General features: G+C 32.8%; 4 protein-coding genes and 1 long non-coding RNA gene across 9 annotated transcripts; 3 read left to right on the forward strand and 2 right to left on the reverse strand.

The window, feature by feature from the left end:
- Window positions 1-5,026: 5,026 nt before the first annotated feature.
- LOC127264378 (actin-104) lies at window positions 5,027-8,051 on the forward strand. 3 transcript variants are annotated; one of them, XM_051293858.1, is made up of 6 exons: window positions 5,027-5,180; window positions 5,766-5,852; window positions 5,957-6,350; window positions 6,442-7,055; window positions 7,174-7,248; window positions 7,683-8,051. In XM_051293858.1, exons 2-5 carry the CDS (start codon window positions 5,793-5,795, stop codon window positions 7,237-7,239), a joined length of 1,134 nt encoding a protein of 377 aa, XP_051149815.1. In that variant the 5' UTR covers window positions 5,027-5,180; window positions 5,766-5,792; the 3' UTR covers window positions 7,240-7,248; window positions 7,683-8,051. The 3 variants fall into 3 exon arrangements, with proteins under 3 accessions (XP_051149815.1, XP_051149814.1, XP_051149816.1); XM_051293857.1 differs by having other exon boundaries at window positions 7,174-7,244; XM_051293859.1 differs by having other exon boundaries at window positions 5,034-5,180; window positions 5,780-5,852; window positions 7,174-7,244.
- Window positions 8,052-12,549: 4,498 nt separating this feature from the next.
- Window positions 12,550-24,274, reverse strand: LOC127264455 (uncharacterized). The gene is made up of 7 exons (XM_051293995.1): window positions 23,543-24,274; window positions 22,588-22,666; window positions 16,439-16,590; window positions 14,972-15,095; window positions 14,424-14,609; window positions 13,809-13,880; window positions 12,550-13,708 (listed from the first exon to the last, which is right to left on the reverse strand). Exons 1-7 carry the CDS (start codon window positions 24,031-24,033, stop codon window positions 12,890-12,892), a joined length of 1,923 nt encoding a protein of 640 aa, XP_051149952.1. The 5' UTR covers window positions 24,034-24,274; the 3' UTR covers window positions 12,550-12,889.
- Window positions 17,440-22,169, reverse strand: LOC127264456 (uncharacterized). The gene is made up of 2 exons (XR_007841713.1): window positions 21,207-22,169; window positions 17,440-20,129 (listed from the first exon to the last, which is right to left on the reverse strand). It is a non-coding gene; the product is annotated as an uncharacterized LOC127264456 (long non-coding RNA).
- A 13,917-nt stretch (window positions 24,275-38,191) lies between the features above and the next one.
- On the forward strand, window positions 38,192-51,587 carry LOC127264382 (exocyst complex component SEC5A-like). 2 transcript variants are annotated; one of them, XM_051293861.1, is made up of 21 exons: window positions 38,194-38,700; window positions 39,734-39,873; window positions 39,949-40,049; window positions 40,735-40,929; window positions 41,009-41,136; window positions 41,227-41,385; window positions 42,142-42,246; window positions 43,709-43,783; window positions 44,676-44,813; window positions 44,912-45,103; window positions 45,338-45,463; window positions 45,782-45,908; window positions 46,017-46,227; window positions 46,722-46,837; window positions 46,986-47,220; window positions 47,579-47,672; window positions 49,226-49,303; window positions 49,375-49,431; window positions 49,615-49,764; window positions 50,642-50,857; window positions 51,215-51,587. In XM_051293861.1, exons 1-21 carry the CDS (start codon window positions 38,311-38,313, stop codon window positions 51,431-51,433), a joined length of 3,252 nt encoding a protein of 1,083 aa, XP_051149818.1. In that variant the 5' UTR covers window positions 38,194-38,310; the 3' UTR covers window positions 51,434-51,587. The 2 variants fall into 2 exon arrangements, with proteins under 2 accessions (XP_051149819.1, XP_051149818.1); XM_051293862.1 differs by lacking the exon at window positions 51,215-51,587 and having other exon boundaries at window positions 38,192-38,700; window positions 50,692-50,840.
- Window positions 51,588-63,816: 12,229 nt separating this feature from the next.
- On the forward strand, window positions 63,817-66,079 carry LOC127264531 (uncharacterized). Of its 2 annotated transcripts, none has more exons than XM_051294103.1 (2): window positions 63,817-64,063; window positions 64,428-66,079. In XM_051294103.1, the coding sequence occupies exon 2, from the start codon at window positions 64,606-64,608 to the stop codon at window positions 65,830-65,832; it is 1,227 nt and encodes a 408-aa protein (XP_051150060.1). In that variant the 5' UTR covers window positions 63,817-64,063; window positions 64,428-64,605; the 3' UTR covers window positions 65,833-66,079. The 2 variants fall into 2 exon arrangements, with proteins under 2 accessions (XP_051150060.1, XP_051150061.1); XM_051294104.1 differs by having other exon boundaries at window positions 63,818-64,063; window positions 64,596-66,079.
- The last annotated feature ends 6,010 nt before the right edge of the window (window positions 66,080-72,089 follow it).

Here is a 72,089-nt window from a genome sequence, read left to right on the forward strand (position 1 = left end):
ATGACGTGGCCTAAGATGATGGAGGTCGGATCAAGGGCAGTTCAGCCTGGAGTTCTGTGATCATTTCCATCATCCGGTCAAGGATGGGAGGAGCCTCCGACTCCAATGGGTACTGCACTAATAAGTCTATCGCGACCTGAACCAAAGCCTCGAGACCGGCTGGACTCAGGTTGGTGAAAGGCAAGTCAGCGCAACGTGCTACGATTGGTTTGGCCGGAGTCGGAGAGTCACTCAGGCCAGCACACTCATCTCTTGGGCAGCTTGAAATAAAAAGTGTTGAAGTATAAAGAAGCAAAATGAACTCGTTAAAAGAGATATAGAGTTGAAGTCTACCTGATTGAAAGTAGCCGTCGTCTCAGAAGGGGCCATAATCCGAAACACCGCAGGTGTCGGGCCTATGACTGATTCGTCTGCTAGTTGTAGACGGTGGGCAACGGCCAGCTCCATACCCTGACAGGAGAATGTCAAGCAAGGAAGAAGAGGTGAAAGTCAGAAAGTGGATGAGAAAGAATACTAACCGAACCCCTTGGGGCAAAATTGACTGATGCCTCGCCCGACTTCGAGGAGGAGATCTCCTCTATGTCCTGAGGCGGTGGGATTGGTTGGACTGGTTGGAGAGCGGCCAACGGACCCTCACCCACAGTATGGGCGGCTAGCTGCAGGGGCGGCGCAACAATCTGATCGGGCGGTACCGCGACTTGGTCGGGCAAAACTGCGACCTGGTCGGGTAATGCGACAATTTGGTCGGGCACTGCCACGACCACATCAGGTTCCTGGTTGAAAATAATGATGCACGAGTTAGAGATTCATAAAGGAATTATATGAAAATATATTGGCAGTTACCTGTGATGGTTGAGGAGCAAGTGCAGGAAAAATTGGAGGAGAAGTCTGGTTCCCCGTCGGATCCTCTGGTCGACGGATCATTGGCAGCTCCCCTTCTGCAGGAAGAGGGGTCGGCTGAGGGGCAGCCGACGGAGAACTGGGGTTTTCCTATCAAAAGGATGATCAAAGTTAGTGAAAAATTGAATAAGTATTTCCCTTAAAAAGTTTTCAAGGAAACAACTTACCTTGGCTGGCGGACCTTGGACGATAGGTTATCCGACCGGGGTCGGTAGTTCAGAGGTCGGTTGGTTGGCGGTCGGGGTAGAAATTGATGAGGACACTTGCCTCACCGTCGGATCCTCTCCCTGACGGGTCACTGGCAATCCTGCGGATGGAGCTGCAGTCGGTTGGTTTGCAGTCGGGACTGCGGCTGACTGGGACTGCGGCTGGTTGAAGAGAGTCTGGAATGATGGTCGGCTGAGTGACAGTCGGGACTGTGGTCGGTGGCAACGAAGGGCTCTCTGAATTAGAAATGATTCAAGTTAAAAAAAGGGGCATACATTGAAAAGGAAACACGTACAGAAAAATACTTACGAAATTGCTCCCTCAAGTATTTCGGTAGCCCGCTCGTGTCCATCGGCAGAGTTGTCAGGTACTCTTCGATAGCCTGTGTATCAATGACGGGGTAGCCTTTTGTTTTTTCTTTTTGGTACCCGACCCGCCTTCAGCAGGCGCTTGCCTTTTCTTTCTCGGAGCAGAAACTGGTCGGAGAGAACCCAGCGCCAATGCCGGGGGTGGGAAGAGCTTTCCGACCAATTGGTCAGTTGGAGGAGCAATCAGAGACCAGGTGGCCAACCACCAAGCAGGGAAGGCCTCAGCCGCCGAGGGTTTCGAGCAGAAAGGTAAGTAGGAGTTGGAGGTGATGTAGTCAGTAAGTTGGGAAAGGTAAGTCGGGATGAGCTCAGGGATCACTAGACCTTCTGGGCTTTGAGGTATAAGGTATTGTCGGGCTAGTGGTCCCAGCAGGCCCTGACAGCAACCGAACTGTCGAGCCAAGAATTGGAGTTGGTAATTGAAGGTGTAAAAGGATCGATGGTTTTTCTTGTCCGATCTCTTACTGAAAAATAGAGATCGGGGTTTCAAGGCAGAATCCCAAGAGAAGGGATAGGTCGGATGAGGAAGATGATTGGGATAAGATCTGGGATATGATGTGTCGGGGTATAGCAAAAAAAGTTCAGTAGCGTACTGTACAAGGGTTTCGTATACGTAAAAGTGAGAGTTGCTACAATTTTCGGTCAAAATTTGGGTAATTACAGGGTCAGATGGATAAAGATTAGAAGAACTAAGGGTTAAGCGGGCTAAAGCAAAACCTATTGACCTTTGGGGGTTCGGGGTAATAGGAAGTCGGCCAAAAAAATGTGTTCGGAAAATATAAGCGAAAACCATAGCTCCAGGAACCAAAATGGTCCCGAAGCGGCTGTGTCTGCTCTCTTAGTATCGGTCAGACGGGTGGTTACTCGGGTTAAACCCTAAAAAAGGTTAGCCAAAAATAAGGTTCCCAAAAAGAAAAATTGATCGCTGGCCAGGTGAATGGCCAGATCGACTGGAGAAGATAGAATGAGTTTGGAGGAGTAGAGAATGATATATCTGTAGAGAAAGAAGAAACCCAACTAAATATCCAACTTTGAATTTACATAAAAGTATAAGGAAAAGAAAGTGTACCTGCACAGCCAAAAAAAAAAGAACGTTGTGTGTTCCAACTCAGAAACAGGGGGTGCCTGCCTCGCCCAGGAACTTGTTGACGAAGCTGGTCCAACTTCTTTCTTTCTCAGGAAGCTTGGCAAGGGCCCAACCAGCATGGTCGGGTGAAGGCTCCCGACCTTCGAAGGAGACCAGGACAGGATCATCACCCACTATGGGTAAGTGAGCAATGAGGGCCACGTCCATAAGGGTCGGGCCAATGGGACCAGAAGGGAGAAAGAAAACTCTCATCTGTGCGTGCCAGAAAGCTGCCATCGCCAACAGGGCCTTATCATGGAGGTGAAGAGGTTGGGTTGACAGTAGGATGGCCTTGTCTATGCCCTGCCTTCTCCATTGTTCCTGATAATGGGGGAGCAGTCTCGCGTGCCATTTGCGATAGGCATCTTTGGGATCGGTAAGGTGAGTCCTGATGCTGTCCAAAAGACGTTCCGGCTTGAACGCAACATCGTTGATGATTATCGGAGAAACTTGAGAGATAACCAATTTCATTCGATCAGCATCCTCGTTGGTGGCACAATAAAGGCGAAGGGTAGGAGTAAGGACCCTCGAAGCCATAAAGGGCACTGATGGTTCAGTCCCATCAAAAGGGAGAGCAAAAACATATTGATTGGTCATTTGTGAATAGACAGAGAACGAAGAAAAAAGGATTTTTGGAAGAGGATATTTACTGGAGAGAAAAGAAGGGTTTTCAGGATTTTGAGTGCGTAAGTATGGGAAGATGAGATAAGGGTTTTACATAAACCCCACGATGTGACATTAAACAGTGTAATGATAGCACTATGCTATAAACCCCTAAACGTCACATCTCACACAGTCCGAGAAGTGACGCTTAGGAGTCAGGCAGAAGGAGGCAAGTTGTTGAGTGGAAAAAAACCAATGTATAGGGTTTCTTGAGAATGGGCTTATAAATTGGACTGATGTATAGTCCAATTGGCCTGATAATGGTAGCAGAGTCTTAAATGGGTCCAAAGTCGGGTAAAGAAGGATGAGACGATCGATACGGAGGTCGGATAAGATGAAGTCGGATAAAGAAGGATGAGACGATCGATATGGAGGTCGGACAAGATGAAGTCGGGCAAAGAAGGATGAGACGGCCGATATGGAGGTCGGACAAGATGAAGTCGCGCGAAGAAGGATGAGACGGCCGATACGGGGGTCGAACAAGATAAGGTCGGGCGAAGAAAGATGAGACGGCCGATACGGAGGTCGGACAAGTGGAAAGCGGGCAAGATGAGACGTGGCAACCGGTGTGCAGGTCGGATGAAAAGCAGTTCTAAGACGGTTGAGAGAAGTTACAACCGGCGAGCGGATATGAAGGCACGACCTGGTTGTGGCGGTTGACATGGGTTTTAAATAGGTCTTTTCATGACCTAAAAAAACCATCTTCAATTGACAATCAAATTCAAAGAATTTCTTTTGGGGATCACCATTTTACTTTTACAATTTGTAGTATTTATTTTTCTATTTTATTTATGTATCGTAGGGTGTCTAGGGATTTTTAAATCTCAAGCATTTTATTTTATCAAATTCGAAGATAATCTCTATTTTCAGATTTTACTTTTTATTGTTGAAAATTTGCATCAACAGCTATATTGAGAACATGGACAGAAACATGGCTATGTTCAAAACACTGGCAGGAACACGGCCATGTTTAGAAGTGCAGGGTAATCAACACGGCCGTGTTGGCTGCCTGGGACGCTCAGTCACCTTCTGAGTCATCCAACACGGTCGTGTTCAAGCCAACATGACCTTGTTCAGTTCCAGTCAACCATTTTGGGACTAAAATTGATAAATTTTCATTTGTGTATGACCAAAATTGATAAATTTTTCTGAATGAGACCAAAATTGATAATTATGATATTAAATGAGAGCAAAAAATAATTTTTACTATATCAAAATACTTTTAGAAAAAAAAAAAAGAAAAATAGTATAACCATTAAAATAATTTATACCCGAATACAATGTATATAGATATATATATACATATCAAAATACTTTTAGAAAAAGGAAAAATTGTATAACCACCAAAATAATTTATACCCGCCTTTGTATAATGCCATACTTGAAGCTGAAGACGAATTCATATCGTGGAAACGATAGTGGATTAGTGTCACACACAAACTGAGAAATTGAGGAATATTCAACCAAGTAGCACCAAATTATTGACTTGAAAACATATAATCAACATTCTAATATTTTCCGAATTTATTTAAATTTTTAATATGTGGTTTCTGAGTCATCGAATGCTTTCAGAATTGACAATTAATTTTTTTTAATTAATGCGTATTATTATATTATTAATGATAGATTAAATTTATAATACAAGTTTTGGTTCATTCCACACGCCTCGAAAATGCTCATTGTTCGTTTGCATTTGCATGTGCATTTGCATTTGCATTTGCATTTCATGTTAATTTCAATTTCACTTTGTCCGCACTTCCTTTCGAAACAGAGTATATAAGCAAGATTCTCGTTCCCAACATTCTCTCTCTCTTTCTCTCTCTTACAAATATTCCAACTATCGGTTTCTAGTGAGTTCTTTTTACTGTTAAAGAGTGCATTTTTGGGACTCGCCAGAAAGCAAAAGCAGATCGAAGGTGAGCTTCAATTTCAAATCTCTGTTTACTTGAGTTTATCGTCTCTGATTGAGGTTTGTGTTGGATTTGTCTGATGTGTTGTGTGCCAGTACCCGTCTTTTTTTGTGGGTATTAATTGAAGTTTTTTCGTGTTGTGATCTGTGTTGAATTGATTTGATCAAACCTTGTTAAGGATCCGGAAGTCATCGATCTGTATGCGGTGTAGAGCAAATCAGCCAAGTCGTTCTGTGTAATTTGTAATAAAAGTCATGTATGTTGACTGAACTGGAGTTTCTTATTTTGTACGTGAGAAGGAAATTTATTAATAGAACACGACAAGATCTTTGTCAAGTTTCGATTAATCTGATTTCGGTGGCTCTGTTAATTTTTATTTTTTTTTTAAAGTACGGTAGAATTATCTCGCTCGTGGTTGTATTGATTATTAGTAAATGGAAACATCGAGATTTTATAACCGATTTTGCAAATGAAAATCAGTAGCTATTTTGAATGGATTTTTATTTTTGAATGCTTTTTTATTCTGAAGGGAAAGATGAGATGTGTTTCTTACTTTCTTATAGTGTTTTAGCTTATTCTTTTTGTTCACAGCCTGTAATTTACAGAGCATAAATCAGGATGGCTGAGGGAGAGGATATTCAACCCCTTGTTGTTGATAATGGTACTGGAATGGTTAAGGTGAGTTGTTTATCTTTCTAGTTATCCTCTCTTTTTTTTTTTCATGGATGATGAAATTGCAATGTTGTTATTTTTGCTTAATTGCTTATGTGCTTTGACTACAGGCTGGCTTTGCTGGTGATGATGCCCCCAGGGCAGTGTTCCCCAGCATAGTGGGTCGTCCCCGACATACAGGTGTGATGGTTGGAATGGGGCAAAAAGATGCTTATGTTGGAGATGAAGCTCAATCCAAAAGAGGTATCCTCACCTTGAAGTACCCAATTGAGCATGGTATAGTCAGCAACTGGGACGACATGGAGAAAATTTGGCATCACACATTCTACAACGAGCTTCGTGTTGCTCCTGAAGAGCATCCTGTTCTGCTCACCGAGGCGCCTCTCAACCCCAAGGCAAATAGAGAGAAAATGACTCAAATTATGTTTGAGACTTTCAACGTGCCTGCAATGTATGTTGCCATCCAGGCTGTCCTCTCGTTGTATGCCAGTGGGCGAACAACTGGTATGAATTTTGTGGATATGTGAAATGATGCAACTATTTGTTATATTCACAAGATCTTGATTTGATTATTAATTGTGTTTCTCTCGAACAGGTATTGTGCTCGATTCTGGTGATGGTGTGAGCCACACTGTTCCTATCTACGAGGGGTATGCCCTTCCCCATGCTATTCTGCGGCTGGATCTTGCTGGGCGCGACCTCACTGATTATCTCATGAAGATCCTTACAGAAAGAGGTTATATGTTTACCACATCAGCAGAGCGGGAAATTGTTCGTGATGTGAAGGAGAAGCTTGCATATGTTGCTATTGACTTTGAGCAAGAAACTGAGACCGCAAAGAACAGCTCTTCTATAGAAAAAAGCTATGAGTTGCCCGATGGACAAGTTATTACCATTGGTGCCGAGAGATTCCGTTGTCCAGAAGTCTTGTTCCAGCCTTCATTGGTCGGAATGGAAGCTGCAGGAATTCATGAAACAACATACAACTCTATTATGAAATGTGATGTCGATATCAGGAAGGATCTGTATGGAAACATTGTGCTCAGTGGCGGATCAACCATGTTCCCCGGCATTGCAGATCGTATGAGCAAGGAAATAACTGCCCTCGCTCCAAGCAGCATGAAGATTAAGGTTGTTGCGCCGCCTGAAAGGAAGTATAGTGTTTGGATTGGAGGATCAATCCTAGCTTCACTCAGTACTTTCCAGCAGGTTAGTAACTCAATCTTCCCCATTACATCTTACATCATCAATATATTCTCGATAGTCCTTTGGTAAGATCAGAATTGACATATATAATTACTCACACCATTTATCTTTATTTGTGTAGATGTGGATCTCAAAGGGAGAGTATGAAGAATCTGGCCCTGCAATTGTCCATAGGAAGTGCTTCTAAGCTTGGTGAGTAAGTGACTGTAATCTTTTGCCTTTTTAATTATTATGTAACAGAAAGCTAAGGTTGTGTTCTTTTGTGGGTTGTACGACAAGTTTTTACTACTCAGATTCTTTTTTTTTTTTTTTTGTCAAAAAATATCAAATCAAACAATTTTTTTTTTTAAATTTTTTTATTTTATACTTTAAATTTATTTTATATTCAAAACATCGTATTAATACCTATTTATATTACATTAAACAACTATTCAAATTCAATTTTTTACTATTCAAAAATCCAAACCCAAAAACTAAAACCCACAAACAAACGCACCTATTATTATTATTATCTCATATCTGTCCTAATCTGAAAAAAATTTTATTGGGCATATGAAAATTGGGTTTGGTCTCCCTGTCTTGTTTCTTTCCGGTTCCGTCGTTTTATATGTTTCTTGTTTTGGATTGAAGGTTGGTGATATCAATGCCGGAATTAGTATGCGAGTATTGGGATTCTAGAAATGTGGGTGCGAAGGAAGAAATGATCGGGGTTTGGAACCCCCAATTTTCATGGACATGAGCAGGAGATGTTATGGTTTTTCTTGATTTTGTGTGGATTGAGGTTTGGAATGTGAGTGAGTGAGAGTGGGATGGGATTTTAGTGTGTTTATTAGTATTATTATTATTGTTATTGTTAATTGGCATTTTGTTGTTATGTTGGGGATGTATCTCTATTTTACATAAACTTATATGGTTTGGTTGTTTAGGACAAGTCTATGCCTATGTGGATGATTGATTGGCTTTGTAATGCTCAAGTGACCTTACAACTGTTTTTTTGTCTGTCCTAGTCTTTTTGTTATTATTATAATTAGTATCATTATTATTATTATTATTATTATTTATCCATGTGCTTATTCATGACCTGTAAGATTAGAGGACAGTCTAACTGATCAGGGCTTTTCAAGCACAGTGACCCCCCCGACAAACCAGACCTCATGCTACTAGGGTCTGTCTGGTTTCAAGAGGAAGGTTTTCCAAGTCAAAAGAGATTAAAGAGCACAAAATATAAATGGGATGATTAGAGGCCAAACACAAAAGAAGAAAGACTGTATAAAAAGAGAGATGACATGGGATAAGTCGGAATAACTACTCTAAAAATCAAAAGGTGGGGGTTTGCTCCTAGATTCACTATCCCATTAACCCTTCTTATTCCCACACACATAGTAACACGTGTATATATTATACATCCATATGTGTATGTATATACATTATGTGTGTGAAGATATGATTTATTATCTGGGGTTGCTCCTGATTTTTTTGGAGGATAAATAAGAAACATGTATAGAGTTTTGTATTAATTGTCCCATTTCAACTTCTGTTTTTTGGTACACGGTTCTTTCAGAAATTTCGTACGGGGGACTTGATTAATTGCATCGAGTAAAGGAATATTTAGCTCTACTTTCTTGAACATCTTCATGATCTCCTTGTCTTTGTCGCTATTAGTCGGTTTCGCTAACCTGTGAGGAAATGGAGCAACATTAGCATTTGATTGAGTAAGAAGTTTAGAATTCACCTGATCAGTTGACTTATTCGCTCCTTGCTCAATCTCCTCTTTAGCTTTCTCTTTTCGTGCAATAACCTTCAGATCTTCTAGCTCCTTACCACTTCGCAAGACCATTCAAGTAACATTGCTCGAGTTCATGTGGGTTTGAGCTGGTAGCTTACCTTTCTCCTTCTCTTTCATATCCCGCACCTCTTTCACAACTTAAGACATTTGATCTTTCAAGTTTTTAATGCTTGTCCTTGTCTCTTGCTGAAATTGCAAAACATTAGAGGCAATAGTTTTAACCATATCGTGCAAGGAGTTACCAAGAACCGAAGCTTGAGGCATGGTCCTTTGTGGCTACTGATGTGTATGTGGTTGAAAACCCGGTGGTTGACGTTGTCCAAAGAATTGCTGATTTTGATTCCCATATCGAAAATTGGAGTGGTCTCGCCATCCTGGATTGTATGTGTTTGAATATGAACCATAAATCCTGCAGCATTCACTTCCACCTCTTGTGTCAATGTATGCTCAACACTCGCACAAATCCCACATGGCTTCACTTGAGCGTTCCTTACAACAAGTTTTCTCAAAAAAACAGTTAGCTCATTCAATTGTTGTTGCATAGGAGAACTTACCTCGGCAACTTATTTCACTTCCACGACATCCCTTGACCCAAATTGTTGAGAGTTCATAGCCATGCCGTTCAGCAATTCCCAAGCTTCTCTCGGAGTCTTATTCAATCTACTTATTTCGTACGGCTCTAAGGGTCTCATTTACCTTTTGCGTCATTATACTTACATTAAAAATATTTTTATCCTTACTCTATCAAGGTTGTACTTTCAGTCCTTATTTGTATAAATTTTTGCACAGATGTCATTATAATAGTATTATAAGACACTAATAGAAGTATTTTTGTTACAATTAATTTCTACTACGTTTACATATAATAATTAATATTTAAATATCAACATGTAAAAAATAAATTGGACCCTTAGAGCTGGATGGAGGTTGTATATTTTTTTTTGTTTGCCTTTTATAGTTAAACTTATAATTAAGCCAATTTCTATATGTGCTTTTAGAATTTATGTGAACTTTATCCAAGCCTTGTTAATTTTACTTTTTAACAGTATTGCATGAATCCCAATAGACTCGATTTGTAATCCTTTAGATTTAATCGTCAAGGTTCAAAATCGTCCAGAGATCCGACTATTTAAAGTCATCCAACAATATTGCCTGATTTAAGACACACTATTTGGAGTACTGATGGGACTTTAACAGTATTGCTTGATTTCAGGGTGCAAGATATTTCAGGACTTGGGAACTCGTAGAATCGAAATGCGGTGCCAACATGTATATATATTTTATATGTTTATACTTTTTCCGTTCCACTCCAAAAAGGTTTTTTGGAGTTTTGCGGTAAATTAAAAAATAATAATATTTTATTTGTTAGTGGAAGTGTATAAGAGATTCTGACATTTTTGATTTGAAGTAATTGTACGTGTAATGGTATATTTGTAATGTAGGTAAAAGTTAAATGTATTTTGGTATTAGTGTAAAATTAATTTTACTTAAAAAATGAAATTGATGCTTTGAAGTGGAATGGACGAAAAATGGTAAAAAATGTATTTTGAGTTGGGACGGAGGGAGTATTTTTTACTATTTTATATAGCAAAGTATTACGAAATGTGATTGTGTATAAAAAATTTGGGGTGTGTTTGTTTTGTAAACTAATTGGAATGGATACTTTTTTATGTGAGGTACGGACAATATATATTTATTTTTCTGGAAAAATGTTTGGGAGAAAAAAACTAAAAGAATACTCGCATATAAAATATTTTTTTGAAAATAGTTTAATAATAAGTAATTGAGAAAAATGAACAAATTATATTTTGTTTGGTTTTAGTTTTGAATCGAGATTTTTTTTTTTCTTTTGTATATTCTCTCTATCAATTAAGTTTATGTTTATTTTATTTTCTCACAAAAATATGCAGATTTTATTTATAGCAAAAAATTATTTTTACATATTCTTTAATTTATAACATTCGATATTCCATTTATTTACAACTATGTAATTGTTGGAACTTAAAATTTAGAAGTTAGACCGTTCGTCAATTCCGTCGGTATGAGTTGCGGAAGTACTTGAAAAAGCATGTCCGTCATCGATTGAGGGCAGCTCATTCGGTGGAGCTTGCACGGCTTCGAGCCTAAACGACCCATTTCGATGGAATTAACTAAAATCTATTAAAACTCGGATAAATTTACTGAAAAGCGGACAAAAACATGCTGGAAACATAAATTAGCAAGAAATTAACAAAAGACAACATGAATTAGCAAGAAATTCGGATAATCTCCTAAAATCTATGGATAAACTAGAAAATAAAAGGATAAAAGAAATTAAGGATAAGATATGTGTTCTTGTCGTTGTGTGTGTTTGGTGTGTTTTACTATATTTATCCTAACATACCCTAGATTCTAAGGAGAGTGGTGCAGTTATTCTTTTAAACTTCTTCTAACTGTCTGACAACTTTCTCTACTTAATTTTCAACTGTTGGACTCACTTCAACCGCATGACAACTCCCTCTACTCAATTCTCAACCATTGGACTCACTCTGAACCGCCTCCATTGCACTTGAACTGGTCCACGGCTTACTCCGAACCGCCTCCATTGCACTTGTACATGTCTACCACTTACTCCGACCGCCTCTATTATATCTTAGCCGGTCTACGGGGTTTTATCCCCAACAGCTTTAAGTTGTTTGGAGTCTTCAGTTTTTTCTTATGTCGGCCTGTCTCCGAGGAGTCTTCTGAATAAAACATGGAAGTATGTAGATCTTTCATTGACTTTCGGTATGGAGCCGCTAACCTAAAGCCAATGGAGGTTTTTGTTTTTAGCTCTGTGGAGGCAACAATGTTCGACTTTATAGAATAATTGTTTCGGGATGGAGGCACCATAGTCCAAGGAGTTACTGCCCAAGGTTAATGGAGGTTGCTGCCTCAGAGTCCATGGACGGTGCTGTTTTTGGCCCTGTGGATGCAGCAATCCTTTGGTTTATGGAGACATCACAGTCCAATGAAGGTTGTTTTCGGCTATGTGGAGACAGCGGTCTTTGGCTCAACGGCCTGAAGTTCCATTGCTATTGCGCAACTCCGTGGCCTGGGAGTTCCAGCTCCGCTTTTGTCTTCGAGCCTCCTTCATATTTGGGTGCTTTTGGACCCATGTCTAACGTCACAAACATTATATAGTTATTTTCTAGAATATTCTTATTTTATGCTACAATGAATCAATTTAATATTGTATTCATTAAAAAATATATTCATACGAGCATACTTTTTGTGGATAGGGGAGCAATATTTTTTATTTTTCTAGAGAAAATATTGTATATTTATTTATTTATTTATTGAGAACAATGCAAATAAAATAACAATTATTTTGATAAAACGCATGAAAAAGTGCATTGATTCAATATAGATGAGACAATCTATTTAAGAGAACTCTCTGTGCGGCGTGTGAGTGAAGACAAATGGACTTTACGGACAAGTAGTCAACAGAAGACAACATATTAATTAATAGAAATAAATAGATGATGTCGACTAAATCTTTTCAATTTATTTGAAAATTTAAATTACAAATATCATCCGCATAAGTGTAATTCTTAGTGGTTGGTATTTTGAACCCAAAAAAATTGTATATAAATTGTTTAAATGGTCAATTTAGGTATAAATAACTAATATTAAATCATTATTTTGAATCATGTAGTCCCAATTGAATCAGCTAACAAGAGTAAGTTAATATAAAAAATAATTAACAATATAAATACATATAATCAATGCAATTCAATTCAAAAGGATCACATAAATTATTATGCACTACTTTTGTCCCAATATATATATATATAGAGAGAGAGAGAGAGAGAGAGATGTAGTTCAACAAACATTGGGAGTATGCATGGATATGCTACATCACAATTGAAAAGATAGATGTAGACCACAACACAAGCAGCCAGGCACATACCAACAACAAAAAACCATCTGTTCTGTTCAGTTCTGTTCCTCTTGGAAGATGATCATTCATTCTTCAATACCAATCCAATCCCGCTAGATTGGTCGGTCGGTCAATCGTCGGTCGATCGAATCATACAATGCTGGGCGCATCCCCGTCCCAGTTGCAAACTGCACGCTGCCAACGCGTTCTGATGCAGTCAACCAAAGGGGCATGCTGTGCAGGAGCAGTAGCAGGAGGCGTCTTAGACGACGTTCCGTTCGAGTTCCCTTCCTCGCCTGACCCAGAGGTCACCGGTATGTCCATCATGAATTCCTCCGGCGTCCATCTTGGGGGCACCGAGACTCTTAGTTTCGTCAGTCTTGGCCGTTGGATTGGATTCTCATGATAGCTTCCGTTGGCGATCGATTTCGCAATCCCATTAAAATGGTAAAGATCGAAGACTTTCTTTCCCATCATTCCAGACGAATCCTTCACGCCCCCTAAACTCTTATCCAAATCGAGTATAACTTGCCAAAATTCACTCCATACGATATAGCCGGTGCTACAGAGATGCTCGGCCTTCTCTGCTGGAATTTTAATGTCAGTTTCCCGGATAACTTCGTGGAAGCCTTCGACACTAATGAAGCCACCACCTCCACTTTGATCCTGCGCATCAAATGCTCTCCGGATCTGCGATTCCCGACTTTCAAGTTCATTTTCCTCTTGGACCTTTATGTCGAGGGCAAACAGAACTGTATAGTGAGATTCACTTCCGACCACCCATATCGGCCACCTTGGACATTTCAGATACTGCCCGACTTTGCAAAAGTTTAGGGACTCCAGAAGAGTGAGAAATCCAACTTCGACAATTGTCGAAATGCCCTTTACAAACATGCCCCCTCCCAAGTCCATCCTTCCATCGAACACATTAGCGACAGCGCTCCCCGAGAGTAAAAGGTTTACAATTTCCTATTGCATAAAAAATATCAAAGCTGTCCAAGGTTAGAGAATGAGCAAACCTCAGTCACCAAGACAAAATGTCTACCATTATAGACAAATTTGGTAATACCTGTGATGCATGCCCAAATGGAGCAGTAACCAATGGCTGGCTCGGATCATCCCTATCCTCTTTAACATTATCCTAATAACAAATTGACAATCAAATACAAATCAAAAAGGTAATTGTAATATCTAATAGTGAATCATATGGATATTAAAGCACGGTTTTCTGGTTTAAATGCAAGGTACCCAATAATCAGAAGATTATGCACGTCGATTGCACATTAATGAGATATAAAGGGTGTCGATTGTCTGTTGGCACTATGCTCCCAAATAATTTCGAAAATTTTCAAAATAGGGCACATTTATAATCTCTTATTTCTCTCTCTCTGGCAAACATATTTATGAGCAATTAAAATTCCATGTCTTTATATTATTCATGTATAATGCGGAATTATAATATCTAATAGTGAATAATACCGATATTGAACAATGGTTTTCTGGTTTAAAGTGCAAGATACCCAAAAGATTTTGCACATAGACTACACATAAATGAGATATAAAGTTTTGGAAATTTTCTTCCTTTAAGCTAAAAATTCAATTAATACATAGAATCAAGTCATATATGTAAAAATGTATACATCAAATAAGATTCAATAAAACTGAAAAAAAAAAAAAAACATACCACTCCTCGAGAGAGCAAGGCAGATATTAAAAAGATCAGTGCTCCCAAGCGACTTCTGAAAATAGGAAGCATAGCTTCAAGCTTCCGAAATGCGGTTGTCCAAGAAGTGTAGGTATCAACTCTCAGAAACTTCTGCAAGTCGGATCCTGACTCAATAGACACTCCCCCGAGCACACTAGCAATGACCTGCATGAAGTGATAAGTAAGAGGTAAAGGTTGTGCTCACAAATGTGTCCAACTCCATGGGTTTGTTTGATTTTGGTTTGTAATTTTTTATTTGAGTTTTAGTTTAAATAGTATTTTAATATGATATTTTGTAAAAAAAAATAATATATCTCTGTTAAAAATTGTGCAGGTTGAATAATGATGATTTTGCTTTCAAACCAAAAGCAAAACCAAACAAAGCCCATATCTCACAATTAAAAAAATATTTTTACCTTCTTATTGTGTGCAAGTAGACAACAATTTTAGCACAAGAATAACACCAAAATCTCTACATGAATAATGTAGTAAAAGTTGTAGAAGTTTGGCAAAACAGTGAAATTCACCTCATCCTCTGATCTGTTGATGGACTTGATAAGACTATCATCAATTATATTCAGAGATACTATCCGTGCTTTTTCGTCATGTCCGCACGTAAAGAGTATCTCACTCATGCTCCTTACCAAGGCCCTGTTCGAAAAGCAGCAAATTTGTGTAAATGAAAATAGAATAACCACTTCGTAATTCATCGATTTAATCCATTCGAACAATGCATGAAAGACTTCACCAAACACTGAATAGAAGTAAACATCCACAAACAATTTTCTTAGTTTGGAGGCAACAAAAATATCATTCCCAATAACAAGTTCTCATGGAATCTAGACAATCCTTCAGCTTATCAGTGTAAATTGGTACAACGAGCATGATAATCCAGCTTACGACAAGATAAAACTATTAAAATTATAAATAAAAAATAAACATACTTAAAAATCATATTTAAAGAGATTGAAGTTTGCAGGAATTACTCGAAATGGTTCAGAATAGAACTTTGCTGATGCCTAGACTATCCATTTTAATAATAATTCCAACAAGAGGGAATATTGAATTTGAAACTATAGAATACTTCTAGAGGAAATATTTTTAAAGAACGAAAATTGTAGAACCAACAGTGAACACTGAATGCAAAGATTAATGACAGCTTGAAACATATCGCCGTTAAAATTAACCAAAAGCCAAAAAGACCAGTCTGAACCATGTTGAACAAAAAATTTCTCGTCTTCTGATTCTTCTTTAAATTAAGTGAAGATTCACCCTCTTGCCCCTATTCTAGTGAGAAGAATAAGAAACAATCAGAATATCATAAACTGTTTTGGACCTAGAGTAACAAATGGTTAAAATTCTGTGCAAGTAATTTCACGACATATTTAGAATAAACATGGGCCCACAAATTGCATATACGGTCAATATGTAGATAGGGTTCTCAAATATGATTTTTACAATAAATAAACCAAAAAGACAATAGTTATGGAGCTAAAATCTTCATCTAGAAACACAAAAACAAAAATTCTCTATTACTTAATATACCTATTGATTCCCGTATAGTCCAGATTTATTCATATGATCACAATAACCTCAAAACCGAACTTCTAAAGGAATTCAGTTAGTGAAATAAGTGTGAGTACAATAGTCATCAGAGCTAGTGGAATTCTTAATCCAAGAACCTAGGGATACATATAGGCTCTATTTACTTTGGGAATTTCCTTTTTCTTTTTTTACAGTTTATTTTTTATGCAATACTCACAATTTCATATAAAAATATCTTCTCTCACAAATCACAATAAATCACATCCAACTCACCATTTAAACCAAAAACCAAAATCAAAACCTATAAAAAAAAATCACCAGTAACACACCTATAATTTCTCTTTCATTTCATGTTTAAGGTGTCAATCTAAAAAAAAAAAAAAAAAAAAAAAAAAGGAAAAAAAGAAAAAACCTACCAATAATGAGAAAGGATAAAAAAATTTAAAAACCTTGATCTTTTTTCTTCTGAAAGAGAGGAGAAAATGTCAGCAGCAACAGGTTCACTCTTGGGCACCCTTCTGACAGACACACTTGATGACATGTTCAGTGCAGCTATATCAGACTCTTCTGGAAAGAATAGAAGATACTTAAGCACAAAAGCCTGCACGCAAAGTCAATATATGATGAGATTAGCGAGAATAAAACACAAGATATTAACTAGATCAGAAGAATGAAAATAAGAAACTTTTTCCAAGCTCTCATGCAAACATGGCCCCATATAGAAATATTAAAACTAAAAACAGATTAAATTTCGATGTCACATCGGAACACTCACACACAAATATGCACAAGAGTACCCTAACTTCCAACAGGCCTTCTAATGCAAAAATTGAAAAACCAAAATGATACCCGGATTAGTGATCCTATGTGCCATTCTACTATAAGAATGCTCAACTTCACTGGAACTTCCAGATGACATTTGTTGGGCACTTTTTACGAAAGTGCAAGGAACACCATATATTGTTCCTATTTTTTTTTTTTTAGCATAAATGATTTTATTTCTATTCATTTTTAAGTATTAGTTTTTCTAGAAAGTTCTTCCAAACTCTAATTGTGTTCTTTTGAATTTTCGTTGTATGTGTTTGTTTTCAAAAATTTTTAGGTGAATAGTGGCTTGATGAGATGTGTTGTATGAAAAATGGTTGTTGAATATGATGTTTTTCAAGAAAAAATAGGAGAATGAAAACAAAAATTGAAAATGGGAACACAAGAGAACACAACCACTATTTCCACCTATTTTATAATGAAAACAACTTTTTATTTTTATTTTTATTTCTTACAAATTTTAACATTTAAATATAGTGTCATACATATGAGACAAACTTTCAAATAGCATACCATTTTCATTTTATATTTAATCAGTGCAAATATTAGTAGCAATAAATGTAGAAATTCATGGTTTTAAGTGCATCCTAGGTGCTGTTCAGCATTATGTGGTGCACACTTGCACTTTTTTTTTTTTTTTTTTTTCACACACGTTTTTAATATATAATTATATACACATAATTGGAAACTGTATGCCTAATACCCCAAACATATAAATGTTAAAATTTATTTTGATGATTAATGCTTTGAGACTTATTAAATATTATTCTTATAAGTAGATTTATTTGTAGCTATATTAACATCTTGAGTATATGTTCCCTCCGTCCCCTACTAAACTTATCTCACTATTCCTTTTTGGGCCATCCGCTAAACTTAAACTTATGCCTAATTCATTTATAGTTAAAAAACTTTATCCATCTAAAATTTAATTACCTCTATTTTAACAAATATAACCAATTTGACGCTACTTTTCTACTTACCTCATCATATTTTTATCAATTTTTAATAAATTTCCCATAATAGCCCCTACTTTATTTTTTAGTTACCCTACTTTAACATTAATATATTATTATTTATTAGTTTTCGTGTCCAAACAAACTTACATAATTTTCACGAGCGGAAGGAATATAATTTTTAGATTAATAGCTCAAGGACTCATATATAGTTCTATATTAAAAATGACTGCGTTGTAATTATTTATGGCAATAGCCACGCCATGCACCATGAATCGTGACCTCAAAGAGCCTTTGTTCTGCTAACAACTAGGATTGTACCTAGTACTCTTAATATCGAAGTAAATTGAAAATCTCAATAATTATCTCTAAATCTCGCGCTAAAGTTTTTGTACTACTAATAGATGCCAATGGTACTTGGATGCACCATCAAAGCAAAATAATATGGTAAATAAAATATATGTTTCTATTTGTAGGTTTTGTATAGGTCCCCTAATGCATCTCTCGAAGATAATACCTTTGTTTGGAAGATTCTTTCAGGCCACCTCTCAATTAGAGATATTCTTGTACATAGAGGCTGTTGGATTCCAGAAGTAGCTTGCCTTCTTTGCCACCTTCATTGCGATTTGGTCTACCATCTTTTCCTCCTTTACCCCATAGTATTCCATATTTCCTCCATTCGTTCATGATCTCATTTTCCAATGGTCTTCCCTCGCTCACTCCATACAAATATCCAGATTTGGGAGATTGTGCAAAGCCATTCTTTAGGAGATTTGGAAGGCCCGAAATGGTATTATTTCAAACAATAAAGATTTTCTGCTGAATAGGTCATTCTTCAAGCCTGCTAGACAGTTGATGAATGGTACCAAGCTCATTTCCCTAGCAGGAATCTTCCTTAATTTCCTTACTGACAAACCTTGAAGACATCTCTCATGCCCATACAAAATCACCAGGTCCCAAGCAAGTTGCCAAATGGAGTTATTGGAACATTCTTCGTGGAGAATCAATACTAATGGCTTATGGCTCAGCATTTGGTAATCTTGGAGCAGTTATTAGAGACCATAAAAACCACTTCCTCTTCATCATTTACGAGTTCATTGGCATTAAGGATTCAAACGTGGAAAATTTTTGGCGATTATTTACACTCTTGAAGCTATTCTAAAACACCAACTAGGACTTCTCCCCAAAAAATGCTCTTGCATAAATCCACAGCTATACCCCACCTTATAAATTAGATTTTGAGTTCAACAAGTTGCAGCGCTTTCTTGAAAGATACCCTCATTATTTTTTCTTAGAAGTGCAAATGCAGTGGAAAGCCACTTTGCTAGTGTGGTGCTAGAGGAAATGCTGATTTATCTATGTCGAATATTGTCCCACATTGGACATGATGTTGGGGCTCTCCTACTTTAAAGGGTGAAGGCCACTCCACCAATCACCAATTAGTTTTAGGTTGAAAATTCGGATCCCTTCTTAACATGGTATCCATATTGAGTATTGATCCTGTATGGATTTTCGAGATTATCGTCTCGAGAGGAGAGGGTTGAATATTGTCCTACATTGAATATGATGTTGGGGCTCTTCTACTTTATAAGGGTGAAGGTCACTTAATACCAATTGATTTTAGGTTGGAAACCCAGATCGTTTTTTAACAATCTATTTGGCTTTCGCAACTTCCTTTCTTTCAAATCCTCTTGTATTATTTGTGTGCTTTCTTATCAATAAATGTATTTTATTCTAAAAAAATGTTTTATAACTCCATTAGGGTCATTTGCTTGGGACCTTTTTATTTTAATAATGAATCTCACCGGTCGCAAGGGGGTTGGAACGGAACCTCCAACCTGTATATATCATGCAAAAACTCAAAACATCATGTACAAAAAGACCAACATAGAATTGTTGCTCCGATGGTGAAAAAGACTCTAAACTATTAGAAAACCTGTAACCTAAGAAACTAGCTATACAATATATATAGACAAAAACCAAAAATCCAACCTGTACTAAACTCACGTAAATCTAAAGTTTAGTATATGATGGGCATCAATTTTGATGATACCTTTGAGGGGCCCAGTAATGGAGTGAGAGAGCAAAGTTTACGACTATCCTGAGTTGCATGCCTACTTGGGACCTTGAAAACCCATGACCTTGAGAAACAATAGGTGTAGTCAACTTTAAAGGATTATCTACTATAATCATGTTATACACATACTATGTTTGCCCTTCCCATATGTGTTTATAAATGGCTCAACATTCGCTATCACAAGGTTCGCCTAAAGCGCTTCGCCATGGAAAAAGGCACACTCTTGTTCATATCTTTTGCCTCTTCTTGCCTATGAAAACGTCCTCTTGTCTCTTTAGCCTCCCACTGTGCCATTTGTTGCCATCGGTCAATTGCCAGGCAAGGCATAAGAGAATATGAATTAGTTGATAAAGACGTGGATGAGGAAAACATTAAGGTTGAAGAGCTTAGTGAAGATAGCAATGACAAGGATAAACTTTTTTTTTTTGGAAATCAAGGGTGTGTTTGGTTAAGAGTTTGCATTTTAGATTTGAGTTTTGTATAGTAAAATTTTTGAATTTGAATAGTTGTCTAATGTAATATAAATATAAATATGTATTGATGTGATCTATTGAATGTAAAAATAAATTTTATTATAATGTAAAAAAATAAAAAATAGGAATTTGATTTAATGTTGTTAAAGAGAAAATTTGGTAAATAGTAAAAATCTTTGAGAAAATCACCAACCAAATACAACCAAAAGATTTATATATTAAAAGTCCCTAAGGGATACAATAGAAACAGCGATACTAGGTAGAGGTGAAACACTTCAAACCAACCAAAAAAAGAGAACATATGCTAGGTCAAAGGTAGTGAAATTTAGAGCCAAGTAATAAGATCCATCCAATAAAAAGCTCTATGCTTGGCAAGGAAATCTAAGATTATTTTCGCTTAAAGTTGAGCTTTTATGAGGGTATTGTGTCCATAATCTAACCGAGAGCTTTAATAGAGTCAATCTAAAGGATGGTTTTAGGAAGGTCTCTCCTCTCTCTCTATATATATGTACATAACCGGATCGATAGGCATTCACGGTGTTTCCTTCTTTCCCTATTTGTTGCTCGGTGCTCTAATCCTCATAAATCTCATCTACGGCTTTGGAAGTGCTTTCTTTCTTCAAATATTGGAACTAGGGTGCCAACTTTTTAACATTAAAATACTTGAGTGATTATTTTCTTTTTGTTGCAAGTGTGTTATATTGATTGCATATATATATATATATATATGTGTGTGTGTGTGTGTGCGCGCGCATTAATATTAAGACTTGTAGAACACGTTGTGCACTATTTACAACTATGGCTCAAAACACATAAAGAAAGATTGTCACTTCTGAATCATGACATGTGATAGGCAATAAACAATTTTGCAATAGAACTTTGAACTAACGTAGTCATATTGCCGCTGAAGTTACAGCTCTGACTGTCCTTGCCAGAATATGCATGCCCTTCCAATCCTCGCCTTTGTATTTAGGTAGAGAAATCTTTCATCTAAAAAAGCTTCTCATATTATGAACTTCTAAAGTCAGACTCTTTTCATTGAAAGAGATGGTTTACCGGTCCTCCAGATAAAGGAAAACGGTTTGCACTAAGTCGACAAACAATGTAAAGTTCTCACTCTTTACGATATTGACAAGACAGAATAGGAATGTAGTCCACACTCCATGTGGGATGAAGGTTTATATGATCATAGCCATACAGGAAACTTCTACAAAAAGAAAACAACCCAGTTTTATAGAATAAGTAACACATGCAAAGAGCACTATTACTTGTATATTTATACAAAGAAGGTACATTCCACGCAAGGCATGCACCAACACGTACTTTAGTGAAGCCCAAACACCAACATATAAGAATGACACACCAGACAAACACTTCATGGTTCTAGGCAAGCACCAACACACATCACAAGTATGAACCATAAACGAGTATACGGATATAAAGTAAAGTGTATTCCTTTTGTATATGATTCTAAGTAATTTCATAAGCATTTTTATAATTCATATTTATTTAGCTATATGCATACTCTCTCCACTCTATGGAATTTTTATGAATCCTGATAAGGGAAGGTGTTTAAAGAAAAACTCATACGGTAACAAAATTACGAGTATGCAATTAAATGAGGGAAATTAAACATACATGACTAGAGCTGGTGTAATTACAACAACTGAAACCAAAAAGGCACTTAAAGTGCTTAACCAACAGCAAGCCAAAATGGTGCTCACACAAGGCAATGCTGATTGGGTACATTTTTAAGTAAGTTATGCAACACAAATGAACCATTTTTATAATAGATACTTTCTATTTAATTATTCTAAACATTTCCATGTTTGCAATTGGGCATTCTTTCTAAAAACCGCACACGTGAAATGCTTTTTTATAAATTTATGAAAATGGGATTTGACCATTTACCGCTCACTTGTTATGGTCCATCTTCTTCGGTACTCCCTTCCGGAAGCTTGTCGTTAGGTGATTGAAAGTTTAGATGGCTAGGATAGTATAGTATTTTTATATTATTTGGCATTAGGTCGCGTATCCTTGTGTCTTCATTCTCATTTTCACATTATTCAATCCAATATTATCCCTTCAAAAACATCACACCTAGAACCCATTTTCCATTCAAAAAATTACACCCAACAACTATTTTTACCTCAAAATTTTCTAAATCTGAAACACCGAAACCCAAGTGAACACACGCCTAGTAACTAGAACTATCCATTCGTCTAACTGACATTTGTTTCTTTGGAGATAAATTAGACATAAACCAATACCTGTATAGCAGCTAACACGCCACATGGCCCACCCTCATGCTGCACTAGCCCCATTGATGTCTCTGGATCGGTGCTAAACCTATAAGGAAGATTGAGTTTAAAGAGCATAAAATGCAAGCTCATTATGTGTGACAGGACAAACATGACTTACATTATTTGATTCTACAGAGAATCAAGAACCATTAAAAATACCATAATAATGACTGCACCCTTGCTTGCATTACGAGCAATTGATAAGCATAACGATCAGGTGTGCTTTAGAGGTTATATAAGCAAATACATATTGGCAATGCAAAATGAATTATTTCAATAGATAAGCATAAACAAACAATAATAGCAATCTCATGAATGCGATTTTAGAAAGATGGGTCATGTTTGCAGCAAATTACTTTCGTAACCAGCTAACAATAAATGAGTTGACCAAGTTCGTAACCAGCTAGTAATAAATGAGTTGACCAAGTTCTCCAAGAACCTGTCACTGACTCCCTGAATGTGCCACAATCTTAATAATACACATCAAATTAAGAAAGAAAGATGTGCCAAGTAAGTCAGGCCTACCGAGGAAATGATCATGATTATACAGCGATCAGATAAAGACTACTACAACATCACTTTAAATTACTATACTCGATAGGAACTTTAAAAAGGCTTCAGCTACATCAAGAAGACACAATGATAACACTTCAAGTAAATCAAACAATAATCAGCACAATAGACACCGGACAGAACTGCAATAACATTGAGACCAAACCTCCTGGATGTTTCAAGACTAACTCATGCTCCCATGGCCATGTTCAAAACTATAGCCATGGATACTAGCAAACCAATCAATTCTATTTGTTTTAATTCCTAGTTTATATATATATATATAATCTTCCCCTTGTACATAGCATCGCACTGTAAACCTCATAAATTCCGATCAAAAAGAAATTGTTAAACCTCATAAACGATATACCTTATACCCTGATTGCACCACTGGGCGAGTACTTCTTTACTAACTGTGTTCCCAAAAATTAGTAAGAAGAGCTCATCACCCTCCGAGATCGATAAGGACGTTTCAGACATGTCAGTTCTATCCTCAACCTTGCCTCCATGACTGCTTTCTGAAGTCCATATCTTTACCTCCGAAAAACTTTCCACATTCTTCCCTGTAACTGTGGGCTCACTTTTAGTCTCCACCTCCGCCATTTTAACATCTTTTCCAATCTCCACACTCTTCACCGCCGCGGCAGCAGAAACTTTGGCCGCCTCCATCCGCTTCTCCGCAGCAGCAGCCATTAATTCACGCTGTAAGCGCCGATTCCTAGCCTCCGGAGATTCCCCCTCCCTTACGGTACCTGAATTCTCCCTAGGCTTGCTCCTCTTGGGCTCCGGCGATTCATGCTGCTGCATGCTCTGCCTTGATTCCATCTTCAAATCCCCATCTTCTTGATCCGCCATGGACATGGATCACCACAATTTATATTCAATCTCCAATCTTCAAATTGCAGCTTCAATTCGACGACAAAGCGCCCGAATTCAGGCTTTAATAGAAGAATTGGGGGTCGGGATGCAGGATTTGAATTCCCCTCTTCTACACAAGTATCATTAATTGCACAAATCAAAGAAACACATCAGCCAATGTGCATCCACACCACACCAAACCCCATTCATCTCTGTAGGGTTTTTACAAGTAAGAAACTAATAACGGAAAATTTTTCAGGGGGCGAGGGAGGAGAACGCGACGTCGTTTTACGTTAAATGACAATTTCAACCCTCGGAGTGCATGGGAAATCCGGTAATCGGCAGGGGCTTTTTCGGAATTTCAGTCGATAATATTTATAGAACACTTTTCCCTCTGTCTGGATTATGGCAAGGTGATTACTGCAGTATCCATTCTTAAATAATATAATAATTGTAACATTATCACCCCAATTTAATTTTTCAATTTCAAATTTATCACTTACTAAACAAAATCGATTTTAAATAATTGCATGACTTGGGATAAAATATTAATTTAATTTCAATAAATGCCTGCAGGTCTTGCGTGGCTGGCATTATATTGGATGCCATCAATCGCTAATCCCATCTGTAAACTTATTAAGAAATAAATATTAATTACATTCTTATCTCACTCTTACAACAATTATTGAAATTGAATTTTACATATAACATATTTTTTAAATAGCCATTTGTAATTGAAAATTAGATTTTGAAATTTGCATCATTTTATTTAGTTGCACGAATCGCCTTCTTATTACAACTATTTGGAGATTTCAAATTTTTATTACAAAATAGTACTAGTTCCCCGTCTGATTATCTTATTTACTTTCTTTTTTTTTTTTTTTTTCACTTTACTTGACATTAAAAATATGTTTATATTTGTATAATTTTTTACAAATGTCATTATAATAGTATTATAAGACACTAATAGAAGTATTTTTGTCATTTTCTCTTAATTTGTACTACATTTTCATATAATAATTAATATTCAAATATCAACACGAAAAAGTAAATGAGACCCTTCGAGAAGATAGTATTTCTTTAGCAAAAAATTTGCACACCATAATTAATTGGATAAAAATTGCCCATGCAGGATAAATATCATCCGTAAGATAGTGTCCCATATTACGTTGGTGACCATTGACAACAAAATTTATTTCCAGAGCTCTGCCCTTCAGAACATCGTTAAATACTGGAGATCGATAAGCACATTAATATAATTGCATGTACCTGGTGTACCAAAAAATTAATGTTAAATCCAGAGATTATAGGATGCCACCGTCTCTAACACGATTGTTGGTTTTCCATGATCTCCACGTGAAAACTGACATTTCTAAGCAGCCGAACAATTTTTATATTCCCAATGCATGCAATCAATACTTTCGATCATCCATGGGAAATCACGTTCTTTTGCAACAAAGAGAAGTCGTTGTAGATCGGTAGTGTTTGGTTTTCTTAAATATTATTCACCAAACAATGAAATAACTCTTCGCGATTTCTCTCAATGTAAATTCTTCTCTGATTGTGAATCCTGCCTCATTGTTGAAAAATCTTCCCACAACTGTTTGAAAATTTGGTGTATTGTCCACCAATGAGAAGTAGCTTCGACATCATCGTCCGAATCAATACTAGTATTTGATTGAGATAATTAAACATTTTTCTAGCAATGATTATTCTTTGAAAGAGATGGAATATACATTTTTAGAAGTGATTTTTAGAACAAAGGATATTGTAAAAATAATAGAAGATAGATTATTTATAGTTAATTTCCAACAATGTAGTACATGTTATAGTAATAAGTGTGATTTGATGTTACAAATAAAAAGAGTCCAAAATATGTAAGAAACTAGTACAATAATAAATTCAATAAAATTAATGTGATGTGAAAATTCAATTTTATGGTAAATTTTTTTGTATTTATGTGTCTTTAAATAAAAAATTAAATATTATTGATTTGATACTATAATGATAAAAATAAGAATTTTGTAAGAAATTAGTACAATCATCCATTAAAAATAAATAAATGTGATGTGAAAATTCAATTTTATGGTACAATTTTTTTTATTTACGTGTCTTTAAATAAAAAAAATTAAATATTATTGATTTGATATTACAATGATAAATATAAGAATGGTGTAAGAAACTGGTACAATAATTAATTCAATAAAATTAATGTCATGTAAAAATTCAATTTTATGGTACAATTTTTTGTATTTATGTGTCTTTAAATAAAAAAAATTAAATATTATTAATTTGATAATACAATAATAAATATAAGAATTGTGTAAGAAACTAATACAATAATCAATTCAATGAAATTAATGTAATGTGAAAATTCAATTTATGGTACAATTTTTTGTATTTATGTGTCTTTAAATTAAAAAATTAAATATTATTGATTTGATACCACAGTGATAAATATAAGAATTGTGTAATAAACTAGTACAATAAAATTAATGTGATGTGAAATTTCAATGATAAAAGTTGGTGTGATGTGAAAATTCAATTGATGGTATAATTATTTGTATTATAAATATGAGTGTTCTATTCTTATGGTAACATATCAACTCTAACTTTTTTATTTTTTCATACCTTGCTTTCAATCATGAATCAAAATTCTCAAAACTCCTCAAATCCTTAACATCCTTTTATGTTTTCGAGTTTTATGAATATGTTTGGAAATCAAGAATCTTCACAAAACTCGTCAAATCAAAGTCTCACTTTCAATTATCAAACACTTCCAAATTTCTATAGTTCACCCTACTCTTTATTTCCACCAAATTTCTATCCGCCAAAATTTAAAGCATTTGGAGTTTCACCGTATCCTCCACCACCTGGTTTAATGCGAAATGCACATCCAGAAAGCATTCTTAAAAATTGCACACAAGCTTACGATGTGCAAATCGTACTCTAACTAGAGAGATGAAAAAAAAAATGGAGTCATGAAGAAGATTTACTTCTTCTCGGCTTAACACAAGCAAGAATGTCATTACAAACATTGATAAAAAAAAAAAAAGATATTTGAATACTATATGGAAAACAAGTTTGATACAGGTACGCGAATCAGTGTAAAAATCGTTGGCAAAAAAATAGTAGAACTGTTTCAAAATTTGTTGGTTGTTATGAGCAAACTGACCAAAGAAAAAAGACTGGGCAATCTAATTATAATGTCTTAAACAAGACATACGAAATATATTGTGTCGATTGTGGTAAGTCTTTCATATATGAGCATGCATGGCGTGTGTTGTAGCATGAACTAAAATGATATACAAATTGTTGTGCCACTAATATTGTTGGTAGAGCGTCTCATGATAGTAGTGGTAGTTCGAAGAGAACCAAAATCAAAGAAGCTGGTGGATATTCATTAGGTTCAAATCCTCCAATACGACACTTTTGATGAATCACATCTTATTTGTCCCCTCGTGTCAAAGCTTTGCAAAAATAAGGAAAAATGGGTACAAAAGCAAGATTCAAAATATGTTTTTATGAGGATTTTTAAGAGATGAAAGATCAAAATGCAAAAGTAACATTTGAGTCGTATTGCTTATACGAGAGAAGAAAAAAAGAAGAAGATGATTGGTCTTATCCAAGCAAAAAAGTTTGAAACATTTAATATATTGTTGGCAAGAAGTGAAAATTTGGATGCGGACGAGAAAGGTTGAAGACCAAATTATTCAACGAATTGTTTAATTAACTATTTCATTATCTATATTGTTATATTTATTGCTTTTAATATTCTATTATCTAGGTTATTATGTATGTTGTTATGTTTATTGATTTTAGTATTTTATTTTCTAGGTCATTATGTATATTGTTATATTTGTCGATTTTAATATTATTATGATGTATTTTACATCCGATGTTGTAATTTATATTATTTTCTATTTTTTTTCTAAATTTCAATTACATATTAGTAATTATATATATTTTAATTATTTGTGCAATTTAATGAATAATTTATAAGATAATTACAAAATTAAATTGTTATTATTATTAATTGATTATATTTAATTAAAATTTTATTAAACAAAAATATATCAATATTGGTATCATTTTGTAAATAATAAAATTTTATCAAATATAAAAATTTAAAAAATTATTAATAAATATATATAATAAAAATAAAGTGTATAAAAGATAATTAAAAAGAAATATTTTTTTTTTTTGCCAATTAGAACCTATTGCAAAAATAATACCAATGTTACGGTTTTACACAAGTGCCATAGAGGAAGCCCGCGCTCCACTCTAGCTGTGAAAAAGTTTGATTTTTTATTATTTTTTTATTTTTTAATCTAACATCGGTGACAGAAACCCACCGATTTGAATAATCTTAGTTGGCGGATGGATATTGAAAGTTTTGTGAAGGTTGAGCCTTAGGCTCTTGCTTAGTGGTTTTGTATAGGGATGGCAATGCGTCGGGTATGGGTCGGGTCCACCCGGATCCAAAACCCGATTTGAATGCATATTGTTGAATCCAAGACTCAAATTGGATCCAATTATATCGGAATTTGACCATACTCGGATCCGATCCAACCAATACCCGATGGACTCAAAACTTTTTTTTATAATTTTTAAAATTTAACTTAAAATTGGATCCGAATTCGAACCCGGACCCGATGTATATTAAAATTTTTGTATTTTATTCAAAAATATTATAATAGGATAATAAAAAATAAATTAATTAAAATAAAAACATATTTTTAATATAATTTATATTATTAAAAATTAATCTTTTCTAATATATAATGAATATATTAGTAATATATTAATCGGGTCCATATTTGGATAGGGTCCACCCTTGGACCCGAGACCCGATCCGGACACGATAAGATATACAATACACGATCCGGACCCAGATCCGACACCCAAATAAATGGACTTGATCTCAAATAAATGGGTCGGGTCCGGATTGGGTCTCTATTCTACTCAGATCCATTGTCATTCCTAGTTTTGTATATTAATTTTCAAAAAAAAAATTAAAACTAATTTTATAAAAAATAAAGAGTTTCAAATATAGATAAAAATATTTTTTTTAATTAAAGTGTGATATAAATAAATAAATTTTGAGTGAATCTCACGTGTATAAGAGATTAGAAATTTAATTGAATTGATTTATATTTGTTATATATGTTTAAGATGAATAAATTTACCAAAAAAAAAATTCATCTTTTATGGGATAGACAAAAAAAAAAAAAGAGATTCGGGACCGAAAGAGTAATTCTTATGACATAAATTTTTTGTTAAAGATGAAAATATTAAAATTAATTTATTTAAAATTATAGATTTAATAAAAATTAAATTAGTTAAAAATACATATATGAATAATTTTTTCTTTTTATATTTTACACTATTTTTAATGAAAAAAAAAAACTCATATTTTTTTATTAAGAATATATATATATTTTTAAAACAATATTACTGAAAGACAACAAAATCAAATATTTTAATAATATTTTCATAATTTGCAATAACTAATAATCAAATTTTTTTAAAAAAATCTTATGCACCGAAATGATGTAACTAAATAATTTTGAAAATATATAAAATGTCCTTAATTGTTATTTTACGTATAACAGTTAGTATAAAAAAATTTATCAAACACTTTAGCACAAGTAATACATCAGTTAGTCAAATTAGCTAATAAAATCAAGTAACAAATAATAATTAATAGAATAAACTATTAGCTAAAAACTAACGACTAATAGTCGCTCTCTAAGGGGGTGTTTGACAAATAGCTTTTTGAAGAACTTTTAGTTTATTGAACAACTTTTAGCTGTTTGACCAGTCAAAATGCTAATTTAGGTGTTTGGTAAATTAGCTTTTTGGATCCAAAAAGCTAATTTCTGAAAAGCTAACTTACCCAGTGTTTTGAAATGGTTTTTTCTGTAAAAAAAATTTTTTATTCCTTATATGCCCTTAAAAATTTATTATTCAGTTTACACAAATAAATATATTTTGATTATTTATTAATTATATTAGAATATTTTATTATAATATAATTTTACTTTTATAAATTTAAAATAATTAATTTTTATATAAAAATTATTTTAATTATAAAATATATAAATTTATTAAAATCAACATAAAATAGAAAAATATAAATATTAATAATTTATTTTTATACTAAAATTACATTATATAAATTTTATACTAAAAATAAATTAAATAAATTAACTTTATTGAAAATTATAAATATAATGAACTAATCGACAACTAACATAATAAATATGTATACAAAAAATTTATTATTTTATATTTTACTAGAAAAAACTATTTATATATTTTAATAAAAATATATTATTTTTTTAAATATATATGTAATAAAAATAAATACTTTTATAACATTTTTACAATTTTCAATAACTAATAACAAATTTTTTTAAGTATTCTAAACTCAAAGGAACATTTGAATATATTAGAAATAAACATAAAATAGAAATGTCCTCAATTGTCATTTTACGTATAAACAACTAATATCAAACAGTTGTTTTACCAAATATTTTAATACAAACAGCCAATCGAATCAGCTAGTCAAACCAGCTAATTGAATCAGCTAAACAACTATCAGCTAATTGAATCAGCTAACAGCTATCAGCTAATTGCCAAACACGCCCTAAATCTTTTCTTTTTCTCTATTTTGATTTATCTCTTAACCCCCAAAGAAATGTAGAGAATTATAAATTGAGAGATCAAATATTTCTCTCTCATTCTCACGTCGCAAACATTTTTATCTCTCATAAACTTACGCATTCAATTATAAATTTATTCCCTGCATCGCTCTTTACTCACTCTTCTAAAGGCTACGCCTCACTTTTCGCCGCAATCTGACCCCTCATGCATCAATCTACACAGCTACGTATCACTCTTCCACAGTTGCAGGTTCGACATTGCTCTTGTTGGATATTCTTTCCGTTTTCACTTCAAATTTTCTTTATATTTTTTCATTATTTGCTTATTTTTTGTCTGTTTTAATTCATGGATAATTGTATTAGGATTTGTTGGATTTTTTGATCCAATTAAATCCACCCCAATATAAGATACACACACCTACTATGCAGCCCACTTTATACCTGGCCCCGACCCACGACCCGCACCTGCCACCCAGAACCGCCTGGATCTACGACCCGGACCTGGACCCGCGACCCACAACCCGATCCGCCTTGGATCCGCGTCTTTTGCCTAGTCTTGATCTTGGCCGTCCAATTGTGGATCTATATCTAGTCCGTTCGTTGCTTATTGGCTTGAATCTAGATATATAGAGAGAGAGGGTTGTCTCACATAATTCACTCACGTTCTCTCTCTATACAGGCTTTCCCTCTCTAGCTCTCCCATCTCTCCCTCTCGACCTCTCTGTTTGCCTTTCCGGTGACTTTTTCCGGCGGTTTCACGTCGGTTCTTGGTGGCGCCTCCCTCCTGTAACTTGTGGAGGTTCTTTGGCGTGGTGTTTCACCCATTGGTTGTTGTTCGTAGCCGCAAAGGGCTCGTTCAACCTTTAGGCGTTTGTATTTTTATTTGTTTCGCCTTGTATGTTCTTGAGGGGGTTGATTTTTGCGTGAGTTGTATGTTTCGGGCCGGTTTAAAGTGTGTAGTCGCTAGTTAGGTGCATTTTGTGTGTCGATTTACTGTTTTGAGTGGTTAGGGGCTGAGTCTAACCAAAACTAGTATAATATTTGAGTTTTTACTCATTTTTCGTTAATAAACTTTTCGATCTATTCCGTATTTTATATTAACAGGATTGAACAAAATTTTGTTCAAAATTTTCAATCTTTCATACTTGTGCTTACTACACAGAGCAAATATTTTTCAATTTTTTAATACATGTGTTTACTATGTGTTATGTATATTTAATTGAAAAACATCAACAAGCACCGTGAATAAACACAAATTTGGTCTCCTTCGTAAAAGAAAAGAAAATTAGTAGGACCAAAATATATATAGATGATTCCATGAGATAGTTAGTTTTTATTTATATTTATTTGCTTATTTAAGATGTTAAAGTATTTTATTTTCATTTGATTGTATTTATCTAAGGAATGAATTTTGTTTAATAATTCTAATAATATTTTATCTATGATTTTTTTATCAATTAATATTTTCTTATTATCAATTGCAGAAAGCAAAATGATAGTGAAGAATGTAATTGTAGATAAAAAAAAAAAAAAAAATTTAACATAGAGCTAGAAATTAAAAGTAGAGAATTTATTTGAAAAATATAACAAAGAAGTATTAAGAGTAAAAAAATGATTAATAATAAAACGGTAATAGAATAAAAAATATTTTAACAAATAAATATGAGAATTTTAGTTAGTAAACTTCTTACTTTCAATTATCTGCTTTTCTTTGTATGTAATAGAGAAATAAAATTAAAAAATAGTAAAAACATAAATATCTGATAGAAAATAGTAATAACTTCATTTCTCTTTTAGCAAATATAGAGAAATGAGGATACAAAATAAAAATAACGTCATTTTTTCCTTGAGTCAGACAATAAACCATAGAGAAAATTTTTATTTTTTAACTTTATTTCTTTGTCACATACAGAAAAATAATTTATGCAATATATTTATATTTATTTATATTTTTTTTTACTATTCAATTTTTATCTTTTTTAAAATTATATTATTTCAATTTACAAAACATCATATTTAATTTAGTATTTAATTATTACCACTTTTTAAAAAAATTAACTAATTTTTTTTATCTTACAAATATCGTATCTAATTCATTATTTAAATAAAAAAAAGTTACCAAAAATATTTATCATAGATTCTCACTCTTTAAAACTATCTATTGTCCGATTAATCATTTATTCTTTATCGATCAATTCAGGTAGCTAGCTACATTTTTTTTCTCAACTAAAGTATCTATTTTATTAGACAAAAGAATTAACCGGTTTTTGAATTGTCTTCTACTTCTTAAGAAAAAAAACATTTATTGACTTCTTCTCAAGATTAGAAGTAGTTTTTAGATTTCAAAAGTGTTTTTTTGAAAAGTATCTTAACCGGTGCTTTTGAAAAAAATAGAAACAATTTTATTATCTAAATTACAATTTTAATAAAAATAATAATAAGATAAAGTAAAAATAAAAATAATTCATTTATATAAAATTTAAATTTAAATATAACCGTAATTTAATTATTAATTTATATATTTTTTATTTTAATTAAATTTAAAATATAGAATTTAAAATATCAAAATTTGAAAATATAAATTTTAATAATATAGTAGAATATTTAATATTTTAAAATATAATTTATAAAGTTAAAATAATTTATAGATTAAATTTTATTTATATTTTTTTCAATGTTTATTTTTATAAAAAATAAAAAAATACAAATATAATGTATACATAAAATTGAATAAATATATATTCAATCAGTATATATAATTTAAATTTTTTTAAATATAATTTATAAAATTTTAAAATAAATTAGAAAAGTTCTATAAAAAAAATATATTTATATTGCTATGTCCTATTTAATAATTTTAACATTTTAAAAACACCTTCAATTTCATTATATTCACACAATTTATTTTATTTTATTTTATTTTTTAATAAAAATTGCTTTTATAATTATTCATTGAAACATAAAATCGGGCCATAATTTTCATTTAAATTCATTTTCTTTACAATTTCAAATTTTTTCATCATTTTTTACTATTTTATTATTTGTACCAAACGATCCATAAGTGAAATAAGAGTAGAAAAACGAAAATATTTTTATTTATCTTGTTTATTTGAATTTAAGAAGAAAAATAAAATTTGAAAAATATATTATTTTTATTTCTTGATTTTTTATTTATCGCTCTTAAACATAGAAATGAAAGGAAAAAAGATTAGAATGAATGTACTCTCAATTATCAATTTTTACATTTATTTATATAGAGAAAAATAAAATCAAATAATAAAAAATGATTTAATTTTTAATTGTCAATTCTTTGTCACCACTGGAAAAAAATAAAAAATAAAGGAGATTATTTCTATTTTGGTGACATCATATGTATACCAAACACTGAGAGTAGAAGAGAAAATTGTAAAAATACAAAAGTATGATTCAATAGAGATAAAAGAATTTTATTCGGTAAAACAGATAATTCAGTTGAAAAATATAATAATAATAATAATAATAATAATAATAATAATAATAATAATAGAGATTCTACCTTATTAAGGGGGTGTATTCAATTGACATTTTAATGACTTTTTTGGATTTTAAAAATACTTCTATTAATGTCTTATAATACTAATAAAATGACATTTGCATAAAAAAAAATTATACAAATATAAAAATATTTTTAATGTTAAGTACAATGACACAAAAAATAAATATGACCTTAAGAGGCGGACGAACAAATATTTTAAGATGATAAAATATATAGTTGTATTTCTCAGCCAAGTTTTGGGCTGGAGCCGATTTGCGGGGACAGACGCAGTCTGCTCTGTTTTTTTCTTGTTTTTTTTTTTAAAATTATAAATATAAAAAATTATAATAATTATAATTTAATAAAATATATACAATATATATGTCATTTTTTAGAGAATAAAATTTATTATAATACAAATAAATATAAATTTAGAAATATATATGTATGTATAATATAAATTTATAATCAAATTATACATATTAATACACATTTATATTATTATATTTATTACCATCAAATCAATACACATCAAAACTCTCCAAACTCATTCCAAACCTAAATACAAAAGAAACACATAAATTCAAACTCACTTCAAAATTCAAATAAAAATTAAATTCAAACTCAAATTTCCCCAAAACCTTCTAAGACCATCTCCAACCGAGGAGATTTTCTCTATTTTTTTGCAGGGTGGGGAGAAAATTACTGCTACAACCCACCCTGCAGTTTTGTAGAATTCACCCGCTGGAATCGGCGGGTGCATTTTTTTTTTTAATACAATTATCTATTTATTTATAAAGTTATCTATTTTTTTAATAATCTATTTATTTATGTAGTTATCTATTTTTTTATATTTATTTAATTTTTAATTTTTTAAATATCATCAACAAAATAAATTTTTTTTATTTTGTTTATATTTTTATATTTTATTTTATTTTTAGTTTGTTTTAAGCTTATATTTTATATATTTTATTTTATTTTTGTTACTTTTAATTTTATTATTTTTTATTATAATTTTGTAATTAATATTTATAGTAAATTATTTATTTATTTAATATTTATTAAAATTTATAATTAATTGATTATGGTAAAATAATTATAAAATTATCTATATTAAATTTAAACTATTATAATATTTATAAATAAAATATAACATTAATTATAAAAAATATCATAATATTAAATAAAAGATAAACTTAAGAATACAATATAAAATTATGTGTACAATATTATTCAAAATTACTTAAAGAAACTTAGAAAATAATATTGAATTAAACATGCAATATCTATTCATCATCTAAATCGTTTGGATTCTCATCCAAATCATTGAAATATTGGCTAAAACCCGACAAGCATCTTCCGGTGGATTTCCCATCCTTTTGCGCATAATTTTATCTTGCTCATGTTTATAATAAGCATAAGCAGTAGAATTAGTGATAGTACTCAAGTCGACTCACATAATTTTATTTATCTTTTGGCTTGTGTGATTTCTATTTTTTTTTCTTCAAGCATAAAATATTTTTTTCTATCAGAAGCACTGTTCTTCATCATTTCCCGAAGTTCTGCATTGTGCTTATCCAACTTCGCAAAGTCAGCCGCCCACACTTCATCATTTTTCTTTTGAACTTTGATTTTTTCACACCTATTGGTCGTTCGTGAGAAGAGTCGCTAAACTCATCATTGAAACGAAATGATTCACCTTCAACATTTTCATTAAATAAATTCGTAGTAAATGCCAAAAGTTCAGAAGATTCAAATGTAGCGTTCTCCTCCGACAATGACATGTGACTTGCGAAATTTTGCCGAGAACTTTTATGTAAATTTCTAGGTTCGTTATGGTCTTTAAACTTTTCTAAATTATTCATAATTTCGAAAACGTGATCAAACTGGAATCCTCTTTTAGACCCTGACGGATGTTTCTTGAACATGTCTCTTGCCATCATCATCTGCATGAAATAATAAATATTACATACAATATTTTTCTATAAAAGCACTACATACAAATAATATTGTTTTTTTTTTTAATCTATATTTATATTTTTATGCTTTAATTTAAATATATATTAAAATATTAATAAATATAATTTATCGGTATAATATTTAAATATTAATTAAAAATATTATTATAACTTAAATGTATAAAAATAATAAAATATTAAATTTTATTTGTAATTTTAAAAAGGCAAAACAGCAAAAAATACCCATGTGGTTTACCAAATCTGCTGAAAACCCCATAGTCCTAAAACTCCAAAAAATCTACTCGTGGTTTGTAAAACGTTGCAAAAAATCCCCCATCCGTTAGGATTTAATGGAGGTTGTATACCACGCGCCTGAAATGCGATTTTTTTGTTTATAAAGTGATATATTTATGTGTAAAATTACTGAAATACCTAATGACTTCTTATTCCTTATTCTTCTTCTCCCTCGTTCTTCTTCTTCTTTATTCTTCTTCTTTCTTATTGTTATTCATACTTTCAGAACTTACTCTCAATTCATTTTTTTATTTAAAATCCGTTAAATACAACCAAATTCAACACCGATCCCAAAATTATCACAATTAATCGACCGGACATGGATCTTCTTCTATTTTACCAAACTCAGAAATATTTCTTCTTGTGTTTTATAAAACCCAGAAATAGCAAACCCAAAAAATTTAAGAAATCAATTTGACATCAAGATTTGAAATCAATCTAAAAAGAAAGAAAAAAAGAAACGGTCGTACGGAAGAATTAGGAAGAAAAAAAAAATTGGGGGAAAAAGAGATAGAGAAAGAAGAAAGAAAAACCTGTTTGCTTCTGGTTGCAACGGTGTACGGAAGAATTGGAGAGAAAAAATAAAGAAGAAAGAAAATTGGGGAAAAAAAAAATAGAAAAAGAAAAAAAAAATGGAGAAAAAAAAAATGGTATCCAGCCCTTCTCTTTTCCTTCTCTTCTTTCTTCTCTTTCTTTTCTTCCTTCCTTCTTCCCTACTTTCAGCCGCTTCTGCCATCATCTTCTTTCTATTTTTATTATTTTCCAATTCTTCATTCTTCAAAGAAAAGAAGATGAAAGAAAAAAGTTGGGGAGAAGAGAAAATAATGAAGCGAAGAAGAAAGAACAGAAGAAGAGAGAGAAATAATTGAAGAAGAAGAGAAAAATTGAGGAAGAAGATGTCTGAAGAAGAATTTGGGGAAGAAAAGAAATGGAAGAAAGAGGTTGTGGAGAAGAGAAGAAGAGAAGAAGAAATAACAGAAGAGAGAGAACCACAAGGACATAACGGTCTGATGAGGGTAAAATTTAACGCTGTCAATATGATTTAAAAGGGGGCGAGTGTGCAACGTTTTACAAACTACGAGTAAGTTTTTTGGAGTTTTAAGACTAGGGGGTTTTAAGCAGATTCGGTAAATCACATAGATTTTTTTTTAGCTGTTTTGCCTTTTAAAAATTATGTAAAATAAAATATAAAAAGAATATTTTTTAACGTATGGTTGGAGAAGAAACCTCCAAAAATTTAAAGGGTTAGCTCATTTTTTTTTTTTTTTTTTCTAATGTATTTATTGTTGGTGTTAGATATAGAAAATTAAGTTTAATACTAGTATAAAATAGTACCATAGTTCGCTTTTAAGATTTCATTTATTTTTTTTTTTCGACTTCGATATTTGAATATTAATTATTATATCAATACTATAGTACAAAGTGTACTATAATAATAATATAAGAATATTTGTACAAATATAAAAATATTTGTAAATATGACCTTAAAATCGGACTGAACGAATATAATATTTTGAATTAAATTATTGATTTATGAAAGAAATAATGTGTATATTTTATATATATTGTGATAGCATTGGTATATATTATATTTTTTAATAATATTATAAAAAATTGGGTAAGAAATAATTGAACAAATTAAAAATCTCTCTATGGATGACACGTGTCGGCAGAGTGATCCGCTGTAATGTGCCATATGTGTTCCGCATCACACCAGATAACTTCCCATTGCCTTCTTCGCAGAGCCGACCCCATTCCGTTCCATGATCCATCTGCGCAGATCCAATTCAGGATTTTTCTCAAATTTACTCGCGCAGGGACATAATCATTGAAATTTCCACTAAATATGTCGAGCGATGGCGACGATCTGGACGAGGATGAGTTGTTGCAGATGGCTCTGAAGGAGCAGTCCCAGCGGGATGTTAATTACCAGAAACCATCTCATGGTTCGGCGAAACCTGTGCGCAATTACGTCCAGCCGCCGGCGAACCGCGGGCCGGCCGCCGCTAAGAGCTCTAACGTGATGCCCCAGCAGCAGAAGGGTGTCAGTAAGCATAGGAAGCCGTCAATGGACGAGGACGATGATTCGGACGTAGAGATGCTGAGCATCTCCTCGGGAGACGAGGATGATCGAGGCGGGGTAGCTCCGAGACCTCGGGCTGGAGGTGGGAGAGACGATGATAAAGCGTGGGATGGAGAAGAGCCGAATTGTTGGAAACGCGTTGATGAAGCTGAGGTATAGAGTATTTTTCAATGTCTATGTTTTAATCTATTGTTTCATTTGCTAACTCCTAATCTATGAAGTTCTTCTATTTATTTGTTCATTCAATCCGAGCTTTTCAGAATATCTGTGCTTTAGAGATTATGTAAACTTTAGCCTGGCTTAAGTTTGTCCTTATACGTGCATTTCCTATTTTTAGCTCGGGCTAGGGGAGGGGTTAAGACTATCTAAAATCTTATATTATATATCTTCTCAATGGAGAAATCTCCACTTCACTAATGAAATCAGAAGAAGAAATGTGACTTCCTTAAGAAATCTGAGTATTGAAGTATTTGATGAGTAAAATTATTATAGGCTGGGCAGTTTACTGTCTAAGGGAGCCATTTTGCAACTTATGTTGGTGGCGAGCCCAACTTTTGCAGTTATTCTTTTATGGGCAACTGATGTGATTTGTCTTTTCCTAAATAATAGACTTTACAGAAATTAAGTTAACCAGAGCAGATCTGTTATATTGCTTGGGAGTTAAGAGTTGATGAATGGATTCATATATCCAGATTCTAGTTGGTAGTGTACTGCAAAAAAATATCGGTCGTTAGCCATTTCAAGTATAAAAGGAACTCATTTAACAACATAGAGTTGTTTGATTACCTTGGTGATCTCCATTTTAGGAGGTGCCTCCTTTTGTCTTAATGTAGTGAATCCACTTAGCTTCTTTAATCTACCTCCTATTTGCCACTCATGGAAGAGAAACATGTAAGAAACTAAGAATGAAGAAGCTTATTCACTTTTTACTTGTGTATTAGCTACCTGAATATTGGTTACTATACATTAGGCTGCAATTCATTCAGTGTGCTTGGTTTGGGTTTCAAACCCAAATCACCACTATTTCCAATAAAATAAAGTATTTTATCTTACAAAATATCACATCAAAATACTATTTAAACTAAAACTCAAATGACAAACCCAAAACAAACAAACCCATTTATTGGTTGCAATTTATTAAGTTCATTCTTGGCAATACTTTTATCAAGTGGAGTTTCTTTGGCAGTTGGCACGGAGGGTTCGTGAAATGAGGGAGTCAAAAGCAGTTCCTGTGGTTCAAAAGATAGATCGGATTAAACCAAAAGGACTAAACAGTATACAGTCACTTCCCCGAGGCATGGAATTTGTGGATCCTCTTGGATTAGGGTAAATTTTATATTTGGCTTTCTTGGAGTGCTTGGGTTATGATTGTTTACTAATCTAAAGCTTATATTTTTATAGGTTAATTAATCACAAAACATTTAGGCTGATCAGCGATAATAATCTTGCTTTTGCTCCTTCTCCTGCCCGTGATGTGGAACCTCTTGATCCAAAGGATCGAGGTATTGCTTTATTGTTCATTGAGTTATTTTTATTTTGCAATCATTTGAAGAATGCGCAATAGTTGAATGCTGTTTTTCTCTATTTTATGATGTTACTTTGATTGATTTGAAGGTTGGAATGATATGTTGACTCGATTTGTCCATTTGGCATGTGCAGTGGAGATAGACTTTGTTGGATGTTATGACTATTTCTGTTATTGTTTCTTTTTGCTTGGTATATTTTTGGATATTGTGAAGAGTTTTATTTTTAATAAAACTAAAAAATGACCTTTGTGTATATGCCAGGCATGCAGGACCTTTTCTTTTGTCTTTATTGTTGATGTTTCTGAGGAATCTTGTAGACTAGGTCATTTGTCTTTCTTAATTTTGTAAATTTCTGTTGCATTTGGCTTTGTTCGTTCTGCAAGTATCACTTTCTACATTGATTACTCGTAATTCATTTATGGGATATCTGAAAATGTGAACGTAGATATAAAAATTAAAATTATGGAAATCCTTCTTGTTCATTTCACTGGTTAGAGAAAATTTGGAACTGAACCTTGGATAATGTGAGGTTCAAATTTATTATAATCTGGTATTGAGTTTTGCTTCTTGCTGCTGCCTAAAAGTCACCACAGACTTGACAAATTGCAAAGGAAAATGGTTGATTGGTATGAACAAGCATGTTGTTTTCATGTCTCTGCAGAAAAATTAAACTATTATTCAGAGAAGTTTGATGCAAAGCTTTTTGTATCACGGGTGCACATGGATACTAGTGCTGCAGATTTGGAATCTGGTGCTTTTTCATTAAAGAACGATCTTAGAGGACGTACACAACAGAAAAAGCAGTTGGTCAAAGAGAACTTTGATTGCTTTGTCTCTTGCAAGACCACTATAGATGGTCAGTTGGACCTTATAGCACCCTATTTTGTATCTGATCCACAATAGTTGGAAGTTCTAACATATCTTTCCTATTCAAGATATTGAGTCAAAGATGAAACGTATTGAGGAAGACCCTGATGGAGCTGGAACCACTCAATTACATAACTGTATCCAAAAGGTTTATGGACTTTCTAATCGGGCTTTTGGGCCTCTGTTTGAGAGACAGGTAGGTAGCTCAGGATTGTTCATTAATGCATAATGATGTTATTGTGAGTTTACATTTAATGATTATAACATAAACCAATGAAATCTACAGGCACAAGCAGAGAAAATTAGGTCTGTCCAGGGCATGCTTCAGAGGTTCCGAACACTTTTCAACCTTCCTAGTGCAATTCGTGAGAGCATCAGTAAGGGTGAATATGATTTGGCTGTAAGAGAGTACCGCAAAGCAAAATCCATTGTTCTGCCGTCTCATGTATGGATCTCTGCTTTGCTGTTAGATATCTGTCTGATATCAAGTGTTTGTATGCCCTTAATCTGTTAAATTGTCTTTTATCTGATCTTACTTCATTTGGTAGTGTTTACAAACTTTGGAAATATTTGACCATTTGTATTGTAGACCTTTTCTTTGTCTGTGGGCTATGATCCTAGCCTTTGTTGATCACTCTTGGAGCCTTTTTCTATGTCCTAGGCGAGATGTAAAACATGTGGAAGTTCTAGTTGCTTCTCTCTTTGCTTCACGCAACAGGAGTGCATTTTCTTTCTGTCTTTACTTCTCTGTCTGTAGCTTATACACACCACATTCTCATTCTTTCGTGAGCACATGTATATCACCTTTTGAGTTAGCATGAAGTCTTTAATTTTTTTTTTTTTTTTTTTGTGGTATTATCCATTCTTTGCTTCATCATGACATTGGTCCAAGCAGTTCTCCCATTTTAACTTAAGATTTAACTGCTATTGAACGCTGAATTCAGTTATTGAATTTCAAGCTGGGAATTTTGATGGTATCTATTGAGCATTACCACTCCAGCCTTCCTCCCATCTGGTGTCATATTATGGATAAGTTGCTTTTTGTAATGAGGTTCTCAGTTTATGACCGAAGCTGGGTACAGGAATGAATTAATATGTTTGGCATTTGAACACTTGCTTTTGTAGACTTAATTTTGGATGTCTAGTTAATTATGTACATGTTACCTCTTTTCATTAAGAATGAAATTTGTGAAATTTTCAGGTTGGAATCCTTAAACGAGTTCTTGAGGAAGTTGAAAAAGTAATACAAGAGTTCAAAGGCACGCTTTACAAGGCCATGGAAGATCCAAATATTGATATAGCAAATGTAAGGCTTACATCTCATCTCAAGATACATTTTCAGCAACCATAATTCAACAGATATAAGTAAACGTAATAATTGCATTATATGGAGATGGTAGGGATGCATTGTGTGAAATTAGGGATGGCAATAGATCTTAGTAGACCCGAAATCCAACCTATTTACTGATCTGGTTCAATTATTTGGGTATCGGGTTGGGTATTATATACCCTATTGGGGTCCGGTTCCAGCAGTGTCCTAGACCTGGACTGAGATTTGACCTGATTAATACACTAAATATAGCAATGATATTTAAGGAAAAATAATTTCTATTATTGTAATTATTCAAAAAGAAAATTTATGTTAGTTTGATTTATTGATGTTTTATTATAATTTTTTTGGAAATAAATATATAAATTTTGATGTATATATGATCCAGGTTTAGGTCCAAGTTGGGTAAAATATATAAGAGTACAAAGGTTATTTGGGTTTTATCGGGTATGCCTCTCAGCTTGGGTTAAGGTATTGCGGGGTTTGGGTATATTTGGATTCGATTCAGGTATCAGGTCTAATGATGTGTATTTGGTTCGATTCTTGGGTCCGAATGGATCCGACCCATACCCAATCCATTGCCATCTCTATGGGAAATATTTAAGCTATACTAGATTAGCTTCAAGGATCCTTGAAAGTGGTCTTTGCTTTTTGGTCTAAATTTTTTATATGTATCTAATTTGATTGCTTTTGTGTTTATATACTATACATATAATATTTATTATTTAATGATGGGAAGATGTTAAAATATAAAGAGGAAGCTATTAGGTTTAGGGTGTATGCTATGTTCAATGTGAATGCATGTGTGTGTACGGGTTTGAGACTTTTGAGTGTTATTTAAGTACACATTAGGATTATTATCCTTTCAATATTTGGGCATGTATCGTAAGAAACATATTTTTGAAAAAAGTTTGTCTGATGTGATGGTGATATTTTTGAGGGTGGATTATTCCCCTGAAAGGTAAGCACCACAACTGCCTGAATTTGGTAATGTTGAGCAATATTGGGAATATTAAAAAGAAAAAGAAAAGAAAAGCTTGACTCCATTGGGAGTAGATGTCAAGATTCATGACACTGAAGAAATTTATTTACTCATTTTATTTTATCTGACCTCTTTTTCTTGACAAAGCTAGTATCTTGTAGAATTTTTATTGCTAGTTGTGTTTCATGTATCTGTGAAAATATGTCCGACCCTTGCTCCCTTCCCATTTCTCAACATTCATACTGCCATGGATAGAAATAGAATGTGAAACTGGGACACATGCATACACTCTGAGATTGGGGTTGTGACAATCATTACAAGATAATTTTATGAAGGAATGAATGCTCTCCGTAATTTAAATAAATCAAGAAAGATAAAAATTGGATTGTTCTATATTTTAGTTAAAACAAGGTCCTCTATTGTCTTCATCTGATGTTTTTTCAACTCTTAATGTAGCTTGAAAATAATGTGCGGCTATTGTTGGAGCTTGAACCTGAGTCAGATCCCATAAAACATTACTTGAGCATACAGGTGATCATATCTTGTTCTTACTGTGACATCTATTATACTCCCTCCGTCCCGCCACATATGACATTTTTTTTTTTTTTTTGGTCTGTCTCATGAAAGATGATTCATTTTTATTTTTAGTAAATTTATTCTTAAACATACTTAACAAATATAAATTAATTTAATTAAATTTTTAACCTCCTACACTTAGACCCACTCAAAATCCCATTATTTCTATCCCTCTCCTCAATTTTATCTATATTTAAAATTTCATTTTGCCAGGTTGGATTACTTTGTGCTGTCTTCCCCTTCCTTGACTTAAAATCTTCTTTCTTTGATTTTCAGCAATATTTTTTGAAAGTAATAACCCGATCCCATTCCGACCTCGATATGTGGAATCGTCTATTTTTGTAAAATTAGTTTAATGTTAATTATAAAGAAATAAATATATATTTTTTATTTATTTGTAGTATATAAAATTTTATTATCTACAAAATGATATTTATATTGTTTTATTTTATTAAAATATAATATTAACAATATTTAAAATACCAACAACATTATTCATATAAAAAATAATATCATACCTTATTATTAATAATTTACTAATATAATAATATACACTACCTAAAATACCGTGTCCCAAACAAAATGGGTCATCTGACTTGGGATGGAGAGAGTACTACTTACTATGGTTGTATTGTTGCTGTTTCTTCTTGAATTGATGGTTCTCTTAAAAACTTAAATTTCTGTTAGATACTCTTTAATGTTAATGAAATTGGGATTCTTTTGGTTTTCCTGAGTAAGAAAATACATTGTTTGGCTGCCCAACGACAGAAAAGTATGTACCAATTTTTTCCTTTCTTTTTTTTTTTTTTTTTTTTTTTTTTTTCTTTTTTTGTTTAATTGTGAACAGAACCGCAAGATAAGAGGGTTGCTTGAAAGATGCACTCTAGATTATGAAGCTCAAATGGACAATTTGCAAAACGAGCTACGCGAGAAGGCATTGGCTGATGCTAATTGGATGCAAATTCAACAAGACATAAATCAACCTGTACGTGCAAGATTTTGTAGGCAATTGATGCTCTTCCTTCTAGTTAGTTGTTTCCTCTCTAATCAATAATGTAATTAATGCCACATATATAATGTCAGTCAACTGGGGATTACACTATTACCGCTGCAAACTCCTATCCAAGTGAAGATTTGTTCCCTGTTGAAATTACTAGTGAAGAACTTGATGTCCTTCGCCATAGATACATTCGCAAGTTGACTGCAGTACTCATCTATCATGTACCAGTCTTCTGGAAAGTCGCACTTTCAGTTTCCGGTGGAAAGTTTGCAAAGGTATAAATCCTTATCCCATCATTTTAGATTGTAACATATCCGCTTGATGCATGTGTTCTCTCTCTTGGAGCAGCTATAGAACATCAGAATTGGAGCCGTTTGCACTTAATATGCATCCCATCTTTTATGTCTTCTCACCCTAGCACCTTCTACTTCATCTATTACTAAGTAACAAGGGAAGTGTATGAGATTAGCAATTTGATCTAATTGTTTCTCGGTTGTATCTGGCTTCAGTCTTCTCAAGTTTCTACTGATCCAAGTACAAATAGTAATTTGCATAAAGCTGAGGATAAAGTAGGAGATTCTCTTGATGAGGTTTCTGAGATGATTCGCGATACCCTGTCGGCCTATGAGTCTAAGGTAAATGCCATTTGTTATCTATGTTTGATTTGAAAATATCTGGGATCAGATGTTTTTCTGTTTGGAGGAGAATATTTATTATGCTTCTGATTATTGGCTTAAGAATGATAGGTACTGAGCTGAGGTGTATTTCTTTTGATGACTGTACTATTTGGAATTCTCGTTTACATTTGAACATATATAATTGTTCCAGCTGTGGTCAGGAATGAGCTATTTAGTTTTAGTTTTTTTTTTTTTTTTTTTTTTTAATTTATTTATTTCTTTGAATTATGACTTAACTGCTTGGATTACTATGTGCTATGTTTATATTTTTGGCAGGTCCTTAGTGCATTTAATGATTTTGAGGAGTACAACATCCTCTGTCAGTACATGAACGATTCTATAAAGGAAGTTTCTCAAGCAATTCGGGCATTTGAAGCAAAAGATTCAGCACCTACAGTTGCTGGTAAACTTAGTGTTGAATTCAGAGGGAAAACAAATCATTTTCCGACAGTCCCTTGTTGAAGGTCACCATCTATCCAATTTTCTTAAGCTTATCCTTTTGTTGTTTCAGTGACTGTATTGAAAACCCTCCAATTTGAGATCTCAAAAATCTACATAGCAAGGCTTTGCTCATGGATGCGAGTCACCATTGAAGAGATATCAAAAGATGAATCTTGGGTGCCAGTGTCAATTTTGGAAAGACACAAGTCACCGTATACTATCACATCATTGCCTTTGGCTTTCCGGGAAGTTATCACCTCAGCAATGGATCAAATCAATGCGTATGTTCTTAACCTCATTTTTTTCATTTTGTTATTTCTACCATTCTGTTGTAACATCTCTTCGTCTCTACAGTTAATAAGGCAAAGTTGTGTAGATGATTAATAGTAGATATGAATGTAAGATAATAGGTTTGCCATTAGCATGAAGGATACCAAAATAATAATAATAATAATAATAATAATAATAATAATTATAAAGAAAAGAAAAGAAAAAAGATTCTAACATGAGATTAGCCTTCTCTGTGCTATATATGACCGAATAGCCTATATTAGCTGCCTGTTTAATCTGCCAAAATTTATATTCTCTTACATTGAGTTACTGTGGCGATTGTGCTTGCTTGCTCACATATATTATTATAAAAAACATTCTCCTTATCCCATGAAGCCTAAGGGACAATAAATCCTGTAGTAATTACTTGCAGATAATGTCAAGTGTTGCATTTGTAAGAAAGTTGACTAATTGAGTATCTGCATTCTTTGTTGATTGTCTTCAGGGTGCTGCTGTCATTGCACACTGAATCAGAAAAATCAGAGGATGTTCTTGCACAGCTTCAAGATATTCAAGAATCAGTTAGACTTGCCTTTTTCAACTGCTTTCTGGAATTTTCAAGTATGAAGCATGATGTGCTCTCTGCTGCTACTATTTTCATCTTCATTGATTTTAGCTTTATGAGTAGCTTAAAGATGTTCATTTCAATTCCGAAGGAAAGAAATGGTACTTCTAACAACCGTAATTGTTTTCTGGATTCATGAATCAGGTCATTTGGAGCAACTTGGCTCTGAGCTTATACTGAATAGAGCAAACATTGAAAGTTCACATTTCCAAAATGGATTTTCTCATGAGCCAGTGGAAAAATTAGTTGATCCTCCTCCTGGAAGTATTGTTGATCCATATAAACGGCTGCTAATGGTCCTAAGTAATATTGGATATTCCAGAGATGAGCTTGCTGGTGAATTATATGGAAGATACAAATATATTTGGGTGCAATCTAGGTACATGAGGAACATACTTGGTAGTATGCTTGTGAAATGCATATGAGCTATATACTAATGCTTTTTGCTCCAAAAGTTTCTATATTCTAATTTAGCTTAATATTCTAGTTTGGAAAAACTTATATTGGATATAAGTTTCCTATATTTTTCATAAATACACCATTTTACCTACCTTTTGAATCCTGCCGCTTTCTGCAATTTTTACTGCTGGGCTTCTGATTTTTATGTAAATTTTGTTCTTATTTATCAAATGGGTGCCTTCTTTGGCAATATTGTTGTTATTTATCAAATTGGTCTTGTTTCAATTATCTTGCTTACCTCCTCTAAATCCAATATGAGGGCTGCTATCTGATTGCAGGGGTAAAGGTGACGAGGACAGTGACATGCAGGATTTGGTTATTTCTAAATCTAACCTTGAAGAGAAGGTTCTTGAACAATACACTGTTGCAAAGGTAAGCAAATGATTTTCCATGTTTGATGTACATGATGCTTTGTACAACAACGGTACATATTCATGTGTTAAATATCCTATTTGTTTATGTTAGCCTGCTTAACTCATTTCTGACTTCTAGTTGTTATCATGTGTTGTTTATAACTGCTGGTAGTTATTTTTTATTGTATGTCAACAAATAACAAAAGACTAACTGTTCTGTTTTTTTAAGGCTTTTGGAAATAAATGGTGAAGATAATACAACTGGATTTTGTAAGGTTTTTAATTAAACAACCACGAAATATATATTTTATGGTTGTCTGGAAGCTTTCCATTTTCAGCAAGTTTGAGTAACTGCAGTTTAATCTCACTCATTGACAGTGTGAGCTAGCAAATTAAAGTGTTGAAATCCAAGCCTTACAGGCCAACTTATTTTTCTAGTTTGTACTCTTAATTCATTGCTTTGCTTTCATTTATATAGTTAGAACTTAAAAGTGGTGCTTCTATATGTGCCAAAAAATTTTCCGGGGTAAAATTCTGAGTTATTTTTCCTATTCAAGGTAGGTGAATCTAACCATTTGTCACATAGTTATACTTTGTCTGACAATCTCTCTATACTCTCTTCTAAATCTTTTCCATGAGCAAACTTAGTTTCTAATGCCTGAAATATATTTCCCCACCACTTAACTTATAAGTAATGACTAGATAAAAACGTTGTTGAAATTTGACTTTGAGTTTAAGCTTGACTCAAGATTATTGAGTCAGATCTAAGTTAATTTATAACAGCTTTATGAGACAGTTGGACTATTTATCTCATGGAAGGACTACAAAAGAACATAAAACAAGTGACATTAACAGCAAGTTTACATTTTCCAAGTTCCTGAGCTTAAAACAACACATCTATTTGCTTTTTAGGCTAAACTTCTGGTTTGTTCGGTAACCAAGATAGCTTTGACCATCTTTAAGGGGAGGAGTATTTGTGTTAGGTGTAACGTAAAATTAGAGTGTTGACTTCTTTTTTGCAATTGATTTGATACCGTGTAATTTATAGTATTGCCTTCTATTAATGGTGTCTTCATATAATGTAATGTATTATTATTTTCCCTATTTTACTCTTGTATTTTTCTGAGAGAATTAAGGCTGTGTTTGTTTTGGGGGGATTTTCCCCAATTTCCACTATTTATCAAATTTTTCTTCAAAAAAACATCAAATCAGATACTTATTTTTCATTTTTTATCATGTACTAAAAATCAATTTTACATTCAAAACATTACATCTAACACCTATTTATATCACATCATACAACTATTCAAATTCAAATTTTTTACTATTCAAATCCTAGCTCAAAATTCAAACCCCTAAATAAACACACCCTAAAGGTATTTGGACACTTGGATGCCTTTAAAATGGGCAAAATACAAATAATAATAAAAAGAAAAAGCTGAAAAGGCTACTATGTGGTAGCAATATAGTTGACTGGGCTAAAATTTTATACGAGACATGTGTTGTGATTCAAATCTTGTCTATCAGTTTGTTAGTTTGTTCATCTGTTCATTTTTGCATTCAACTTCCCAGACAAATGTGATCAGATCAGCTGCAGAAAATTACCTGTCGGACGCTGGAATTCAATGGGGAGCTACACCTGCTGTCAAGGTAGGAATCACTTCTCTTTTTAATTTAACAATTAGTATGTTCTCCTTAGGTAAATACCTAAAACCTTGTAGGGAGTTCGGGATGTGGCGGTTGACTTACTTCATACCTTGGTAGCTGTGCATGCAGAGGTACTTTTCTGTCTCACAAAATGAAATTTGAATAAATTTTCATGAATTTCTTTACAAGATCATTCCTTGTCCAAACTACATGGATTAATTAAAGAAATACTCCTTAAAAACAGGTAAAATTTCTACACGTTACTGGGTTTATGCTTGGGCGTCTTTTGAAGAGATTTTTTAATATTCTTGCAGGTTTTTGCTTACTGTAAACCTTTGCTAGACAAGACTCTCGGCATTCTTGTTGAGGGCTTAATTGATATATTCCTTGACCTCTTTAATGAAAACAAAGACAGAGATATCAGGGCATTAGATGCGAACGGATTTTCTCAGCTAATGCTTGAGGTAAGTTGTTTTGTCATTTGCAATCTGAAAACCTTTCCTAAATTACTGCTGTACCTGATAGTTTTGAAATGCTTTTACTTAGCTCTTCTATGCGCTACTATGTGGCAAAAAATGCATATAATGTTTTGTTCCTGTAGTTATTGTTTTATTCTTTCCTGAAGAAGATGATATTCTAGCAGGTGTTTAGAACTGGGAATAGATATTGGGAATTGGAAGGAGTCCCATGCCATTATATTCTTTCTTGTTGCCCAATAGTTTTGAAATGCTATTAATTAGTTCTTTTATGCTACTATATACCATAAAAAAACATATATATATGTTTTGTTTCTGCCATCGCCGTTTTATTCTTTCCTGACTCAAATAATATGGAATCAGGATTGAGCAAGTCCCATGCCCCGTGTTAATTTAATGACATTACATTGAAATCATTCCCAAAATTTGAGCAATCAAACACACCTTCCGATGTGTTGAGTTTCCGCAATCAGAATGCAATCTGACTCAAATTGCGTACCAAATGCCTGCTTAGAGATTGATATTTTGTACTTGAATGTCCTGAATTGCTGGATAAAATAGAACTCTGGGGGATTTCCATATCATTGGCTGGAAGATATTACGGTGTTCTTAGAAAACATGAGTCAACATTGGAGTTTAGAAAAAATTACTAGTGACATAATATGAAGAGGACTAATTATGGACATAAGAAGTGTTGAAAGATAAGTCTACTGTAAAGTTTTGCTATGACCATGCACAACGTAGAAAGGCTTCTGTGAGCTTTATGGATCAAATTTAGCAGCCCACTGCAAATGCCCTACTTTTTAATTTTTAAGAAAAATTTCGATTCTGATTGTTTGACCTTTATTACGTCTTTGTTCTGCAGCTTGAATATTTTGAGACCATATTGAATCCTTACTTCACTCATGATGCAAGGGAATCTCTTAAATCATTACAAGGACTTCTATTGGAGAAGGCCATAGAAACTGTGAATGAGACTGTTGAGACACCAAGCCATCAACGAAGGGCTACACGTGGAAGTGATGATGTGCTTGCCGATGACAGACAATCAGGATCGAGTGTTTCACCGGATGACCTGATTGTAAGTATTAATATTATTCTAAATGTTTTTCTGTAGTTTATTTGCTTTACTGTTCTGTTACTTTTTAGGCATCCATTTATCTTAACTCTGACGGCTTCTCTTGTTTGGCAAAGTGTTGGTTAATATATTCATCTTGCTGAGATATAATGTTGGAAGTAACTGTTTAGTGGAGACAAAACTTAGGGGGTTTGAAATCAGCATTAAGTTTTAATGACATTACATAGGAGTTTATTTTGAACACCCTTGAATGATTTCATTTGCCATCCCACAATTAGATAGATACATCACATTCCATTGATTATGATTATGCGTGCTTGTGGTCTGTGCATTGATTTCCTATTTATTGGTTTCTACTAGGCTCTTGCTCAGCAGTACAGTTCGGAACTACTTCAAAGTGAGCTGGAACGTACAAGACTTAACACGGCATGCTTTGTGGAGAAACTGCCGTTGGATTCTGCTCCGGAATCAGCAAAAGCAGCATATGCTTCTTTTAGGGGGTCTGTAGATTCTCCTAGCAGAAGCTCTAGAGGTTCAAGTACACAATCCTTTAGCTCTCCCAGGAATAGGCGCAGATGAGCCGGTAATAGTTGTTCCATTTTCCTTTTTTTTGTTTTAATCCCGGGATGGCCATGTATTTATTCTTCCCCTCTATGTTGTGGAATTTGTTGTATTCTAGCCATTTGTTTTGAAAAGAGGAAATTTATGCTATCTTCAGTTGATTTGTTACTTACCCTCTCCTTCATCCTCATATTAGCAGTTTTTTTATTATATTTTTTATACATGGAAACCACATGCGCTGGGTTGTCTGCAGGTTTTTTTTTTTTTTTTTTTTTTTTTTTTTTTTTTAAGTGCGCACTGAGTAAACCCTCGGCCGAATTTAATATCGTACAAACTAGGCCCGACAGACAAGTTACACTAGACGAATCACGTGTGGTAGGTGACCTGAGGTGTCGGAGGATTTGTCGGTAGGTTTTTTTTTGGATGACGTGGGAACCTGCAATCGATATCCGAAAGTGCGTATTGGGTAAACCCTCGGCCGAACTTAATATCCTGCAAATCAGGTTCGACGGGAAAGTCACATTAGGCGAACCATGTGTGGCAGGTGACCTGAGGTGTCGGGGGTTTGAACTCATCACTTCACGGTCACAAGTCCAATCCGTACAGATTTGTTTGCAGTTTTGATTATATTGTGTGTGTGTGTTTAGTAGTAAGACAGTTTTGAGGCGAGTCGACAACCAATGAATTCAACCAAGGTACACCCTCTCACCTGTTTCATGGAATCTCTAGAAAATCAATCACTCACCTGTTTTATGGAATCTCTAGAAAATCAATCATTCAAACACACAATATACAAAGGAAAGCATCCCCTAAGAAGAAAAGAGAAGAGGAAGTACGTGGAGCGTGCCTGTGAAATTCAACTTGAATTTGTAGAAGATTAGAAGAAATTAAGATATGAAGGACAAAGTTAGAAAATAGAAGTGTAAAAAAGATTTGGAATATAGTTGAAAGAAAATGAAGGTGAAAGAGATATTCAATAATCAAGAATGTTATCTCCAATTCTATAAGTCTCTCTTGTAACCAAATGCAACCAAGAAAGTTAGACTTACATAAATCAATGTTTAATATCCCGTAAATAAAATGCTGAAAGTTTGTCGGAATTTGCCGAAGTCTGAACCGGAGTTGGGCAATTTTCTTTTTGGGGTTTAATTTATTTTGAATTTTCTTTACAAAAAATCGATAAATTAGGTTAGAGTTTGGAGGTCAAATGGATTTTGGGTCATTTTGAAGCAAAAAAAAAAAAAAAACTTTGGTTCATGTCTAATATTCAAAGAAACAAAAAAAAGAGAGTTGAAAATTTTTTTCTCCAATTTTTTTTTTTTTGTCTTTTCTTTTAAGACGAATAAGATATATGTTTCAGATTTATTTGTTGGTTTTATGTGATAATTTCCAAATTATATGCAATGAGTTTATTCTAAAAGTGTTACATTTTATTATTATTTTTTTTAGAAAGTTGATTAGGATTTTCTTCTAAGGCTTATGCAGATTATTGTGCTATTTTAAGTTGAAAATGTAGAATTTGTGAAATGGATTAAAAATTCTAATTTCCCCTAGCCTAATTTATGGTGCTTAGAGAAAAGTTTGTGATTATCGGTAAATATTATAATTTTTAGAATTAAATTATATATATTTTTAATGAACATATTATCCAAATGGTTGTTTGGCAAAACAATAAGATTGTTAATGAATTTGTTGGATTTTAATATTTTCTTTTTGCTTTAGCTACTTAATGAAAATGTTGATAAGTAAAGAATATTTTATGAGCAAATTTGAACATTTTTCTTTTGTTTTCATTTATGTTGTAAAGCATGAACCTTGGTTGATGCCTTTATTGGTTAGTTGGCTAAATATTTGTTATTGGGATATTTTCGAGTTGAAATTTATTTTTAAGGTTTGTCTAATCGCATGTTAGATATGAGGTTAAATTGTTAATTGAAACTACTCGTCGAGTCCGATTGACTTGTCGATGAACTCGAATGAGCTAGGTCGTGGCACCGAGATGAATGGGTTCCCTTTTGTGTGATTTCGAAGTGCACGTCATTCACAATAGAATGGTCTTTAGACCGTCATCCGTGATTGATAGATGTATTGTGTACGATTCCCTCTTGGTATGTTATGTATGCAACTAGAGATTTGGTCGTTGTGCGTCCCTTGCAAACTAATAAATAAGTTGTCATATGCGTACTTTGGACCTTAAATTCTTATATATAATTTTTTGTAGAGTTTTCTGAGGGTTGTGACCTTATATTTTCTATGTGTATTTGTGTGACATATCAAACAAAGGAATAAGGTTGGTAAATCGAGTCGAGTCGGCCTTAATTAAGGCCTAGCGGAGTGTTCTTTGTGATGTGTTCATCAAAATTATTTGAGATAAAAAAAAGACATAATGAGACACTAAAAGATTTGTGTGTGTGAGTTGTCATTATGTGTTATGTGCAATTTCATTTAATCTATTTTTTCCAAATGATTGTGTGGTATTGGCAGAAGAATCTTGACATATCTCGTATTAATTTACCTTTCATTTATTGTGCTTGCTCAACCATTGTGTTGATACCCTTTCTAGAAATTTTTTGTAGGTGATAGTGCTTCTGCTAAGTCTAGATGATTCATCAACGTCGCATGATCCATTGGGAGGAAACAGAACTATCTCATGTATTAGGATGCTTTTGAATTTACTACTAATATTTTAAGAATTAAGTCTTTATGAACTAATTTCTAACTTATACTTTTGACCCAAATTTTATTTATTTATATGATAAGACGTTGCGCATTATCTTTTAGGTTTACATTTAGTTTCTTGTGTAAGGTATTTTAGTCTTTGCGCTACAATGTAAGATTCGCTAGTCAATGAATGAACTTTCCAGTGTGGCTCGATAGTGATATTCCGGTTTGAGCTTACATAAGTGTTACACAGTGTGAGCTAGCCTGTTGTAGCCAATGGAATTCTCCTTCAATAAAATTATTTTTTATTTTTTATTTTTACATATTTTGTGGGAGTAGCTGAAATTTATTGTCGTTTTTCCGTAGTAGTCCTTCATCGTGATGTTATTGGTAGTTTGCCAATAAATTTCTTGTGTTGAATCGCTTGTTGTGTCATTGTATGAAAGTGATTATTAATGAGTATAGCACAAAATGTGTTCCCAATCCAATTTCCTCGTCTCCGAAAAGATAACTATAGCACTTGGAGTATCCGAGTGAAGGTGTTATTAGGCTCTCAAGACTGTTTGAAATATTGTTGCGGGCGAAAAACATCAAGAAGGAGATGCTACACCGGGTTCATTCCAAAGGGGAAAACCTTAGTACAATTTAAGATGAAGGTTAAACAACCCCTCATTATCATCTACCAATGTCTAGATGATGACACATTCGAAAGGATTTTGAATGCCCTAACGAAGAAAGAAGCATAGGAGAGTTTCGAGAATCTCTACAAGGAGGAGATAGAGTAAAGAAGACGTGTCTTCAATCCTTAAATTGTGAATTTGAGGCATTTCAAATGAAGGAATCCAAGGAAAGTTTCAAATTATTTCTCAAGAGTTTCAAATGTAGGTAATGAAATGAAGAGGCATGGAGAGAAGATGACGAATGTTGGAGATTATGGAGAAGATTCTTTGCTCACTCACCGAGAAGTTCAAGTATATTGTTGTGGCGATTGAAGAGTCGAAGGATTTATACTTTCCAACATTGAACAATTGATGAGCTCTCTAGAGGCGTATAATGAAAAAATAAAAAACAAAAGGAAAAAACCCATCGATGAAGCTCTTCTATCCAGGCTATCAATTGGAAAGAAGAATTCGTGAAATGGAACAATCTCGAAAAACATGGATAAGGATGAGGTTGAAGTTTTGGAAAAAGTGGGAAAGATGAACAAATGAATGAACATTACTGAAAAGATTAAAATAAGGTTACTCGGGGCAGTGGTTGAGGAAACACTCGTCGAAAAGAGAAGTCCCATATAGATTGCTACAATTGTCAGATGAGGACACTATGCTTTTGAATTTCAAAACGACAAAAGTGTTTTGAGAAGGAAAGCATTTGGATTTTTCGAAGATGACGTAAAGCTAACACTATTAGTGGCCACAAATATAATTTAAATGAAGAAAACATTTGGATTTTTCGAAGATGACGTAAAACTAACACTATTAGTGGCCACAAATATAATTTAAATGAAGAAAACATATGGTACTTGGATACGAAAGCAAACAACCATATGACAGATAATAAAGGTATTTCCTATGATATTAAGACGGCCACTGGTCAAGTCACATTTGAAGATAAATACAAGATTGTGATTCATAGAAAATAAGACATCTTGACCCAATTGAAAAATGGTATACATTAATTCATTTCGAATGTTTATTATGTTTCAAACTTGAAAACATATGTTTTTAGTTTGGAAAAATTATTGGAAAGAGATTTAGACATCCACTTGAAGGACAACTCCGTGTGAATAAAGAATTTGAAGTGGCAAATTGTTGCAAATATAACAATGACAAAGAGTTGAATGTTTTCTGTAACAATTCAAAGTGACCATGCTATGTGTTTGAGAACTTGTGTTCAAGATGATACATTATAGTGGAACTTAGACTCTGCTTGGACAACATATTTGGGCTATTTGACACTATTGCATTTCACCGATAGTAAAATTTACAGTCCGATTAAAAGTGAGATTGAGACTCCCAAAAATAGTTAGGAAGAGAACATGAGTGAGAAGACATACAATCGAAACCTCCCCAAGAGGTTATACGATTATATTAATGTAAGCAGAAGGACTGAACTGCATATATTCATGTTTGAACTATAGATGGTGAAAATGGCCGAGTCAAATTTGAACAACGAAAGATGATAAGATTTGAAAAAAATCGGATCTAATATCATGCAAAGTAAAAATATCATTCTTAATTATTTCATTATTGTATAAGTCTATAGCGTATATATACAGATAAATAAATAAAATATCTAAAAAAAAGCTCCTAAATTATTTTAAATACAAAAATAATAATAAAAATCTAATATATATATATTTTTACCGTTGATTCTATGTCATCATGTGGCGATATAATATTTTTTATTTTTTTTTAAAATTTTTTTCTCGTGGGTCCCACTTAAATTAAATAATAATAAAATAAACTGTGGAGAAATACATAATTTTTTCTATTTGTTTTTTAAAATTTTTTTTTATAAATCCCACTTAATTAAATAATGGGGAGAGTGAAAAAATAATAAAAATGTAATATTATTTACTTTATTATTTAAATTATTTTTGTATTGTAACAATCTAACTAATTATTTTTCTGTTTCGATTAAATTATTTATAATATCACAAATATGAATTTAAGTAAAATATATTTAGTAAATAATTAAAAAAATATATTAGTAAAAATAATTATTATATAATAAATATAATTATATATGAATGGATAAAAATATAAAAAATAGACATTTTAGGTAGGCCATGATAAATTATTTTTTGTGGTATTTTATACGTACATTTATATTTGTAAAGGTGCAATAATAAATTATTTTTTGTGGTATTTTATACGTACATTTATATTTGTAGAGGTGCAATAATAAATTTATTTTCTATATATTTATTTTACACAATATTATATATCCTATTAAGTATATATATAGTTATTAAGGCTTTTTTTCATCTAATTTATTTTAGAGTGTCATATTAATAAGTGTTATAATATATATATATATATATTAAGACAATATATAATATATAAATTCTAGGGGAAGTTGGACTAAAATCCCTGTCAGATAAATACACTTGCAATTCAGTTCCTATTGAAAATTATTTAGACTGCAGTCCCTACTTTATGAATTAGGTTTGTTATAACTCCCTAATGTGTATTTTTCCCTCAATCACGTTGTATATGCAACATGTACTCGAAATAGGTTGATCAATACTTCAAATGTTGTAATATATACCTATATTACTTCCCGTTCTACCTCCCATTATAACCTTATATACTTCTAGTTAGAAATCGCGTACCTTTTTTTTGTGAATTTAAAAAAAAAACAATTAATTTACGATTAATAGGGGTAAAGACGTGAAACCTCTCATAACTCCTCTCTCATCGATTTTAAAGCATTTTTCTTCCATTTTTAGGCGAACAGAGGCTCTCCAACCTCCGACGATCAAGTAACAGCCGATTCGGTGCAAAAATGTGAAGAAAACAACAAACCGCTCCCATTCCCCAAGACAAGCTCGAATAAGTAAGTGACTGGTTGGATCTTTTTAAAGTTTTGATTTTTTGACATTGATATTTTATACCGTAGCTTGTTCGATTATTTGGGGTGTAAGTTTTGATCCCGTGTTTGTATGCATTGGTTTGGTGTTGAGAAGCCCTAAGTGATCGGTGTAGTTTTCTTTGTTAATCGGATTTGAAATCGTTCGTAGCCCAGATACACCGAGTTGAGTGTTTTATTTTGGCACTGATTTTGGATGATTTTATTTATTTAATTTATTATTTTTGTTAATTTTGTAGATGTATATTTTGCTTAGTTACAGTTTTAGTTTTTTTGTTTGATTGTTCAGTAATTAGTCATGTTTGTGGGTTGACAAATATAGTATTGTTAAGTACCCCGAGTTGCATGTTTCAAGTCTAGTTTTCTAAGTAATATACTTTTATGAGAGTACTATGTATCGAAATATGTTGTTACGTACTCCTGATAAATTCTGATAATCTTTTAAATAAATTTGAGGTTCGAGTAATGTGGACTGGTGGTATTTATTTACAAACCGGTGAAGGAATACAAATAGGTTATCATCCGAATTGCAATACCATTTTTTCACAACGAGGTGGAAAAAATAAAGAAACGCATATTGGATGAATATATTAGTGCCATCAAAATGATTCCATTCGGTCATTTTTTGGACTGCCCAAAAATGAGGTTGTAATGGCAGAGTCTGCTTGCCTTGATTAATAACTTTAGCCTGGAGCCCACGTTATTCAACATCGGAGCTGACATTATAGAAACTACATGATATTATATTTACCATTTGTTTCCACATGTTAGCATCACCAGATAGCTCCGTCCATTACCAACATCCTTGCATTATACATATACATACCTCTAGTATTAACGTATATAACTTCATAATAGCAATGTAGTTGTGTCGCATGTGAAAATTTGGTGTTTAGTTGTGCTATATAGGTAATGGTTGTACTTAGCAACAACAACGAGTTTTAATCAACTATTAGAACTCCAAATGATTACCCAATAATAGAATTCAAATGCCGTAGAAATAATAGGATATTTATATTTATCATTCGTTCCTACAGAGCTGCATCATCAAATACCTCAGTACATTATTATTATACCTTCAGAATATATTTACAAACCTCTACTATTTCATTATATACCTGTGTAATAGAGGTATATACCACTTACTACTGTAAAATATGCCAGCGGATCCAACCGGTTATATTCTATCGATGCATAAAGTAATTATATTACACCCATTGAATAACGTTACATACTTTGTGATCATGCTATTGAAAAATATGACATAAGTTGTTGAATGTAAATGTACTATGCCCAAACCTTTCCACCGAGGCTAATAGAGGAAGTTGTCTCACCGACTTCCTTAATTGTCTCATCCGTCAACGGATTGACTAAAGTTGACCACATTTTTAAGGATATCTACTACTACACAAATAATCAAGCAACTTCAATCATACTTTGATTGTCAATGCTCGTACGCGGAGCACATTGTTACATACCTGCATTAAAAACATACCCCGCAATAGTTTTTACGTACCTGTAATATGATCTCATATGCTCCCGTAACGAGTATCTATGCCCTGGTAACTTATGTTTATGAAATCGACCGTTCTTTATTTGAAACATTCAATTATTGTCGGTAATCAGGGATGGATGTATTATTATAGTATTCTTGTGAATCCCAGAACTGTATGTAAAGATAAATAATACATATTTACTATATATGACTAAACAAGTCATAAAAGACTTAGTTAAACTATGATTGGTTGTTACTTGTACATGTTTTATCGTTTTGCCATTGAAAAGTGTGGGCATGTGCTGTCGAATGTAAACATACCATGCCTAAATTTTTTCATCGGGGCTGGGAGAAGAAGTACTCACATCGAGTTCGTGAATTGGCCCCTCCATAAGAGGATCAATTACAATCAAGCACATTCATGACTACCTGCTACTACACAAATATTACCTAAGCAACCATTATTTATACCTACCTAACATACCTGCATCAAATACCGATATGCCCTAGCGCAGATCTTATGTATCGATAATGTTGGTATCACATGCTTCAATATCGAGTATATATACCTTGGTAACTTGTGCTTAGGTAACCGACCATTTTTTGTTTAAAATATTCATTTATTGTCGGTAATCAGGGATGAATTCATCGTGATAGTATTTCCATGACACCCTAAATTATATAAAGAGATAAACAACATATATTTACTATAGATGGCTAAACAAATAAAAAAAATGACTTAATTATATTGTATATATGTAGAATTATACTCAAACCTCCCCTTGTAGATGACTAAACAAGCTATAAATGATTAAGTTAAATTATATTAGTTGTTAGAATGCATGATTGTTGTCATGAATTGAAAATTTTTAGACTTATTACATAATAATCTTCATCGTAGCACAAACAACAACATTCAAGTGAAAACGCTAGTTGTAATATACTATTAGGACTGCAAGTGTTTTTTGCGTAATTGGACAAACACATCTTATCTAAAATATTTTGACCCATGACATAATAATCCAAACTATTACACACTTATAAACTCAATATCAATTAGCCCGGAACATTTTAAAAAAGTATAACTTGGTTGAGTAGGCAAGTACTTCAGCATGGCTCCGATGTACCCCCTATTGATTTTAATGTACCAATTCTTATCAAATTATGTACTCAGGCTCTGCTTTCATGTAAATAAAGAATGTAACATTATGACATAAGTGGGTAATTATGTAGCTGCATACTTTAAATAAATGCTCGTTTCAATGTACTCAAGGAAATAAAGTGAGCTCGATAGACTTCGATAAGAACAATAATTTATAACTCTTTTAGTATGGGTCTAACGAATGCAACACAAAATACCACTTACTTTTTTCCATTTAGAAAATTAATTAACATAAATTTACTATAATTTTTAAATGGGTAATACGCTACAGACCCATGTGTTTCGTGACATCAACTATATATTCTTCAAAATAAACAAAATACTGACCCACAATTTGTGTGCCTGTGTTATATTTTAAGAAACCTCTATCGTTAACGAATCATATATAAAAGATCATCATCACATACCCGTAATTTACAAAATAGCATCAATGCAACACTTTTACTGTTGTATATTTATATAAGATATTACATTATGTCTAGCACATCAAAAATAATTACAATGAAAGGATTGACAAACATCCTATAAAAATATAAAATTACACCTTAAAAAAGTCTACAACAACCGCGCCTGGCTTTAGCCAATTATCACGGACCAAATTGGATACTTCTGTAGCTGCAATTAAGATATCAGCTTCACATAAAATTTGTTCTGGATTTTTGGCAAATTGATGAAGAATAGTCACAGTAGCATGGTGCGCCTCTGCCATAAATGGATAAAATGTTGGAGTTCAGTAAATTAGAAAAATATATATAATTATATAATTAATTGCACAATTAAATTACATGGATATATATCTTTACACACTAATCTAAACCTACGAGACTAAGATCAATTAAATAATATATATATCAATACTTGGGAAGTAATGTTGCAAGCAATCCAACAATGTTAATCTTACCAATCACCACAATACTTTTTCCCATAATATCAACATTAGACTATTGAAGCAACTTAATGCAACATTTAGGAGTACATAAATTAAATAATGGTTCTACTCCTTCATGCTCAAATTTCTAATATTCAGAGGATGAAAACCAATCTTTCTCTCAATTTATATTATTCAGTATTTTAGCCTCATCCATAGTTTGTTCAAGTCGAATATATGTTTAAATTAAGCAAGTCATCACACAATATATTGGCTTTATAATTCTATTGCACTATCAAGTCTATAATGCTCCGCAAAGTAGACATACAGTATACGACAGACATTTGTTTTGGAAATATAAAGTCAAGCAAAACTCAGACATTTGTTTTGGAAATACAAAGTCAAACAAAATTTAAATATATGATAATAGTTTATGTTCTTAATTAGAACCAAATTATTGATCAGCACAGTATCAAGATCAATTGAAACTGGATAAACATAGATAAAACAAATTTATTTATTATTAAGTTTTAATTCTGTAGTAGCGCTTCAGCTCCATTTGTATTTGATCAAATACAAAATTGCAAAACAATTTACACTATGGGAAGTTTCACAAAATTAATAGAATCTTAGAAGTCCAGGCTTATGTATATATATACAAACCTCACTAATAAAATTTTACTAATGTAGTGAATCACGCACAAGAATGAATAGCGACAAATTTTAATGGTTCGATATTTTTTTTAATATTTAAAAAAATTCACTAAAAATTTCTCAAATCACAAAATCACTGCTTCATATCTACAATAAAACCTACTTGCTTAACATAATCAAAAGGCTTCTAGCAACATTTTCTACAAAATAACAACTTTCTTTCTAACCCAAAACCTACCCAACCTATCCAATCGAAATAGAGTAACTAACCTTGCAAAAACATCGATTTCAATCTTCGCGGGGGACAGATGACAACCTGGGTGATGACAAAAAATATGAGGAGAGAAATGAGTCTTCGAGCGCGCCGGAAATTAGCCCATCGGATGGCACTGTGGATTTCAAAATCGCCGATAAATGCCCCACTTTCGTGCGAAATCTGAAACGATTTAGAGGGTGGAGAGAGTGATTTAGAGGGTGGAGAGAGAATTGGGATGGTGGGGAGTGAGAACAAAGAAAAAAAGAAAAGGGGGGACTGCAATATAATAAATTAGAAAAAGGGACTGATCTTAAATCAATTTGTGAAATTGGGCATTTAACCCCAATTGTCCGTAAATTCTATTCACCTCGAAAAAAAAGTAAATAATGTAATACAAAATATTATTTTTATATTACCAACACGATTATCTATATTTAACATAAAAATACATTCATTTAAAAGTATAATTAAAATGAATACATTGTAAATATTATTGTTGTTACTAAAAAAATACAAAATTATATAGTTTTGTTTGTATTTTACATTATGTACGCTAATATATATTTTGAAGAATAATTAACATAATTATTAAATACTCCATCCGTCCCTTAAGTAATTATTTGTTTGCTTTTTGCATAAAGCATATTTATATTATATTGATATTTAGTAAAAATAAAGTAAAAATGACTAAAATAATTTTATTAGTATTGTATAATATAAAAGTAATGATATTTGTGTAATATATTGTAAATTATAAAATATTTGTAATATTATGTTGATAGTACAGTTACTAAAAAATAAAATGAATACTTTATTATAAAACGGATCAAAATGAAAAAAATTGATAATTTGTAGAGAGACCAAGAGATTAATTATTATTATTAGAAAAATAGTAAATATAGATATTATTGAATGTTAAAGTATACAATAATAATTGATAAATATATAAATAATATTTTCTCTATCCTACATAAAATGTTTTTTTTTTATTTTATTTTATTTTTGGTGTGTGGGCCCCACCACTCACATAAGTAATAAAAATATAAAAAGATATGAGAGGTGAAGGCGGGAGGGGAGGTGCGGATAGTGGCGATCCAATTTTCTAATTTTTCTATTTTATTCGTTTTAGGCTAACTATTAAATTAATATCCTTTCCGGTAATTTTTATTTATTTATTTTTTTTGTCCGGTATAATTTATTATTATTTTTATTTATATTTACTATAATATTATTTTTGTATGATCTGAAGTCATATTTATTTTTTTATTATTATATATTTATTTATTTATTTATTAATATTATAAGAAATTCATAAAAATATTTTTAAATTTTTTTTTTTTTTTTTTTTTTAATTTGTTGAGCAAATGTCCTCTGGCGCTGCAACTTGCACCAGGAGGTCAAAAAGAAAATAGTAAGTAGGGCAGCAATTTTTGGGGTTTATTATAATATTGAGAAGATGCAATTTAGAATCAATTCTGTCTCTCTCTTTCTCCATGGTTGGGTAAGGTTAGGCGTGTTTGATGTGATTTTAGCTTTCGAATTTCAATAATTGTTCGATATAATATAAATTGAAGTTTAATGTGATATTTTAAATATAAAATAAATTTATAATATAATATAAAAAAATAATTAATTTTTGGATGAAAAAAAATTCAAATAATAAAAATATTCTGTAAAACCCATAAAAAAAAAAACAACCAAGTAGATGATCGGATTGGATTGGACCCCGAACCGTTCCAGTCCCTCATTCATTGTATTCTATTACGATGTATGTATCTATTCTCTTCACCTTCCCCGATTGGCTGCTGCTGCTGCTGCTGGCGGCTCAACTCTCAAGCCATTCATTCATTCATTTTCCATATATATATATATAATGTACAGACTGCACTGCCCTCCATTTCAGCTGGTTCACTTGCTACCGCAAGTTGATTCTTGATCTCAAAATCCTCTGTTTGATGGTAAGCTCCTTGCTCACAATGAAAGTAATTAATTATGTTTCTTCCAATTATAACTATTCCTGTTGAAAGATTCTTTTGCGTTTTCATAGTTCTGAATTTATATATGGATAGCAATTTCTAGGGTTTACAGGCAATGCTTGTTTGTTTGCTAATTTGGGGATTTTGTTGTCCATTACTGATAATTGCTAAATTCAACTCACTCGAGCCATCTATATGTATACATATATTGCTTTCAATTATAGTTTTGTTATTTCAGTTAATGACGTATAACTTTGGCATATGCCTTTTTGCTCCGATTCGTTGTTAGATTCTGCTTTAGAAATGTTTCTTCTAAGTTTTGTTTGTTGTTTGCAATGATCGATAGATGAGCTGTGCTGAGCTGATTGTTAATTTCTGAAGCTTCGAAGAATGAACGATCTTATCGAAATCATGGCTTTTAACGGAAGAGTCCTCCGACTTTGAAGATTTGTCAAATTCATTTCGTGTTCATGTCGATCTGAAATTGGTTGTGTATTGACTTTTTTTGATCTAGAAACAAGACTATGATGCAAGGCAATGGATCGATCAGTGGCTTCGATCCGATGAGAGTTCATCATCATCAGCTGAGCTCTCACCACCACCGGCAAGGATCAATGGTTCCTCCCACAATCCCCGAAAATTTCCCCCTTACAATTGGAAGTAGCGGTAGTCAAGATCAAGAACAGCCCATTTTGTTGATGGACTACAACAACAACAAACATGACAGGGGAAGATCAGGGAGCGATGACGAGGACCCGAGCTTTGTCGAAGATTGTGGTGAAGGCCGTGAATCTGGCAAAGGGAAGAAGGCTTCGACATGGCAGCGCGTCAAGTGGAGCAACACCATGGTTCGGCTACTGATCACGGCAGTTTCGTACATCACCGAGGATACAATGGCTGCCGAGCAGGGCGTTGGTCTTAGGAAGAAGAACTCGAATTTACAGAAGAAGGGGAAATGGAAATCGGTTTCGAAAGTCATGGCAGAGAGGGGACACTTTGTTTCGCCGCAGCAGTGCGAGGACAAGTTCAACGACCTCAACAAACGGTACAAGAGGCTGAACGAGATTCTCGGGCGAGGAACGTCGTGCGAGGTTGTCGAGAATCCCTCGCTTCTCGACGTTATGGATCACATTCCCGAAAAGGTCAAGGACGAGGTTCGAAAGATTTTAAGCTCAAAGCATTTGCACTACGAAGAAATGTGTTCCTACCACAACGCGAACCGTCTGCATCTCCCTCCCGATCCCGACCTGCAGCGCTCGCTGCGGTTGGCTCTCGGGAGCCGAGACAAAAATGACGACCACAGTTGCGATGTGAGAAGGCATTTGAATGAAGAAAACGACGAGGTTGATCAGGAGGGGGAGGTGGACGAAAATGGCGAACACGAAGAGAGTGAAGAAGGATTTGGATCCTCGAAGAGGGTGAAGCAACAGGGTTGGAATGAGGAGAACCTCAAAAGAAGGTTAGAAAATGTCGAATGTGAATCGAACTGGTGCAATGGGACGAATGCAAAGACGTCGTTGGAAGAAGAGAGGATAGAGTTGGATATGCAGACGGTGGAGTTGGAGAAGGAGAGGTTCAAATGGCAGCGATTCTGTCGAAAGAAGGACCGGGAGCTTGAAACGATGAAGATGGAGATCGAGAAGATGAAGCTGGAGAACGAACGAATGGGTTTGGAGCTGAGGCGAAAGGAGTTGCAGTTGGAGATGGAGATGGAGATGGAGATGGAGATCCACAGCTACAAGAAGCCATAAATTAAAATCCCATCTTGCAACTCTCCAAGGTTTGTTCGATTTTTGTTTGAAATTAGAATTTTGATTTAAATATTATTTTGACGCTATGTTTCATGAAAAAAATAATACTCTTTCCGTCCGTCGGGCTTTAAGAGTCTCAATTACCTTTTGCATCATTGTACTTAATATTAAAAATATCCTGTATAATTTTTTTGCACAAATGTTATTGTAATAATATTATAAAACACTAATAAAAATATTTTTGCTATTTTATTCTAAAATTTATATTACGTTTTTATATAATAATTAATATTAAAAGATCAATGTACAAAATCCTCAGAGCCGGACAAAGGTAGTATAATACTCCCTCCGTCCGCATTGTATTTAACATTAAAAGTATCCTTATATTTGTATTTCTTTTTTTTTTATAAATATTATTGTAATAGTATTATAAAACAAGTATTTTTGTCATTTTTTTTAATTTATATTATATTTTTATATAATAATTAATATTTAAAGATCAAGACTTTAGAGAGACTGACAAAAGTAGTATAATATATTTTTACTTAAAATAGATTTTAAATCATAACAAAAATTCTTTAATCTACTTTGGGTTTGGGTGGTTGTTATGTGTTGTATAGATTTGTTATATGTTTATGGACATATTTGTATTGTCACTTGTCAACACATTTTGGCGCGTTCGATTTGATCCAAATTGTAAATTGTATTTGTGGTAGGTAGTTTGTTATTGTTTTTATTTGTAAAATTGAATTATAATGTGATAGATAGTATTAAATTAATAATAAATTTAAGATATTTTAAATGGTTTAAAATTTACATTTTGATGTAATTTATTAATATGAATATTATTTTTGTATTAAATAAAATTTTATATAATATTAATAAATAAAATATATTTATATACCCTAGTGAATATAAATTAATTTATTAAAAGTAAAGGTTTTTAAATAGATATTGATATAGTAGAAAAATATAAATAAAAGAGTACAAGGTTCAATTATTATTTTTTTTTTCGAAATTGTTTTTGTTTTGTTTTATTTTTTATTTTTAAAAAAATAATGTAGTTGACAAGAAATAATTAGTATATAATAGTCTTTCTGTCCGACTAAAAAATACTCCCTCCGTCCCATGTAATATGGGTGTATTACTGTAGACACGTGAATTTAAGTAAAATATAATTAGTAAATAATTAAGAAATATATTAATAAAAATAATTATAAATATTGGAAATAATGTTTGCTCATACTTAACATAACATTCCAAAAAATAATTGGCATGGCTCGAAGAAACAAGCATGCTTTTGATTTCACACCAAATAACAGTATATTTCGATCCTCAATAGTTCGATGCCTTAGTTTTTTCTAATGTGTTAGTTGACTATATATAATTTTTTTCACTTTGTGTAAAGCTTGGTTGTTGAATATTTTTGATTTTGTTTGTCAAAAGTTTTAATATGGATAAAATTATGTAGGAAATGATCCTAGATTGCAATTTCAATTATTTCCTTCATTGTTTCTGTTCTTTTATTATTATTTGGTGTTTAAATGGTAGATTTTTAGTATGTGTATTCACTGATAGGGGTTTACATATGTGAATTTTGTCCAGTAAATTATTTCTGATTTGGTGTTAATTTATTTTATTTATGCATATTAATATGAATGAGTATGTTACTGTTGAATGTAATATCTCCGGAGTTAGGCTGGTGCTAGGCCAACTCCCATGGATGAGCCGGTGTCAGACCATCCAAGAGTAAATAGTAATTAAATGGATTAAATAGATTACTAACGTCAACAATGTGCACATTCCTTTTCGGGAACTCTACTGAAAGAACTCTAGAATTAAGCGTGTTTGCCCTAGAGTAAGCGAGCAGGAAAGACTCGTGTTGACCTGTGGGGCTAGACTACGATCCTGACAAACTCGGCTTCGCGTGACTTGCGGGTCGGGGTGTCATAGTTGGTATTAGAGCCGACCTTCGACGGCCTTTAGTCGTTGATCGGACTGGTGACAAATAGATTACTCATGTCAACAATGTAAATATTCCTTTTCAAGAGCCTTATTGAAAGAACTCTAGAGTTAAACGTGTTTGCCTTAGAGTAATTTGAGGATGGGTGACCCCTGAAAAGTCATTTTTAGGAGTCCTATTAAAAGAACTCTAGAGTTAAACGTGCTTGCCCTTAAGTAATTTGAGGATGGGTGACCCATTGGGAAGTCTCTCAAAGTGCGTGTGAGTGAAGACAAAAGCGCACAAAAATGACACGTGTTAACATGTGGGGCCAGTCTACGATCACGATACCCTCGGCTTCGCATAGCTTGCGGGCCAGGGTGTCACATTGAAACACTTGTTCAAACCTTGTAGAAATGACGTTTAATGATGACGTCTCTACATTATTGAAAATTTACTTTGGTAGGGTAATGAGGTATAAGCCCCATATAAAATATTTAGAGAGGGAACATGACTACTTTAATTTCATAGACATGAATAGCTTAAGTATGTTGGAATTGTAAGGATATGTAGAGGATTTAGGATACAATGAACCCAATAGTATTAGGTTTTGCATGAAATACGATAAGAACTTTGATAGACACTGTATGTGTTTGAAGAGTGATATGGATGTTTTATGATGACAAAAAATATTCTAGATAATTATAAAGTGGAAATCTATTTGGAAAATCTAGCTATCGGGCTCAGCCAACATCCTCAGCCCAATGTATTTAGTGGAATAGAGGATTTAAGTGGTGAAGTTAGTGGAGATAATTGCGTGTAAAGTGAAATTGAAGTAATTGGTTCTGATTTTGATGATTCTGATAATGAAGTTGAGATAAAGAGTGAGATTGATATTGATATTGAAGGTAAAATGAAAAAGGGAAGTCTATTGTAGATGATTCCACAATTCGTGAAAATGTCTTGAACATTTTACAAAATATAAAATGTTGAATGTCATGAGTTGTGATGGTGAGTTAAATAATTGGGTGAAAAGTGAAGGTACTTAAAAAGGGGGGTAAAAATAATTTCAAAATTATAATCTAAAGACAAGTGGTGAAAATCCTAAGTTGAAATTGAGCTTGCTATTTAAGTCTAGGCCTGAGGCTAAGTTTGCTATTGAGAGCCATTGTTTTAGAAAGGGAAAGAGTGTAAAGTTTCTAAAGATTGACATAACTAAATTGAGAGGTACATGCAAGAAATAGAGTTGTGGGTGGTTTGTGCTTGTATTTAAGGTGCACGGTGATGAGGTATGACAATTGCGTAGCATGAAATTTATAGCAAGTGTGGGTAGACTTATGATAAAGTACTAAGTCTTCGGGTAAGGATTGAATATACCTATGTTAGTGTACAACAATTCACCTTTTACCAGCAAGTTTATTTTAGAATTGCAAAACGATATAGATTGTAGATGCACAAGTTGGTTTTTTTTTTGGAAATGAGTGCTATGGATGCGGTTCATGCTTGCTAATCTTACATCCTACGTATTTTATACTAGAAAATGAAGATAAGAGAGACATGAAGCGTGTGCTAGCCTCACTATATTTCAAATAAGATTACAGAATGAACAAAAAACTTCGTGAATATACATCCAATGATATCATTCAAATTACGAAAATTTCCTTTAAAGGTTATCAAGGAACAACCATTTTGACTTTCTTGCAAATTTTCTAGTCACAAATTGCCAATTCACAATGTTCATGCATTTTTTAGTATAGTCCTATGGGTGTTATAATTTAATGGCTCAAGCACTAATGCTTTTGCAAGCATCAAACATGGACACATATTGAGTCTTACCAAACATAGAATTCACCTCGCAAAAACAATTGCCAATTTACAACCCTAATGCATTTGTTGGGACAATCCCATTGTTGTTGCAATTCATTGGCTTAAGTACTTGAACTTTTCCAAGCATAAAGCATGGATGTGGTTCAAGTCCTACAAAAAACAAATCCATCCCTTGAGCACAAGCTAAACATATTTCACAATTTTTTCATATACGTCTACATTTGATATTATGGAGCATTTGTATCTCAATGCAAAATTCAACCAAAGATGAATAAAAATCAAACCTATTAAAAATAGCTATGTCAAACCTAATTTAGGATTGGGTTTCTAGAAACTCAACACACATTACAATGGTAGCGATAATTTTCAAAAAGATTATTCAAATAGATTGGAGAAAAATAACTTAAATGACTTGGAATCAAGTTTGAAATACTGAACTACATAGATCCAAAAATACTTTGGAAAGCAAGAAAAAAATCCAAATAAAGTACTCCCTCCGTCTCAAACATGATGCAACTTTTGTTTGCAGCACGAAAATTTAAGTGTGTAGTATTAAATAGAATAATTTGAGAATTAATTGATATGATGAGAGAGAAAAGTGTATATTTATTTAAGTGATGTAATGAGCTAAAGTGTGGGGTAATGATTAAATATATTTAATGATTTCTATTGTAAAATATTGCAGGATGTTTGAGACAAACAAAAAAAGAAATGTTGCAAAATATTTGGGGCAGATAAAGTAATTTTTTGGTGAAATATTTTGGTAGTTGTTTTTTGTTATTGTCCCTTTTAATGTGCCTTGATGGCTTCTCATTTCCTATCTCATTCAATCTTTTCATTGAAGTTCATTTACCTTCTTCATTTATCTTCGTAACAACCTCTATTAATATCCCTTTATTGCCTCTTTATTCCCTCATATAAGTTATTCCTCTACAACTTTTATTGATAATCTGTTGGGCTTGATTTCTTTAGGCCCACACATCATCAACTCCAATGTGGATTGGTATGTAATTATTTAGTCATGACTTTTTTTTTATTTTTTGTATAACTTCATCTATTCATCCGGACAAATTTAAAGAATTTGACATGTTAACTTATCGTATTGCATTGGCCTACATTGATTCAGATAACCATCCAAAGTTGTTAAGGAGATTTTACCCTATTGACCGGGGTTGTTCGGGATCGGTCCATTTTAATTTATCCTAATTGTATGTGAAAATATAAATCCTCTATATATTGAAAATCAATATATATTGAATAAATTTGATAAAATATACGTATTTTAATTGATAATGAAATATATATATATATAACAAATGGTTTGGATGGCGGAGGCCTAAATGGTGATGTTTGCTTAACATTGGATCCACTATTAGTTACAACTATTTATTTTTTTGAATGCACATGCTACAATTGTTCTCAGCTCTCTTAAAGTTGGCATCATTGCAGTGCTCGAACGATCTGACGCCGAACTAATCGATTTAATTATTGAATTTAAATCAGATGGTTGGCTCGTAGATGCATTTATTGTGTGTGTTTTTAACGAAATATTTTGAATACTATTTATTTGTGTGATCGAGACCTTTATTTCATAACGTATGCTTCATTTATGTTTTTCAAACTTCAATGAATTTTTCCATCTAACGTCAAATTTTCAAATATTTTTACATCACTCACAACCTCACAAAAAGGTAATATTATATTTAAAAATATGCATTTGATGATAACCTTTTGATATTAATAAATTTAGAAATATGTCTAGTTTTGATGGAGAACTAAGAGTATGTTGTACCCCAAAAAGTATTTTCAAATATTAATTTCTCATGTTAACCGGTGAGTTGTGGGCTGATCAAAAATAATTACAACAAGAAAAAAAATTCAAGTAAAAGTGCACACAAGTCTATGAATTGCAATAAAAGAATTCAATTGGCTCAAAGCTAACATTATACTATGAAATGTAAATACAAAAGGAAAGTAATGGTGACAAAACAAGGTGGATCACAAATGAAGAGCATTGTGAATTTGTGATTTTATGGAAATGTGGATATTGACGAGGGAGAGTTTGCGAATCGAAAAATTAGTGGGTTAATATGTAATAATGGTGATGTGTAATTAAAAATTAAGGTCGTAGAAATGTAAAACATATGAAACAATTCCAAAGATAAGAAATCTTCAAAAGAAAAGAGAAACAAATAAAACGGTTGAAAATTTGAATATTAATCAAAATTATCATGAAATAAGTAGTAACATGGATCAAATTCCTGAAAAAATTGCTCTTAATATAATTTCTCTTAAAGAAAATAGAATTATTAAAAATTTAATAGATTATGTTACTATTAAAAAACATTGGAACCAAAAAAACATAATTATAGATAATATTTTTGCATATAATGTAGCACTAAATTTATGGAAAATGACAAGGTTCTTGAACTAAGATTAGTTAATGTATGTCGAAAAAGAAAATATTGGCCAAAATGGAAAAATACAA

Source organism: Andrographis paniculata, unplaced genomic scaffold (genome assembly GCF_009805555.1).
Source record: "Andrographis paniculata isolate CXL003 unplaced genomic scaffold, ASM980555v1 Contig70END, whole genome shotgun sequence".
In the NCBI taxonomy this organism is placed as follows: Eukaryota; Viridiplantae; Streptophyta; class Magnoliopsida; order Lamiales; family Acanthaceae; genus Andrographis; species Andrographis paniculata.

Coding starts and splice junctions, on each gene's coding strand:
- LOC127264378 (XM_051293858.1), top strand. CDS start 5,793: ATGGCTGAGGGAGAGGATATTCAACCCCTTGTTGTTGATAATGGTACT. Junction 6,351..6,441: donor TGCCAGTGGGCGAACAACTG/GTATGAATTTTG, acceptor TCTCTCGAACAG/GTATTGTGCTCGATTCTGGT. Junction 7,056..7,173: donor CACTCAGTACTTTCCAGCAG/GTTAGTAACTCA, acceptor TTATTTGTGTAG/ATGTGGATCTCAAAGGGAGA.
- LOC127264455 (XM_051293995.1), bottom strand. CDS start 24,033: ATGTCCATGGCGGATCAAGAAGATGGGGATTTGAAGATGGAATCAAGG. Junction 15,096..16,438: donor TCAGAAGAAAAAAGATCAAG/GTTTTTAAATTT, acceptor CTTTTCGAACAG/GGCCTTGGTAAGGAGCATGA. Junction 14,610..14,971: donor TCAACAGATCAGAGGATGAG/GTGAATTTCACT, acceptor CACTTCATGCAG/GTCATTGCTAGTGTGCTCGG.
- LOC127264382 (XM_051293861.1), top strand. CDS start 38,311: ATGTCGAGCGATGGCGACGATCTGGACGAGGATGAGTTGTTGCAGATG. Junction 39,874..39,948: donor GTGGATCCTCTTGGATTAGG/GTAAATTTTATA, acceptor ATATTTTTATAG/GTTAATTAATCACAAAACAT. Junction 41,386..42,141: donor CCATTGTTCTGCCGTCTCAT/GTATGGATCTCT, acceptor TGAAATTTTCAG/GTTGGAATCCTTAAACGAGT.
- LOC127264531 (XM_051294103.1), top strand. CDS start 64,606: ATGATGCAAGGCAATGGATCGATCAGTGGCTTCGATCCGATGAGAGTT.